The sequence below is a fragment of the Anoplophora glabripennis genome, unplaced genomic scaffold (genome assembly GCF_000390285.2).
Source record: "Anoplophora glabripennis isolate ALB-LARVAE unplaced genomic scaffold, Agla_2.0 scaffold1062, whole genome shotgun sequence".
Classification (NCBI taxonomy): domain Eukaryota; kingdom Metazoa; phylum Arthropoda; class Insecta; order Coleoptera; family Cerambycidae; genus Anoplophora; species Anoplophora glabripennis.
In genome coordinates, this window is record NW_019417315.1 from 2,700 (window position 1) to 62,334 (window position 59,635).

General features: G+C 34.0%; 2 protein-coding genes across 4 annotated transcripts; both read right to left on the bottom strand.

The window, feature by feature from the left end:
- Nucleotides 1-12,171: 12,171 nt before the first annotated feature.
- LOC108914116 (endoplasmic reticulum junction formation protein lunapark-A) lies at nt 12,172-31,402 on the bottom strand. 2 transcript variants are annotated; one of them, XM_018719835.1, is made up of 6 exons: nt 31,199-31,402; nt 30,972-31,107; nt 30,693-30,922; nt 30,399-30,640; nt 19,506-19,808; nt 12,172-12,981 (listed from the first exon to the last, which is right to left on the bottom strand). In XM_018719835.1, exons 2-6 carry the CDS (start codon nt 30,996-30,998, stop codon nt 12,557-12,559), a joined length of 1,227 nt encoding a protein of 408 aa, XP_018575351.1. In that variant the 5' UTR covers nt 30,999-31,107; nt 31,199-31,402; the 3' UTR covers nt 12,172-12,556. The 2 variants fall into 2 exon arrangements, with proteins under 2 accessions (XP_018575351.1, XP_018575350.1); XM_018719834.1 differs by having other exon boundaries at nt 30,972-31,402.
- A 4,407-nt stretch (nt 31,403-35,809) lies between these two features.
- LOC108914115 (3-hydroxyisobutyrate dehydrogenase, mitochondrial) lies at nt 35,810-38,997 on the bottom strand. Of its 2 annotated transcripts, none has more exons than XM_018719833.1 (4): nt 38,929-38,997; nt 37,528-37,758; nt 37,085-37,390; nt 35,810-36,182 (listed from the first exon to the last, which is right to left on the bottom strand). In XM_018719833.1, exons 1-4 carry the CDS (start codon nt 38,963-38,965, stop codon nt 35,827-35,829), a joined length of 930 nt encoding a protein of 309 aa, XP_018575349.1. In that variant the 5' UTR covers nt 38,966-38,997; the 3' UTR covers nt 35,810-35,826. The 2 variants fall into 2 exon arrangements, with proteins under 2 accessions (XP_018575349.1, XP_018575348.1); XM_018719832.2 differs by lacking the exon at nt 38,929-38,997 and adding an exon at nt 38,174-38,371.
- Nucleotides 38,998-59,635: the final 20,638 nt, after the last annotated feature.

Here is a 59,635-nt window from a genome sequence, read left to right on the forward strand (position 1 = left end):
TATACTCTTAAGGATATAAACAAAAATTTTCAAAATATAAATAAAAACAAATTAATTATATGGCGTCATTTGTGATCATTAAGTATTCATAAATGTACATACTTAATTTATTTAAGTTATGATTTAGTCTTAAGTTCTTTTAAAATGGAATAAAATTTAAGACTTATTAAAATAAATGTTTTTTTTTTAATTTCCCTTTACAAAATAGTAGTTCCAATATATTTATTTATTTATTATTAAAAATCATCAAATAACTTTTCAGCCACACATTACACACATTATCTTTAAATTTCTTGCAATATTTTAAGTGCAATATTTTTTTGTACTTACCTATACTACTATAATTATATATATTGTACGAAAGACACTAGTTGATTTAGTCAAAATATATAAAGTAACAAGTAAATATACGGGTATAATGAGTATATATATTTAACAATCCATTAATATTATAAATTTTATATTACAACTCTGTTGAAGGAAATTCATAACTTATAAATATTTCAAATACAGCCCTGACTTTTCCTACCCAACTGACATTAGCAAGGTCAAATTTAATTTTTCGCGGGAAAGATGTAGTGATATTGCTGGTTGTTTTATTTGCCGTGATATAACATTGTCCATGGGGCCTCTCACGGCCTAAGTAGTGCGATTTAGTTAAAATGCCTATTGTCGTATTCCAGCTTTCGAGCGATCTTCAGGATTTTCCGCCCTGTACCTTCTCAGACGTTGTCCCGTAACCACAGACACGCCTGAGGCCATCAGGTTGAAAAGGAGCCATTTTCACCTCACTTTCCAATCAAATCAGAAAAGCCACCACGGTTGGAAGTCCCGCCGCCGTGCCAAGCGACAGGTAATTCCACCGCGGTACATTTTCCACCATCGGACTCGATACCGTCCGAGACCCAAGACATCGACTCCGCATTTCAGCGAGGAGGTCGCCCCATGAAACCGAACCGATCGCTCCGGCGATAGCGCCGCCGAAGTCGAAGACCAATTTCACCGATGTTTCCAATCCCTCCGCGGCCGATCTCGCCCGGGTCTGCCAATAACGCACTCTGTGCCTATAACAGCGACGACCGCCACCTGAAGACGAACTCCGGCGCGCTCCAGGACGATATTTGGAAACGGACATCAACTTTTTTACCTATCTTTCGAATTGGTCTAAGGACGCTATCACCCATAATTCAAGAACCGTTTAAGCGATCGGTCTCAAAATTTAATGCAGCACATCAAGTCGCTGGCATCATTTCATTAAAATTTTTATGCTTTGAGCGTTTTCAGACGTTCCGCTCATACGATCTCGGCCGAACCCCAAAACCACCATAGAGCTTCTCTATGTGGTCATCACTTCCAAGTTCGAACCGAATCGTGTGACGACTAACGGCCAGCTAATCCAAAACAGGATTCTACGTTTTCCTAGTTTCTGCCGGAAGTGTCCGTACCATCTCGGCCGAACCTCAAAATTGGGGTACCACTTCATACTGTCCATCATCCCCGAAAATATTACGACGATCCATCCAGGCATAACCACTCGGTAAGCCCTTTTACGAAGACGGAGAAAATTTCACCTAACTTTCCAATTTTTCCGTCTTTGGGCCAAAAAGACACATCTTCTGAGGATCTTTTCGCTCTGGCGATGCGGGAGCCGAATTTCCGATAATCGGAATAATTCCGATTATTGCGACGTTAAGGACTTTCTGACTCCTGAGTAAGGCCGGTGTCCCATGCATCCGAAATCCGACGATACGAAGGTCCGAAAGTGTTCCTATTGGTTAATAAACATTCAAATTTTTACCGCTCATTTTCATCCGAAATTTTTAAAATTCATACGACGTCGGAAAAAGTAGAAATAATTTTAACTTTTATCCGAAATCGTATGTTTTTAACCTCACTTTTTAAGTTTTTAACATACTATGATTGTTGTTTGATATATTTACAGTCAAATAAATGTTATATTATAATGTCGCATGTAGAAAATATAATACTACGTATATTTTCTATAATATATACCTATGATTGTCATTTGAAAATGTTTCACCTTCATCTTGTAATAAATTCCATGGTTCTATACTTGATTTTTATGAGATTAATTTCGGATGCATGTGAATTATAATATCATTCGTTCGAATTAAAATATTTTCGGATATCGTACATCGGATTTCGGATGCATGGGACACCGGCCTAAGACGCAGACGCTGATGCCGAAAATCGATGTCCGGACTTTTGGAAAAAATCCAGAGAGGTCTGAGGGGGAAGGTGTCCAACAGCGGAGGCGTTTTTGTAATTTCATTTTGGCGGACAGGACGAGAGCGCTCCGCCAAAAGTATGGAGATTCAAGGATAATTACAAAATCACCTGAACGTCGACCCGCACCGTCCGCAGTATATTATCGGGAGCAACTAGTATGAAACCGCGCTAGACGCATGAACAAGTTTCTGATGTAAGAAAACCTGTACAACAGATTCAAGATCTTTACAGCCCTCAGCTCCCAGGCTCGCTTCTCGAGTACCGTCGAGGCTGCTCACGTCAGACGAAGACCTGTTAAAGGTAATTAGAGCTCAGCTCTCACTCCCATTTTGGAGAGTGCATACCGTCGAGGTTGCCAACCTCCGACGAAGACCTTAAGAGGTACATAGGCTCTGTTGAGACCTACATACCGTCCGGGGCTGACCACCTCCTACAAAGACCCTGCATCCGACCGTGCCGGCTCTATATCGAGACCCGCACCTCGGAACAGCGGTACATAGTCCTCGTCACCCCCACACGGAGAGGCCAGCGGTTCTAAGGACTGCCCTCACCCGTCTGCCGGCGAATGATCTCCCGAAATACCAGGTGAAAGAGGAAATGGTCTCCATCCCCAACGTTTATCTTGATGCTCCGTGGAGAGTCCAAGGGGTCGAAGGCGATAGCTCGTGGAAGTTCACGGCACGGTGAAGCCGCAGTGCCGTACATGCTGAGGTCCGCTGCTACACGGATTACCGATACCGCCTCGAGCACCCCTCAGGATGCACCCATGGAGCAGATAGCCCTCATGAGTTACCACGCTGTGGTCCACCCATAATCACTCGTGACGAGGTTCAGCCTACGTACCATCTGGTAGGGTCCGGGGTATCCCATGCGTCCGACCACGGTTCGCGGCCTGGCCCCAATTTTGGAAGATCTCCGAATTCGGGTGTCATGGATCGTGGAATCGTTGGCACGGGCGACCCAGAGCAAACAGCATTGCCACGAAATGGCGTTCGGCGGAAGCAATACGCATCTCGTTCGGGTTCCATACCATGCGAAAACCCCTCAGCCGACCATGTTGTAGCAGATATGGCCGGCTCATTCCACCTAAGCAATTCTGGTACTTCGCACAACCGTCCCCATGATTCCCCCCAAATCTTTGATCAAACAAATCCACACGACCATCTTACACAACATGGCGCTCGACGTGAGGCTCGAATATGTTCTTCGATGTCTCCCCCACAAGCCCATATTGTAGATACCGANCTGTCCAGGCCTACACGAGATGAGGCAGGATAAAGAGGGATAATCCCCCTCGATCCCAAATCATTGAGGCCAATTTCTAGCCATGGAATAATGGCGCGAATCGTACAAATTGCATATAACTTTTACCACTATCATGCGCCGTTATTTTTGGAGATGTTGATGGCCTAAATAATTTGGACCGAGAGGAACTATCCCTGTTTGTCCTGCCTCATGGGTGTAGGCCTGGACACAGTAAATTCACTACCTACCTAACTCATTTATAAAAAATGGACCCAAGTTTCAAGTTTTCTGTCGCTCTAAGTGACTGCGCAGAGGCCACGCGCAAGTAGGGGAACCTCAAAAGCTGAAAGCTAAGCTGGGCTTGGTGGATTAGACGCGTGGTCTATTGCGCATAGACCACGCATCCCTTTACTGGACTTTTAGAGTAGAGAGGTTGTGGTCCACAAAAGAGGGGGAGTTAATTTATTATTTTCTATACTGTAGCCTGGACAGCCTCGAGAAGGTAAGCCCCATCCGTCGTCGACACCGACCACAAGCGTGGGGCCGGTGTAGGCGCTTTGTTGTGGGACCTCATCTTGTTCTGGCTGACCCTCGCCGGCAGAGGGCTTCTTCTGATGCTCCCTTCACCCTTTTTTCTTCGCTGGCTTGTCTAACCCCTCGGGGGAGTCATTGCGTGCGCTTGTGGCGGTGTCGCGTGCCGTTATTTTTGGCGTTAAGCATAACCTCGATAATTTGGGACCGAGGGGGACTATTCCTCTTTGTCTTTATCTCTGTAGCGGTTAGGGTAGTCATCCCGGGACAATAAGTAAGTGTCTAGGGTCTAGATCGTCTGTTATGTGTCTCTCACGTCAGGTACGTAATCAACGGCTTGTTTAAGGATGGGGGTTGTCGTGTCCCGCGGCCGCGTCCAAGCATTTTTGGATGTGTGTACGTATTGTATGTGTGTGGCGTTTGTGTACTTTAAGTCTCGTAAAACGTCGCACAGTGGTAAAAAATCCTTAAAACCCGATCGAAACCTAAAAATTTCACTTTTTTCTTTAACCCAGAAATTTACAAGGTAGATACCCCTAATACTGAATTAATTTTTCAGAAAATATTGGGTCAGTTTAAGCTTCCATATACAGGGTCGGAAAGTCCCCATGGTTCATCGGCCGTTACGTGAGAGCGATAAAGAAAGTCAAAGAAATCCGTGCAATAGGCGGATGAAGGCGTCTAATAGTCACCGCCCATTTCGCCCTTCCACAAATAAGATCCACTTCTTAGTCAACTAATGGACCCAATAAATCCTTTATTTATTGGGTCCATCTCTAACAGTAAGCGATCGAGATACTATTAAAAAACGAAAAGGTTTTTTATTAAGAAAATAAGATATCTTGTAATTATTGTTAGACATATTTCAGGCATTTCTGGCTTTTTTTCTAATTACATAAAGATTTACAGGTTGTTGTAATATATTTTGACATATCGAACATTGATAAATAGATATGGTCCAAATTGCGTATAGGTGGTTTAACTAAATCTCACTAATTAGGCCGTGAAAGGCCTAATTCATGGTCATTGTTATAGGGTAGGCCGTGACAGTGACAGGTAATGTCATAACATTGCTATTGTTTAATTAAAATGGGTTATACAGAAGTAGAAAATTGAAATAAAGTTCTTCTCCATACTCTATATTTTAATTCCAAATAATATATATTTCAATTTTCTACTTCTATATAACCTATTTTAATTAAATAATACAAACTGTCGAACAATAACAAAGTTATCATGACATTACTATGTGTCACTGTCACGACCTATCATATAACATTGTCCATGGGGCCTCTCACGGCGCCGGTGTAAGTAGTGCGATTTAGTTAAAATACCTATTGTCGTATTCCAGCTTTCGAGCGATCTTCAGGATTTTCCGCCCTGTACCTTCTCAGACGTTGTCCCGTAACCGCGGACATGCCTGAGGCCATCAGGCTGGAAAGGAGCCATTTTCACCTCACTTTCCAATCAAATCAGAAAAGCCACCACGGTTGGAAGTCCCGCCGCCGTGCCAAGCGACAAGTAATTCCACCGCGGTTCATTTTCCACCATCGGACTCGATGCCATTCGAGACCCAAGGCAGCGATCCGCATTTCAGCGAGGACGTCGCCCCATGAAACCGAACCGATCGCTCCGGCGATAGCGCCGCCGAAGTCGAAAGACCAATTTCACCGATGTTTCCAATCTCTCCAACACCGCGGCCGATCTCGCTCGGGTCTGCCAATAACGCGCTCTGTGCCTATAACAGCGACGACCGCAACCTGAAGACGAACTCCGGCGCGCTCAAGGACGATATTTGGAAACGGACATCAACTTTTTTACTTATCTTTCGAATTGGTCTAAGGACGCTATCACCCATAATTCAAGAACCGTTTAAGCGATCGGTCTCAAAATTTAATGCAACACTCTTCAAGTCGCTGGCATCATTTCATTAACATTTCAGCCGAATCTATGAGCAACAACGGGGAAACGTGGATTTTATGCTTTGAGCGTTTTCAGCCGTTCCGCTCATACGATCTCGGCCGAACCCCAAAACCACCAAAGAGCTTCTCTATGTGGTCATCACTTCCAAGTTCGAACCGAATCATGTGACGACTAACAGCCAGCTAATCCAAAACAGGATTCTACGTTTTCCTAGTTCCTGCCGGAAGTGTCCGTACGATCTCGGCCGAACCTCAAAATTGCGGTACCACTTCATACCGTCCATCATCTCCGAAAATATTGCGACGATCCATCCAGGCATAACCACTCGATAAGCCCTTTTATGATGACGGAGAAAATTTCACCTAACTTTCCAATTTTTCCATCTTTGGGCCAAAAAGACCCGTCTTCTGAGGATCTTTTCGCTCTGGCGATGCGGGAGCCGAATTTCCGATAATCGGAAAAATTCCTATTGTTGCGACGTTAAGGACTTTCTGACTCCTGAGTAAGACGCAGACGCTGATGCTGAAAATCGATGTTCGGACTTTTGGAAAAAATCCAGAGAGGTCTGAGGGGGAAGGTGTCCAACAGCGGAGGCGTTTTTGTAATTTCATTTTTGCGGACAGGACGAGAGCGCTCCGCCAAAAGTATGGAGATTCGAGGATAATTACAAAATCACCTGAACGTCGATCCGCACCGTCCGCAGTATATTATCGGGAGCAACTAGTATGAAACCGCGCTAGACGCATGAACAAGTTTCTGATGTAAGAAAACCTGTACAACAGATTCAAGATCTTTACAGCCCTCAGCTCCCAGGCTCGCTTCTCGAGTACCGTCGAGGCTGCTCACGTCAGACAAAGACCTGTTAAAGGTAATTAGAGCTCAGCTCTCACACTCCCATTTTGGAGGGTGCATACCGTCGAGGTTGCCAACTTCCGACAACACCTTAAGAGGTACATAGGCTCTGTCGAGACCTACATTCCGCTTGAGGTAGCCCACCCTGAGGCGAAGACCCGATACGACAGCCAGAGGCTCTGTCGAGACCCCGCATCGTAATCGAGGTACATAGGCTCTGTTGAGACCTACAAACCGTCCGGGGCTGACCACCTCCTACAAAGACCCTGCATCCGACCGTGCCGGCTCTATATCAAGACCCGCACCTCGGAACAGCGGTGCATAGTCCTCGTCACCCCCACACGGAGAGGCCAGCGCTTCTAAGGACTGCCCTCACCCGTCTGCCGGCGAATGATCTCCCGACATACCAGGTGAAAGAGGAAATGGTCTCCATCCCCAATGTTTATCTTGATGCTCCGTGGAGAGTCCGAGGGGTCGAAGGCGATAGCTCGTGGAAGTACACGGCACGGTGAAGCCGCAGTGCCGTACATGCTGAGGTCCGCTGCTACACGGATTACCGATACCGCCTCGAGCACCCCTCAGGATGCACCCATGGAGCAGATAGCCCTCATGAGTTACCACGCTGTGGTCCACCCATAATCACTCGTGACGAGGTTCAACCTACGTACCATTTGGTAGGGTCCGGAGTATCCCATGCGTCCGACCACGGTTCGCGGCCTGGCCCCAATTTTGGAAGATCTCCGAATTCGGGTGTCATGGATCGTGGAATTGTTGGCACGGGCGACCCAGAGCAAACAGCATTGCCACGAAATGGCGCTCGGCGGAAGCAATACGCATCTCGTTCGGGTTCCATACCATGCGAAAACCCCTCAGCCGACCATGTTGTAGCAGATATGCCGGCTCATTCCACCCACATACTTCTATACATATACAAAGCATTTTGGGGGTGTTGCACTTTGTGTATTATACGCACGCGCTATGATTCATTTTCCCATTGGTCGGTTTGTCGGTTAACGTCATTGTCATTTCCGAAGATAGGTTATGAATTTGAATAGAAAGACAGTTGAAAATGATTTGGCAAACAGAAAAAAAAGGAAAGGAAACGAGGCAGACCCATAAAAAACATGGGACCAAGGACCAAGTAGTGGCAGAAGACTTAAAAAAAGAGGAACAAACTGGCATGAAGTGATGAATCTAGCAAAAAATAAAGACAAAATTAGTTTATAAGTAAAAATGTATATCTTTACACCCTATGGATACTTAAGATTTTATTGATTGAGGATTTATATTAATTAAGGGTAATGTATTGATGAAATTTGCTAAAGCAAATTTTTACGTGTCCAATCAGTAGCTAGAAATTCCACATTTTGCTAATGTACGAGACTTCGTGTTTTTGGTGAACTCTTACTGTTATATATTAAAAGGAGGCGAGTAGTTTCGCTTTATATATTTTTTATAAATGTCACAAGAAATTATGTTTATAACCTGTGAAGTTCCAAAGCCCGCTATATATGATACCACATCTTCTACATACGGCGAAAGGTCAAACATGGTTTTTACATAATCATGTTCAAATAAAAAAAACGACACCTAATGTACTTGTCTTTGGATCACAAACTGGATCCGCTATTTTATTTGAAAAAGAATACCTAGGGACAATTTATATCTAAAATCGGCATTGCTTCAATGTGTTCTAAGATCTTAACTAGCTTTGCATTGTACATTTAATAAAATAAGNGTGGTGTAGGTAGGATTTTATGAGTTTGGTAAGGGATATGGGATATTGGTTGGTGAGCATTTTCATCAGTAGGCCTTTATGCCAAACCGTATCGAAGGCCTTTGACGGATTACCGATACCGCCTCGAGCACCCCTCAGGATGCACCCATGGAGCAGATAGCCCTCATGAGTTACCACGCTCTGGTCCACCCATAATCACTCGTGACGAGGTTCAGCCTACGTACCATCTGGTAGGGTCCGGGGTATCCCATGCGTCCGACCACGGTTCGCGGCCTGGCCCCAATTTTGGAAGATCTCCGAATTCGGGTGTCATGGATCGTGGAATCGTTGGCACGGGCGACCCAGAGCAAACAGCATTGCCACGAAATGGCGTTCGGCGGAAGCAATACGCATCTCGTTCGGGTTCCATACCATGCGAAAACCCCTCAGCCGACCATGTTGTAGCAGATATGGCCGGCTCATTCCACCTAAGCAATTCTGGTACTTCGCACAACCGTCCCCATGATTCCCCCCAAATCTTTGATCAAACAAATCCACACGACCATCTTACACAACATGGCGCTCGACGTGAGGCTCGAATATGTTCTTCGATGTCTCCCCCACAAGCCCATATTGTAGATACCGATTCCATTGGACGTAAAGATCATCTTACACGACATGGCGCTCAATGTGGGTCTCGAATACCCATCTCGACGCCTCCGTTGCAAGCCCATGTTGCCAAAACCAATCCTTTCGATCATCTTACTCAACACTATACGTATTTTGGACCATATCAATGTCCGATATGTCGAAATATATTATAACTAAATTTGTAAATTCTTACGTAAATAGAAAAAAGGCAGAAATGCCTGAAAGAGGTTTAACAATTATAAGATTTATTATTTTCTTAATAAATCTTTCGTTTTTTAATAGTATCTCGCTTATTGTTAGACATGGACCCAACAAACCTTATATGACTATGCTCGACAGGGTACGTTCTATCCAAATATGTAAAAATATACAGGGTACTCCATTTAAATTAACAAAGCGGCCATTTTGTTTGGACTTCAATTGTTTTTCAACGATCATTTTAGAAAAATTCATAAAAAATTGTGCAACTTTTGTATTTCGCATTTTTTTTATCTCTTAAAACAAAAAAAAGTTAAAGGTCAAAATATATAGTGAATCACCCTGTACAACATTCGGGCCTTTATTATACTATACAGGTCTTAAAAGTATGGTCATTTTCGTTCTTTTCATATAGGCACCTGAGGTAATTTTTAAATTTAGTCTTAATGGTTTTTAACTGATTATAGGCAGCAGGTAATATTTCGTACGAGACTGTACTACCGTATACTTCTCAAATTAATGCCAAGATTCCTGGGAACATAGTTACACTAAATTTATCTGCAGATATTTGCAGATAAGGCCGTAAATAACCTATTTATACGAGGCGTACAAATGGATTTACTTCAGTTATTCTCCCGTTTTTGTGTCGGACAGTATTTAGTGTGCTCCAGTGACTTTTCCGTTCTATTTTTTTGTTTGTTCTGTGTTGTTATTTGCACTGTTTTTCTTTGTTTATTATTATCTTTTATTACAATGGCTGATGAACCAATAACACACCTGAAATTACATCAAATAATTATGTAATTTTCACGCGAATCAGTCGAAGTGCGAAAAAAACAGTGTGCTCGACTTTCTAAAAGAGCATTTCCACGCAAATTTTGATGAAAATGCAACGAAAACCCATACCACATATACAGGAAAAGCATTCTTTGCGCCTTATTTTGCAAGATGCAAAATTAAGTCGAAAAAACGAACATTTCTTAAGTAAATTCGAAAATTGGCTGACTGAAGGAATAAATTTCCCGAAGATTGTTGTTCGCTGCCTGCAGCATTCTCATAAAGCGTCTACAGGGTCGGAAAGTCCCCATGGTTCATCGGCCGTTACGTGAGAGCGATAAAGAAAGTCGAGAAATCCGTGCGATAGAGAAAGATGGCTATAATGAAGGCATCTAATAGTCACCGCCCATTTTGCCCTTCCACAAATAAATCTTTCTGTACATCAGAAAGGGGTGGTCGTCCCTTTAAGGATTTTGAAGATTGTTCTGTCGTTATTAAATGTAAAAAAAATACAGGAGATTCATGAACAAACATCAAAATATAATATATTATATTCCATTTCAAGTCGGTCCAATTTTATGAATTTCAATCCCCTAAAAGGGGTTGAAATCTAGAATATAGTGTAATATTATTACCTCCAGTGGATTCTAAGGTATAAAAAACCCTGGAATCTAAAATTTCCTTGTAATAGGACAATTATTCTACGAGTTATAGGTTTAGATCGAGAATTTATAGTTTCTGATCACTGTGCGTATTTCTTACGTACCAGGGTAGCAGTGGCCGTGCCTAAAGCTATCTTTTCCACAGTCTGGAGTGTTTGAATGAGGCTTTTTGCCACGTAACCCCACACCGCGGAGGCGTATGTTAGCTGCGGTTGAAGTACCGCCTTGATTAGCGTTCGCATATTCCTTAAACTTGATAGTGTTGCTCCTCTTGAGTAAAGGATAGAGCTTAGCTCTGGTGGTCCTCGCTCACGCCACTGTTTCCACGATGTACGTTTCCACTTAAGTTGCCGGTCACGCCCAGGTATCGCGTATGTCGGCCCTAGCACAGTGTCAGTATATCTACGTTGGGGGGAATTTTGCTTTTAGTAAAGGGTATGGCAGTATTTTTGTTGGGGTTAATTTTGACTTTCCACCGGTTGGACCAGGTTTCAAGTAGGTTTAAAACGTTCTGTAAAAAAATAACTTCAATTCGTGTTCAGCACCATCGAAAATAAGGGGGTAGACAAAATTCTGTGAAGATTTGGGAGGGCGACACTAGTAAATAATTACCCTAGATAAGGACTTTATTATAATGATTATTGATTACCATTAAATGATCAGATTTTATAAGTGCTGTCAGATAAGTCCAAAGGTTTTTTTTGGTTCTATGTTCTGTCAGCGGACAGTCCTAGAACTAGAACAGTTCAGAATAGTTACCCAACAACCCAACTGTATTGTCCAAGGAGCATATACTACATGAAGGAAGCACGCTTACATGACAGAAAGAGAGTTAGTTTGGGTACTATCTCTCTCGCGGAGGCACGTGACTGGCTAAAGCAACTCCTTTTTCATCGATTAAATAGAGAATATCCAAACTTACTTTCTTTCTACACCATTTACCTTTTTAACACACGGCGGGCGTGCTTCCTCCATGCGCTAATGGTATTTTTTAACCCTATGTAGTATTTTTGAAAAATATTCTGCAATAAAGTCTACATTTATTGTTTTTTTTTTTAAATCATAATTCAGTAGGAGATTCGAAAATTGAAAATATTTTCTGTCTGCTATTAGGGTCTTTCTGAAATATTTTCCTCAATGGGAAATTTCTGCCGTCCATCCTTCCAAAGTAGTTTTTTTTTGACGCAGACACTCATGCACTTTGTTTTCACAGCAATCTTTAGTTGAACAACTTAAATTATAGTTTTCACATTCACAATATAGGTGAATTTTTATAAATATTTTGAATTTACGGTACCACTGCACCTGTGTAGGAATAACAATCTTCGTGTTTGTATCGTTCTGCATAAATGAGACTCACACTGGTGCGGAAAATGTAAGCTTTTATTAAGTATAAAAAGGCAGCAAGGCACCTGACAAAAGCAAACTGAACAATCCTTCCATAACCACCTATTAATAAAAAAAGGGAATAAATCAAGTTATCAAGTGCTTCGTTAACAATCAAAAGGCAACAATATGAGACTTTAACAATGCCTGTTTATGTACATGTATTTACAATATATCGCTCTTTGTAAACCAATAATCCAATTATAATCATTTTATTACCAAAAAATCATTAAGTTCTAAAGTTAGATAATTAATAAATAAATTAAAAAAATATAAACGGAATCTTAAATTATTCAAATTAGACCTTCGTTCCTCTCTAATTTTGTACCAATGATGAATGAGACAGCAAACCACTCAGTCTTTTCTATTCCCGAGTCTCATTTTCAGATTCAGATATCTTTTGCGCTTCCTCTTTATCCACCAACTCCTCTTCGATAGATTTACTAATATCCATTGGACTCATTACGTTATCGTCTGCATCTGTTATATTTAAAACTTTTTCTGTGTCTCCAGAATCATTAAAATCAGAATCACATAACTTGTCAGTGTCAGAAAACTTCCCAATATCAGGGAAATCTTCGTTTGGTTCTGTCACTATTGCCTTTGTAGACTCTGCATCGGAATCGGATGCTGAATTCTTATCTGAATCCGAAGTATTAGCAGGCAGTGCTCTTAATGGGCTTGTTTCAAATTTAGGACCTGTCGGTCTCTTTTTACGGGCCGGGTTGGAAGCAGAACAATAACAGCAGCGAAACGATAAGTATTCAAACTCTTCTTTAAGAGACATACCTAAAAATATTATAATAAATAAATGTATATAAATGTTTTTTTTATTTCAATGGCTTATCCCTCAACAACTTTTTTTTGCCTACAGTGTACAGTAAGACCCCGCTTAACGCTGTTTCGTTTAGCGCTGTTTCGGTTTAGCGCTCTTTTATTTCAACCCGGGGATTCCCCGAAATTGCTCGCAGCACTACGGGGATTCCCCGAAAGTGTGCGCAGCGCTAGGTTTCCAAATATGTACATAACCTATCCGAAACAGTGTAGTTGTGTTTCTTGTTTGGCGCGGTGCTGTACGGACGCATTTTTATCAGTTGATAAACTATAACTGAAATTATGGACCAATTTGTTGAAAATGATCCAAATTTTGACAGGGAGTTCAAAAGCAAGACAGGGTGTTATAGATCCACTTATCAACAACTTCTAACAGAACGCAAAAGGAAAACACAAACTACATTAGATGCCTTCTTAACAAAAAGGCAGAAAATTGGAACCACATAATAGACTGAATGATCTGCCTGACTTAGAATCTTATTTGTTTTTATAAGTAATATTCGTTTATATTGTTTTTATTTTTGTAAGAAATGTTTGGATTTATTTTTATTAAAAAAACATAATTATTAAATTTAATACCTAACCAATTTTCTGTCCATCTTCCCCTAACCCCATTATTTACATGTTAAGATAGCCTAGTTTAGCGCTGTTTTGCATTACGCTCTACTTTGATGGAACGTATCCTACGCTTTAAGCGGGGTCTTACTGTATATGTAGCGTACTATAAATATGATTTTTTTAACTTAATTTACCCCTATGCTTCCTTTAGTTGCTAGATAACGTTAAATGTTAACAAAATATTTTAATGTCTTCCAAATAACTACTCTGCAATTTAAATTAAATTTAGTATACTAGTATTTATGTTACTTTTTGACATAGTAATTAAAATAATTTATTTTCTATCACGCGTGCTCGCTATGGGACCTATAGTGTAGGGGGTTAGGTGCATGGAAAGTGCTAGATAGTACAACAGCGTGACGTTATTTTCATAGCGCAACGCTGTTGTACTATCTAGCACTTTCTGTGCATCTAACCCCCTATGCTATAGCTCCCATAACGACTCGCACTTGTAATAGAAAATAGTATGTGCAACTCGTTCGGAAAAGTTGCCATAGCGCCACTTTGGCGCTTTCCGCACTCGCTTCGCTCGTGCGTCAACTGCGTCTGCGTGGCGCTATTGGCAACTTTTCCCCACTCGTTACACAATGTACTATTCCAAAACTGGGAAAAACATTATAGCACAACGCCACAAAATTGAAAAAGTGTGCAGGACCCTGCACCAGTACCTAATAGTATTTATCTTGTTTAATTGAAAGCTAACGTCAGAATTTCCGTATCAGTTTGTGTTTTGATCTTAACATCAAGAAACTTCTCTAGAAAATGGTTTTTGAGATTTGAAACTCACTTGAGTAGTCTGTGTGTCATTGCACTATACATCTTGCACATCTTGGGTTACGAGATTATAGGGTTAGGGAAGCCTGCCAACCAACACCCCTGTAGTTTCAAACCCCCGATGTATGAAATTCATGTTTCCTCAGAGTTTCACGGTTGTTCACTTTCGCACATTCCTAGTTATGGGGCTACGGAATTATGGGGTTAAGAGGACATGAAACTCTGAAGAATTCAGTTCGTAGTCTAGTTGTATCATCATAGTCTCTTAATCTGGGGCATGCGAGCTCCTGTAGACTCATGATCTTGGCCATCCATATTTGTGATAAAAATCACCCGGAGTTTTTTCTCTTCGTATTGTAATAGTACTTCTTAGACTGTACAACCAATGACTGAGTTTTCTCAACCAAATCGTTCAAATAACAAGTTATGGGGGTATGGGGTTAAAGGGTTATGGTGCAATGAGATCATTAATTCAAATGTTTTTCCAATAACTGACTACTCAAGTCAGTTTGAAATCTCGAAAATAGCTTTCTAGAGGAGTTTCAACTTTAAACTTTGATTTCAATTAATTTGGATTTTCAAAATTTTTAGAAATGTCACCACTTTCAGTAACACATTTAAAAAACTGAATGAATTACTTTTCAAATCAGATCCAAATTAGGTAGTCAGAATTTACAGAATGGGAGAAATCTAAAAAAGAATGAAATTACCATAGAACTTCTATTTATGAACACCTTTGAATAGTGGTTACCTCTAAATAACGGGCAAGTTTGCTTTCACGGGATTTTAATAAAGGACCCTCTATAAAACAGAGGCAGACACTGTATTTTTCACCAAAATGCGTAAATATAATTATGTAAAATCAACTACTATTAATAGCCGACAGACAAGAAGGCAAAGGGTTAATTCAAACAGGATGTAAATTTGAATGAGGATCAGTTTTTTAGGGGTAATATGTTTTCCAGTAATATGAAATTATTTTTGTTTAATCAAATTAATAGTCAACTTATAATTATTCATTTTCTAAATTACATTTAAACTGTTGTCTACAATGCCACTGGGAAGCACTCGGATTTGGTTTTATATAAGCGCCATATATGCTTATCAGTGTTGCCAGTTGTTACTTATCATTTTAAGCCAACTGCATGAAACTAATGAAATGGCAGAAAATGAAACTGCAATGGAAAATAACTTTGTAAAAATATATTGCTTTTGTATGAAGTTGTGATAGCACGGAACAGAAATGTTTGTTTTTTTAAAAAAACTATTTTTTTGCATGTTTCATTAAATACTGATTAATATTGATATGTGGATAGGCATATATAATATTTCTTAAGTAAAATTAATTTATATTTTAAAATAATTATTTTACTGTTTTATAAAATGTATGCAATAAAAAATAAATAAAAATGTTTACTGATTTCATTCTTAAAAGTGTACAGGGACATATTCATTCAACAAACAAAATACTGTATGCTTTTACTCTTTTTTTATTATTCAACCACATCATCAGCTGAATCAGTGCTGGACATTTTAAATAAATCGAAAACAACGTACGACAGCAAAAAAATTGAACCACGAATGATTGGCTTTAAATGAAAACTATTAAATGTTGTAAAGTATGGTTCTGAAAGCGTGTCTTTAGCGAAAACTGTGCCTTTTGATCTGTTTCTTCAACCAATAGTTTTTTAGCCACATGCTTGTTCATTGTTTACAGAATGCAAGCTCACTTTACATTAGAGTTATATGATATGATAGCGGAGTGAAAGACGAACAAAACATAAGTAACATTTATTTTAGTTTTTATTTTATTTTGTTTCAGTTTATGAGAAGGTTTTTGTAATAAGCTGAGTTAATGACTTTTTGCATCAATTAGTTTTTATGGAAATACAAAAATAATTTTGTATCTTTGTAGTAAGTGTATATGCATACGGGGTGTCCCAGACCACCTGTCCACCCTTTCTAAAATTCAAAGTACATGGTCTCCAAGCGGCACATATTATCGTGACCTTGTCTGTGACGTTGAAGGTCGTTCTCAAGGTCATTTCAAGGTCAACTTAGTTTTTTTAATGGAAATCCTTATTTTCAACCCAGGATTCATATGTGGGGTCCATTTGACCACCCTAAGCTCACGTGAAAGTCAATTTTGTTTTACTTTTTATGTTTCTTTTTGTATCTAGGTACTTTTTCAACAGTATCACATAAAAAACAGCTTTATCTTATTAACGTTGAAAATAACTTTATGTTATTATGTCATTATGTTACACATTAATTGTAATTGAAAAAAAATTGACCTTCACGGTTTGTTAACCTAGATGAACTAGTAGTTGCTATTTTTTTAATAATTATTTTTGAATTTTAAATTGTGAGCTATCTCCAATAATAATAAAGTAGCGATATTGTCAATATAATTTCAAACAACGCACAGTGTGATATTTCAGCAAACTAGGTGGAAATAATTGATTTTTTGAAAAACGCACATAATTAAAAACACATCATTTTCCAATAGAAGAACATCCCTCTTATATCACGACGTATCTAGTTTTCTCAGAATAGGGTTGTTGACTATAAAATCAAACCATATACAAATTGTTGTTGATACAAAGATTTTATATAAAAGAACCTGCCTGTATAGTAAAATTTTAAATATATGACAAATTAGTGGTAGAAATCATTTATGAATTTTTGTGTTACTTAAAAACTAGTCTGACGTCATAAGGGGCAATTGAACAAGAAGCTATTAGCGATCCTATTGCATAATTTTGAAGAAGAAAATATATCAAAATTGTCCATCAAACCCTGTTACCCTGTTTCCTGTTTTTTAAACAAAAGTGACAGTAGTGACACTAGTGACAGCAGTCTATCAATTAAGAGTATTTGTGATAGTTATTATTAATTTCCTGATTGTAATGGATTCAACAAAATTTAAGTGGTGTTTTGTTCCACATTCCACATTCCACATAGCCAATTGCATTATCTCCATAAGACTCCCGAACTGCACTATAATTTTCCGTAAATAAATAGGTATTTATATTTATTATTTATATTATAAATAAACACAATAAAATCATTCATTAAATATGTTAATCCTTACCTGACTGCTTTTATACCTCTGATTTCGCCAATATTAAAACGGTCGTCTCTTTTTAAAAATTCAATTCATGATCATAAAAATATCAATTTTCGGTAAAATTTGCGAAGTAGCTTTCACAAATTCTGTTTCACACATTCTGCTTTAATTCTAAGGGAAGGAAGATATTAAATGATTATTACTAAATAATAATTTTACTTAATAAAGGAATTCGAAGATTAAGGAAGATAACTCGTAGACTTGAAAATATTTTATGCGACAATGTCACTGACAGACTGACACTACTGACAGTGTTGACAGAGCATCTTCTTCCGCCAATTTTTTTCCTTTACGCAATCATCTACACATAATTTCACTACAAGGTGCCCCTTATGACATCACAGCCGTTTTGAAATATTATAAAAAAATCAGTTTTTAATAATTATTTTAAAACTGTTCCGACGCATTTCTCAATCTCTAATTGTGCATACACACTAATTAGTACGTGTAGAATTATATTATCTACTTTTTGAAATTTCGTCAACAACCCTATTGGCCTGGGTTATAAATTTTCTTTACCTGGGTTGTATATAAACTGTATTGTTACACTCTCATCAGTTGTTTGTGTTAAGTGAATGAGTGCACTATACCTGATTGGTGTACTAATATGTTTGTGTGGTTACTGTAATCTGCTATATATCAAGGTATGTTAAAGGGTTTTAGTTTTCCGAAATATAATTTCGTGAGCCTGTAAATCGTTTTTAACATGGGGAAGCAATTAACATGTAAAAAAATTTATATTAGCAAATTGGAAGTGGATTATACTATAGTATACTGTTTTATACCGCAATAACCTTATATTTAATTGAAAGCTAGTCTCTTGTTACTCAATACACAACACATTGTGCACAAAACTGCGGATTCTTACATTTTTTTACTGATTTTCAGAATGGTTCCACAAATTTCTCGCCAGTCTATGTTTGACGTATAGGTTGCAAATTCGAAGACGACAAGAACTGACTATATATATGTTTTGCGAGAATTGGCCGATTTCTCATTGCCGGATGACATTATAGTTACTTTGAAAGTAACAATTAGAAGTTTGTGGCAAAAAATTGAGCAAAGATGGGCTAAAGCAGAAAGACATCGAAAACGATTTTTGACTGCAAATGCGTCGTGGCTTCAAGGAAATCTTACGTTTCCAGACATTATCATCCAAGCTTTACCGGGAACTTCACAAGGTAGTTCGTGTAGTAGACCTGGTAGGCCTCAAAAAAGCTTTGAAGAGTCGGGTTATAAAGCCAAAAAACAAAAACTACAAAATCTCCTACAATGTAGTCAAGAAGAATTATTCATGGACACTGAAATTAAGCTTCACCTGATCTGGATACATCTCAAGAAGAACATTTATCCAATCAGTAGCAATTTTAATTATTATTAAGTGATTCTGTTTTCGTGACTTTTTTGTACTAAATAAGTAATTTTTGTTTTAGTACCTACACCTTGTTTATTGTAAAAATAGTCTGTCCTTTAGTATGTCATCATAAACATTTACCTGTAACTAAAACTGACGAAATATATGTTTATAAGTAAAATAAGTTAGTTATTCGTAAATGGAGTAATTATTATTCATTCATTATTCATTATTCATATTTTTTTGCATACTGTTACATACATAAGATATGCTCAGACATTGATTTTATTAGTATGACACATAGAAATCAAGAAAAGCTCGTGAATTTTTCATGTAGGAATTAATTCCACCTAGTTTGCTAAAATATCACACTGTGCAACGTTTAAACATATATCTTCTTGTTCTAAAATTAAAATACCTATAGAAAATTGCTTTTTTCAGAAGTTAAACTTAAAAAAAAACTGTTTCATAAGAATATTCATCAAACACCGCGTGAAAGCAAAACAAACATACAGAAACAATTTGATTTGTGAATGGACAAAATTAAATAAAAATACTCGTAAGTGAAAAATATTAAAACACATTTTATTGAACTTGACTTACCATTGTGGTTGTTACACCGCTTACAAATGAGAGCATATCTATTAGATGGGCCATCGCCGACGAGATAATCAACCATTTTGTCGAGGATCGTTCGGTCCCTTGGTAAAATGCTCCTTGGCAAAGGCAAAGGAGTGCCAGGCACCGGGCCCATCCTGGGCACTACCGATGTAAGCCCAGAAACAGATCTGTTAGCAATAATGGGGGACGCTGTGAGCTGTCGTGCACGGAAGGAAGTTTGAGGCCCTCCTATAGAAAGTCTTTCTCTTATTGTGCTGTGAAGACCAATGTTCCGTTGCCGCAAACCTAAAATTAATATCCGAAAATATAAATCAATGTACAGGATAGATCAAAGTTGACAGTTTTGGGAGTTCCTCTCATCAATCAAAAAATATATACAAGGTGGTCCTTAAGTAATTGTACATAGAAGTATGATAGATTTGTGACTTTAAAATATTACGATTTGAGCCAACTTGCCTTAAAATATTAATAATAAGAAAGATACAGGGTGTTAAAAGTGAAATTTCAAAATTTATTTTTCGCAATAACTTGGAACATTTTTGGACTTTTATACAAAAAAATTTTTATCTGGGGGTTTTTTGGTATGAGAAATCATAATTTGGTGTCCAATTTAATGTATCTTTTAGAAGGCGCCACATAAGCCACATGTGTGGCATAAATGTACACTAAACTTTTTTGCCCATTAAGGTAGCCCTCTTTTGGGGAAAAAATATTAAAGGCACGGCATTGTAAGAACAAAAATGTATACTTGTTAACAACCTCTAAACTTAACGGTTTTCGAGATAATCGAATTTTAAAAATCGGCAGCATAATTCTTCTTTAATTCATTACGAGAAATAGTAACGTAGTAGACGGAAGTCAAGAATGAATTTAACAGCTAAACATTATTGTTTTCATAATCTATGACGTTTGAAATAGTTTTAATTGAATATTTCAGATAATTAGAGAATAGCAGAAAATGCCGAGACAATTTTTCTAATACAGAAATGAGAGATATGGTTACTATTTACTGCCAGCAATATTTCAATGGACGTGCTGCGAAATGGGAATATTTCAGAAGATATCCAAACAGGCTGCAACCTAATCACCAAACATTTGAAAATCTATTTAGGAATTTAGGCGAGTGGTTCATTTCGTCGTAAATGTGATAATTTAGGCCGACCGAGAATCATTACGCCTGATCAAGAAGAAGAAATTGGTTCACGTTGCAGATGATCTTCAAGTTAGTACAAGAAGGTTATCTTCAGCTTTAGGAATCAGTAAAACTTCAGTTTTAAAAAAACTAAACCTCGATAAATATCATCACTACCATTTTACGCCTGTGCAAAATTTATTGCCAGCAGATCTACCACTAAGATACCAATTAGCAAGTGATATCCGAAATAGTCAAAATCTTGACCCCACCTACCTTTATTAATAGAATATTATTTACGGACGAGGCAACATTTAGCCGCCGTGGTATTTCTAATTTAAGGAATAAACATATCTGGGAAATTGAAAGTCCTCATTTTAAAAGAGAAAAACATTTTCAACACGAATTCAAAATAAATGTATGGTGTGGGATCATTGGTGACCATTTTTTAGGGCCATACGATTTCCCGCATACTTTGAATGGTGAGAACTACTTACATTTTTTCAAAATGACTTCATTGATCTTTTGGAAGAATTGCCACTAAATTTCAGGCAAAATATGTGGATTATACAAGATGGTGCACTTCTTCCCTCATTATATGAGAGAAGTCAGAACATACCTATTTAAATACTAACTTTCCCGAGCGCTGAATTGGTCTTGGTAGTCATTTCGCTTGGCCAGTACTTAGCCCAGACTTTAATCCTCTCGATTTTGGCGTATGGGGCGCAATGAAACAACTTGTTTATAAAAGTCCCATAAATACTCGCAACCAACTTTGGGAAGAAATAAATGCAACTGCAGTTTCTTTTGGACCAATCATGTTATTTAATATGAGGCCATCTTTTATGGAACGTATGGATAAATGCATCGAAGAGAATGGTGAACATATCGAACACTTACTTTGACATAATTAAACTTGTAATGTTAGTTAGCTTAGTTTTTTCTTTTCTTAATATGTGTAAAATTCATTTCTAATTATGACTATTAAACTTATAATTTAACTGCTTTTATTTAATTTTTAAATTTTTAAAATTTTTTTAAATTTTTGATGTCAATTCCTACTATTACGTTAATATTCATCCTGTTGATGTAAAAACATGATAAGCGTATACGACTTCTACGTTAATATTTCTCGTAATGAATTAAAGAAGAATTATGCAGCCGATTTTTAAAATTCGATTATCTCGAAAACCGTTAAGTTTAGAGGTTGTTAACAAGTATACATTTTTGTTCTTACAATGCCGTGCCTTTAATATTTTTTTCCCAAAAGAGCGCTACCTTGATGGGCAAAAAAGTTTAGCGTACATTTATGCCACACATGTGGCTTATGTGGCGCCCTCTAAAAGATACATTAAATTAGATACCAAATTATGATTTCTCATACCAAAAAACCCCCAGTTAAAAATTTTTTTGTATAAATGTCCAAAAACGTTCAAGTTATTGCGAAAAATAAATTTTGAAATTTCACTTTTAACACCCTGTATCTTTCTTATTATCAATATTTTATTAAGGCAAGTTGGCTCAAATCGTAATATTTTAAAGTCACAAATCTACCATACTTCTATGTACAATGAGGAAGTTGCATCAAATTTTCTTTTGATGCAAAATTTATTTAAAGTGCAGAAAATTACTCTAAAAGTATGTTTTTATATGTAAAACCCCTTTAAACTGAATAATTAATATGTAATTAATTATTGAAATATTGAATATAATTAGGTGGGCGAAAACGATATCTAAGTATTGGTGAAGCAATTTGTGACGTCAGGATCCGGTATATGACATATGTGTAAAAACGCGGATCGCTGGCGCTGTCATTGCATTGCTGTCATTTAATGTTGCGTTCTCATCGAATTTTGAGGTAGTTTTGAATAGTTTAGTTAGTTTTAGTGTATAAATTTAAAGACAAATTTCGTTAATTTTCATATAGTGCATGATGGCTTCAGAATTACAGCACGAGAACGTGAAAGACATAAGAATGCCTGAACATAAATATTATAAGTGTTGTATAGTACCCATGTGTAGTTCCACAACAGTAACTGTCCCCAACAAATTATTTTTTAATGTGCCAAAAGATGAGAAAATGAGGAAGAAATGGTGTTTAGCTATAAAAAGAGACCTGAAGAAAAGTCCAGTTAGTGTTAAATCTACTTTGCACATCTGTGAGGATCATTTTAACGTAAGTATTTTATAGTCTTAAATATGGAATAATATTTTATTTTTTTAATATTTTTACTCATCGTTCATCCCTATATTTATATAGTTTATTTCTTATTCTACCGTAATCATTGGTGATACTACATGTTTTATTATTATTATTATATTTTATTTCAGTTGATACAAGATATGGAAAATTTTATGCAGTATCAATTAATGGGCAGGAAAGTAAAAAATTTAAGATAGAAGACAGGGGTGATTCCACATATATTTATGTGCCAAAAAACAAAAGAGGAACTTAAAGAAAGACATCTTCCTGAAAAAAGAAGACGTCTTGAANAATGAGGAAGTTGCATCAAATTTTCTTTTGATGCAAAATTTATTTAAAGTGCAGAAAATTACTCTAAAAGTATGTTTTTATATGTAAAACCCCTTTAAACTGAATAATTAATATGTAATTAATTATTGAAATATTGAATATAATTAGGTGGGCGAAAACGATATCTAAGTATTGGTGAAGCAATTTGTGACGTCAGGATCCGGTATATGACATATGTGTAAAAACGCGGATCGCTGGCGCTGTCATTGCATTGCTGTCATTTAATGTTGCGTTCTCATCGAATTTTGAGGTAGTTTTGAATAGTTTAGTTAGTTTTAGTGTATAAATTTAAAGACAAATTTCGTTAATTTTCATATAGTGCATGATGGCTTCAGAATTACAGCACGAGAACGTGAAAGACATAAGAATGCCTGAACATAAATATTATAAGTGTTGTATAGTACCCATGTGTAGTTCCACAACAGTAACTGTCCCCAACAAATTATTTTTTAATGTGCCAAAAGATGAGAAAATGAGGAAGAAATGGTGTTTAGCTATAAAAAGAGACCTGAAGAAAAGTCCAGTTAGTGTTAAATCTACTTTGCACATCTGTGAGGATCATTTTAACGTAAGTATTTTATAGTCTTAAATATGGAATAATATTTTATTTTTTTAATATTTTTACTCATCGTTCATCCCTATATTTATATAGTTTATTTCTTATTCTACCGTAATCATTGGTGATACTACATGTTTTATTATTATTATTATATTTTATTTCAGTTGATACAAGATATGGAAAATTTTATGCAGTATCAATTAATGGGCAGGAAAGTAAAAAATTTAAGATAGAAGACAGGGGTGATTCCACATATATTTATGTGCCAAAAAACAAAAGAGGAACTTAAAGAAAGACATCTTCCTGAAAAAAGAAGACGTCTTGAACTTATAATGGAAGCAGAAATAGAAGCTGCCACACCATCTGTGTCTGCTAAAAATAATGACAATAAAATGGAGGAAGCTTTTGGTGAAGAACCCACTACGGGACAAGTTTCAGTGGGTATTGTTGAATTGGCGACCCTGACCGTGGACAAGACCATATAAGTGAACCTGCGACCCAAATTCCGAAGTAAGGCAACTAATGTGCAGCAAATATGTACTTCAATTGGTTTATCACCAATAAAAATACCAGTTGTGTCAGTTGGAACGTCTCCGTTAAAACCCTACAATATAGTGAAATCACTATCTTTTGTAGAGAATACAGTTTCTTCTGCAAGTTCAAACATAGACAAAGTGACTAATTTAAGTCAAAGTAGTTCTTCAAGTACAATGGAGTTTACAAATGAATTGGAGGAAAATCAATTTAAGGAACATATGCTTAAAGGAACAATATGGAGCATAGAACGAGACCCTAAACTTTTTCTAGGTTTACCAGTAGAAAGTTATCATTTAATAGAGATGTTGACTACAAAGGCTCCATTGCCAGTGAGAAATATATTTATAACATTGAAGAAGGTACGTTTAAATGATTCATTTGCTATATTAGCGATTGATTTTGGCATGTCGATAAGCAATTTAAGTAAGATTTTTTCTAAAAGTGTTGTGATACTATCGGAATTCCTTCAACAGTTAATTTATTGGCCAGATACGAAAAACATTCGACGTCATTTACCTATTCCGTTTAGAGCAAGGTATGGAAAAGTAGTTTTGATCATTGATTGTTTAGAAATTCAAATAGAGAAACCTAGTAACCCCATACATCAGTCTCTAACATGGTCTGAACACAAGAAGGGGAATACTATAAAATATCTCATATCCTGTACACCAGATGGACTGGTTTCCTTCATTTCGAAAGGCTATGGCGGAAGAGCTTCAGATGTTATGATCTTAGAAGATTCAGGGTATGCAGAACAACTACAACCTGGAGTAGCAGTAATGGCCGATAGAGGGTTTAAAAATGTTACAAACATTTTACAGCAGAAAGACTGTGTACTTATAAGGCCACCTTCAGTATCTGCTGCAACCCCGAGTTCTGCTAACGACGTGAAACAGTCCAAGCGGATAGCTGCATTACGTGTGCATGTGGAGAGTCATAGGAAGACTACGGGAATTTAACATACTGCTACCAGATGCTTGTGTTGACAATCATTTAATTTCGATAATGGATCATGTGATAGTGTGTGCTTGTGCCATTATAAACTGTCAAAAACATTTATTCAAATTGCAGTTATAAAATTTAAATTATAGGAGTAAGAAGTGATTAATCATTTGGCAAAATTTTTTATTGAACTCAAATGTCATGTGCATTGATAACTGTATTACACTGCAATAAAATACCGAAAGACAAATAAATATTGTAATTTTATTTTTAATTGAAATTATTTTTAACAATATCAAAAATATAATTTTTCCAAAAATTATTACATTTTTCTAATAAATCTAAAACATAAAGTTTATTAAAGTCAACATTTATAATCGTAATTTGCTTTGAATATTCAAAATCTTTAGCAACAACAAACAAACATTTCTTTTTCTTTAAACAAAACATTTGTAGTTGAACCTGTGCCATGTACTTTGCTGTAATATGAAGACTTGACGTTACATATCTCTTGTAAGCCTCCAATAAATGGATGATCGGGTACAAGCACTAATCCACAGCGTTGAATTTTCTGGTCGGTTTGTTTCTCCACTAATCTTAAAACTTGTGCTTCAAATTGTCTTCCCCTAGCCATGGCAGCAGTGTCCTTTAATTTTGATGCCCCCAAAACTGACTCGACCAATGATCCGCTTGTAGTTTTGCAATGAGCTACATCATAAGTCTTTGAAGCAGTAATTCTTAAGTAACGTAACTCATGCCATAAAGCACTCCCCACTTGATCTACCGTTGTCCTGGCAACATCTCTGCAAATATCTTCAGTCATTTTTCCTGTACAAAATGTAGAAAAACCATCTGCTGTTATGTCCTCCGATTCCACTAAATATTCCTCTAACAATCTGTGTAGGGACAATTTTTCAAAGTCGCTCTCTTCCTTGAAATATTTCATTAGCACAGTATCTGTGGTTCCCAAATCTAAACTATGGTTCACAAATGACTGTCAAAACTGGTATCGTTTGTAGTTTTCAGTGAATTCGTTTTACCCAAATCTTCAACTTTCATTAGTTTCAAATTTGTGCCAATATTAGAAAGTGCAGACTTTTTCCAATAGCACTCATTCGAGGTTTTTGGTGGTTCTTCACTACGTCTGTGCATCCAAGTTAATAAAGCTATTGCATGCTTGCAACCTCCTACAATGAAATTTGGGTCGTTTCCCAAAAATGCAAACATTGATAGAACATCAATTTTTGGCAAATTATCAGATTGCCCTTGGACAAATCCAGCTTCTGTAGCCATACTACAGACTGTACAGTTTTTAAAATAATTAACAATACTGTGTTAAGTAAAAGTAAATAATATAAGAACTATCCGGCACACGTAGATTGCACAATACAATTGAGTGACAGACTACAGAACACAAAACTACACAAACTACAGAGATCGAGACTCGATACCAGATCGTGACGTAAGAGCCAGCCGTCTTTGTTTAGACTGCGTTTTAGTGCCTAGGGGATTATTTTGAATTTCTATATTTTTTTATAGGAAAACTATTAATTAAAAATTTAAAATTTATGTGGCAATTGACTTTTTACGATGAAAGGAATTTAATAAGGAAAAAAAAATGTGAAACTTCCCCATTACTTAAGGACCACCTTGTATATATACAGAGTGTTTGGAAAAGTTGGTACAAAATTTAAGGGGGTGAAGGTAGAACCAAAAATAGTAAAAAAAGTTCCTATATACATTGGTCCTCCGGAGCACTGTTACCGAGATATGGTCCTCCAAAGGGGTCTTATCATTTGGATATTTTTTAAAATAACTTTCTGATTAAGATAACGGAATGAAAATTGTACATAATAATCATACCATAAGGGTCTTTAACTACCATAAGTTTCATCAAAATTGGTTATAAATAAGGATAGTTTTGTAACTACAATTAACAGAAATTTTTCAAAATTTTTTTATTCTTTTTAATTATCAAGCAAATAATATTATTTTTTAATGAATTGGACTTTTTTGAAGAAAAAATGTATCTACTTTTTTTTCGAATTCTGTGTAGTTTAGTCAGAAATAATTATTTTTTTAAATAATGTATGGCTCAGAACAGTAACTTTTTTTAACATTTTCACATAGTGGGCATCTTTCATAGTAACAGTTTCATTGTAATGATACTAATGATTGTCACTTTCACATGCTATGATTTAAGTTCTTATGTTTCTTTATTTTCTTAATTATTGTGATCTTTGTGCTCAACTTCACATTTCATTCAGTTTTTTTACAACCAAGAACCATCGTGCTTTTACTAACTGTGAATATGCCGATACTCTTTTTGAGCTGCCAGACTATTTCCATTACAGAAACCATAAATAAAATGTAAATCGGTATATTCACGGTTAGTAAAAGCATGATGGTTCATGGTTGAGCACAAAGATCACAACTAAGAAAATAAAGAAACATAAGAATTTAAATCATAGCACGCAAAAGTGACAATCATTAGTATCATTACTAGTGATGGGCATAATCGACCAATTTTGAAAATCGAGTTATCGGTAATCGAGTACTTCTAATAATCGAGTGATCACTCGAGATACGAGATATTGGTTGTTTTCATCCCAGCGGCGCACAAATATGTTTGTATTAGTCATATATTACTTATAAGCGTAGCTAAAAAAAAAAAAGCTCACGCACTTCAAAACCTAACCGCTTTTTCGTTTTATTCTAAAAAAAAAGGTTACGCAATCAGTGACTATTTGCAGTATGCACTAACATTTTGGGGTGCAACCGTAGGGTAATAATCACTCGAGTGGTGGGAGTAAACATCTCGAGATATCTCGAGTGATCTCAATAATCGAGTACCACTCGATTTTTCACTCTCCCATCACTAATCATTACAACGAAATTGTCACTATGAAAGATGCCTACTATGTGAAAATGTTAAAAAGAGTTACTGTTCTGAGCCATACATTATTAAAAAAATAATTATTTCTGACTAAACTACACATAATTCGAAAAAAAAGTAGATACATTTTTTCTTTAAAAAAGTCCAATTCATTAAAAAATAATATTATTTGCTTGATAATTAAAAAGAATAAAAAAAATTTGAAAAATTTCTGATGAGTAGTTAAAAAACTATACTTATTTATAACCGATTTTGATGAAACTTATGGTAGTTAAAGATCCTTATGGTATAATTATTACCTAAAATTTTCATTCCCTTATCTTAATCAGAAAGAAAGTTATTTTAAAAAATATCCAAATGATAAGACCCCTTTGGAGGGGTTTATAGGAACTTTTTTTACTATTTTTGGCTCTACTTTCATCCCCTTAAATTTTGTACCAACTTTTCCAAACACTATGTAGATTAGATTTTCAAAAATAATTATGCTAAAAGCCACCTTTTTTAGTTTATAAATATATTTGATTTCCAAAAAAAATTTTTTTTTTAGTTTTTTGCATTTCTATAATTTCTAGTGTTTCAGTTCCAACCACAAATATTTTTTTTTTAATAAAACATTCCACATATATTATAGTTTTTGAAATTTATGTAAAATTTTCTCCTCGATTTTCTCACAAGTGACGTAAGTAACAAAAAAAGTTACCATTAAATTTTGTGTATCGATACGGTTCAGTGTGCTCTGTTTTTTTTACTGAATAATCCCTGGCACATTTATATCAAGAAGTTATGTTTAAAAAAAATAATTAAATAAAATACTCAAAAACGTAAAAATTAAAATACAAACATCAATGCCCTATATCTTTTTAATTTTAGAAAAAAGATTGTACCTATGTGGCTTATTTTTATTAGTTCAGGATTTGTTCATATTTGCTGAACACAATTTTTTTATACACTTATAAATATAATACATCAATAAAAACAGTTTTAATTAATTTCAAATAAATAAATATTTACATCAAACAAATGTGTTTTTCTATATGTAATCTTAAACATACTTGTACATTTATTTTACATTAATCTGAACAAAAAAGATTTGACAGAATTTATGTGTTTAATATATCTTATAAAAAATTTTAGAAAACATACGAGGTCTGATCAAAAAGTAACAGGAATTTTCTAATTGTGCGATTTGTATCTTGTCTATCGAGTTGATTCTTTTTTTTTGTATTGGTAGCATTGTCAGTGATGTACGTGTCAATTTTTAGGCAGCTATTATGCCTAGTTTGTGTTTAGCGAGCAAATGAGTAAGATTTACCTGTGTTCTTGGCGATTTTTTGTGTGGTGAGGTGTCAGATCAGAGAGTTTGTTTGATATTTTGTGTTCAAAACTGAATTAAGTGCAGCGAAGCATACAAGATGTTAAAGAAGGCCTTTAGAGATAATACTACTATGTCACAGCCAGGAGTTTATCAATGGTACAAATGTTTCCAGGAAGGTCAAGAAGAAATCGAGGATGAGACGAGATCTGGGTAAATGTGAGGGTCCTTCTAATCATTTTCTTTGACTACAATGGAGTAGTTCATCACGACCTCTTACAAATTGAAGATTAAATAAATACTTCCTGAGAAAATTAATTCATTCTTGTTATTTTTTTATCACACCTCGTATTTGAAATAATTCAAATTTAAAAAACAACCGCTTGAAACACTTCAAATTTTCAGTTCTAATTAAATCTCACATTGAATTTGTTATGCAGGGTTATGGTTATCTATTTATAACACTGTAATTATAGATCACATTGGATTGTAGGCTTAAATAAATTTGTTGCCTTGTAAAATGAGAAAAATTAACACGTTTATTCTTGAATCTGCGGGAAAATGTTTACATTGTAAACAAAAATAAAATTGTATATATAATTGTATAGGTACCTATTTACTTTTTTCGGTAAATTTTAATAAAACAAAAAATACTTCTAATTAATTGCCCAACATAATAATTATGTAACGTTATGTTTATCTATCGATATATAAAAATGTTATAATTCTAGTATAACACAGAAATGGAAATGTAAATATGTGGAGTAAAAAGTGGGTTACAAGCATCAATAATTAACTTTCACAGCGGCCACAACAGTTTTAAAAATTTTAATTAAGGATAAGGCCAGCAGTATATTGTATTTAAACAAAGGGAAATAATAAATTACATTAAGCATAGCAGAATTTGAATACAATAAAGCATTTACAAACACGACAAATCCAATTTAAATCGACTCATAAATACCTGTCTGAAATGGCCTGGCAGTACTTGGAACAATTGCAGTTGGCTTGTTCATCACTGGAGTTGACACACACATATCGTTTCCAAATTTGTCTAAAATTTTTTTAGCAACTTTATATGTCTCAGTTTCCATCACATTATCCAAAATTTTTTTCTTTTCATCTTTCAGGCTTACTAACTTTTTTTCATTTTTCTTTATCTTCCTACTGTAGTACCAAGTTAAGAACCGTTTTATAACCCATATTCTACAATGTGGAAAATTTGATATATTTCTTTATATTAAATAATTCTACTTACATGAGAGGAAACGCAATTAAAGGTATCACACATATTAGTCTCTGGTTAGTAGATATCCTCTGATAATATATATACAGAGCAAAAGCTAGTATAACATACACTAAAATGGCTAACAGAACAAACCGACCTATGATTTTTTTTCTGGTTTGTTCAGTACTTCTACCAAACTCCTCTATGGAGACAATTTCTTGTTCTAGCTTCTCTAGTATGTCATAAGTACTTTTCTTCTTCTGTAACAGAAAATGTGAAAACTAGAATTGAAAAATTAAACAAGTTTACCCTGAATTTTCCTATAATGATTCCCATTTTTCGACAGCGTTACGTGGAAAGGTAAAATTTAAAAATCAGGGTGTATAACAGGTTTCATAGAACTAAAAACATCAGGAAAAAATACATCCAACTTCCTTATTCTAACCTAAAAATTAGTTTACAAACGTAGACTTAAAAACTTCGCCCTGAATGAATACATATACAAATTACGAATTTACAACAGAACATTCTTTCACCTCAATATACGGGATACTGATATGTTTATGGTTGAATTAGTGTACTTCAAATTATTTTAATTGAAAAAAACTGAAAATTTCTTGAATAACTTGTCGCCGACAATTCACTAGCTGTCATTTCACTCATTTCTATTCTATACAAAGATGAAGATGGTACGAAGCCGAAGCGTGCGGCGTGCGGCGTCTGGTCATATTTAGACAGCGCCACATTTGAAACTACGTGCCTTGTAAGAATTTAAACTAATTAAAAAGAGAAATTGAATTAACGTAATAGCTATTTAAAGTTAATTAATCTCGTCGTGCTGCGGTGAGTTAAATAATCTAAAAATATAATGTAAAGTGCTTCGCTTAATTGCCTTATTTCATTTAACATAAAAGTATTTATTTGAAGTACCTAACTATATAGGTAATTATTTCGTAGACAAGTAGATATCATTTAAAATATTTTTTGGTTTGTTGCGAAAAATAGATAGCTTTTAAGGAATTAATAACTACAATTTGTTGAAATGATAACATTCATACAGAGAGTTTTACTTAGCAGCTTTAAGGCCTTCCTACATAACAGAAATACCCACCTTAAATGTACGCTAGCAAAAACGCGTACCTACATAATAGCATTAAGTTTATAAACGAAGTATCATATGTTCATATTCATTTGATAGTGATGAAATATTCTATTATTAGGTAGTTTCTGAAAGTTTCAAACAGTGTACCGTTTGTTTTTGAATTATATTTGGCAAGTAAAGGTATGTTTTCGAATATATCAATATACATGTATCTACCGATACAGCATTTATTGTGTTTAGGTTTGACCATAGACTTTGACAAATATACATGCAGGGTGATTCATTAATAATGGGAAAGTCGAAAGCTGAAGATACTACACGTGAAATGGTGACCATTGGCGCAAACATGCCTTATCCGAAAGTTAATAGTTTCGGAAATAAAGGGTTTTGAAAGTTAAAATTTTAAATCGTTTTTTTTTTGCGATTATTCTGAAAATATGTAGGTTAGGAACTTGAAAATTTGTGAAACTATATTTTTTTAGGCGACGAATAAGATGCGTGTTGTAATAGCATTGCTCATAGAGGGCGCCACTGACGACCAATTTTAACGAAAATTTAGTTAATAACTTTTTACCCTGTATTTTTAACATGAAACTTGATTCAAAACCTGAAAGAGCAAACATTTTTCCATTAAGTATGTACTCTTGTTTCATTTCGGTATCTCGATCCGTTTTCGAGAAAAATCGATTTAACCAAAACAGTGTAACTGTTTTGGTAATATGAGAAATTAAAAGCCAAACAAACCAAGTGTTTCTTCGCACACTGACTTTAAATCATTATTACGAATTTCATTTGTTTTATTGTTAATTGTTGTTGTTTGAATCAAGTTTCATGTTAGACATACAGGGTAAAAAGTTTTAACTAAATTTTCGGTAAAATTGGTCGTAAGTGGCGCCCTCTACGAGCAATGCTGAAATTACAACACGCATCTTATTCGTCGCCCAAAAAAATATAGTTTCACAAATTTTCAAGTTCCTAACCTATATATTTTCAGAATAATCGCCAATGGTCACCAGTTCACGTGTATCTTCAGCTTTCGATTATCCCATTGTTAATAAATCCCCTGTATACGCACACGTTCGCATTCAATTATCAACCATACTTGTACATATACATATACAGTGCTTTCGAAAAGTAACGAATAAATTCATTATTTTTTAAATTGAGAAGTTTTCGAAAAAATCCCCTGGCACGTCGATTTTGTTTTTAAAATAGGCACTTTTTGACATACGACCCATATTTGTGACGTCATCGTTGTTGGAGATATGATGTCATCGACAATTTTTTTAAATAGCAACCCCCAATTTTGACCATGCCATTTGAAAGAGCGTGTCATTCTACATACACAGATCATAAAAAATTATGGTGTTACATAACAAAAATTTCAAGAAAATAATGTTTGAAGATTTTAAAATTTAATTTTCACTACTGAAAATGATAATGATTATGTAAAAATCGACTAAATGCTGCACCTCCCCATTATGCAACACCTGTCAAGCAAAGTATACGTTACTAGACCGGTTAATTTTAAAGATTTAAAAGCAAGAATTCGTCACGAGATACCTCCTGAAGTTAGCACAATTTGAACATTTAATTTAGTCGATTTTTACATAATCATCATTTTCAGTATTGTGAAAATTAAATTTTAAAATCTTCAAACATTATTTTCTTGAAATTTTTGTTATGTAACACCATAATTTTTCATGATCTGTGTATGTAGAATGACACGCTCTTTCAAATGGCATGGTCAAAATTGGGGATTGCCATTTAAAAAAATTGTCGATGACATCATATCTCGAACAACGATGACGTCGCAAATATGGGTCATATGTCAAAAAGTGTCTTTTTTAAAAACAAAATCGACGTGCCAGGGGATTTTTTCGAAAACTTCTCAATTTAAAAAATAATGAATTTATTCGTTACTTTTCGAAAGCACTGTATTACTGCTATTGCAAAATCTTTGGCAAATGTTCGTATTATCTGGAATCGACTTTAAATAAACGAATTTTGTCAAATCATGGGATAATTTAAGATTACTCACGTAGATACATTCCGACATTTAATAATTATAGTTTTATAATTATACTATTTATGCAACATACAATACAAAAAGCCGTACAATGCGTTGCCTATACTCAGTAACTGTCAGACCAACGAAAAATTAAACACTAATGCCCGTATGCACCGTATAATTTTAAGTCGGCTTAAGAGTTAAGACAGCTTAACTTCACGTTTTCGTATGCACCGTTCTATTTTGTCGGATTAAGCCTTCAAAACAATTTTTGTTTTGCTACGACAGATTATTGTGCGTTATTTTTATTCTATATAAAGATCATAATTAAATTTGTACTATGGAGATTGAAGATGAGATGTTTGTTGAAGATGATTTGGATATCTTGGATATTATAGATTATGGTTTTCCACGTAGATTTGACAAAATCATTTTGAAAATATGGATGACCTATCATTTTTTAGAAGATTCAGGCTACAAAAAAGAACTGTTTTACATGTGTTAGAACAGATTGAACATAATCTTGAGTTTAACAATGATTTGTGTAGTTTGTTTTTTAGCTTAATATAAAACAGCATTCAAAATATTAAAAATAATATCAACAATTTGTAAGTATACCACTTTAATTATACATTATTTTTGTTCGTCAGTTCACATAAGTAGATAGATACATAGACTGTGATTTTTAATAAAATCTTTATGTTCCTAAATTTTTTCATTATTTATTTTATTTTCTTTTAGGAATAACAGTTCTGACAACGATTATTGCTACTGCTGTGTTGCATAACATTGCTCAAAGGCAAAATGAAGGAGAGCCACCTCCACCAGAACACATTAATTTTGATGAGCTAAATTATTTGATTGGGCAAGGTGATATTCAACCAGGACCAGAAAATATGGTGAATTAAAATGGGGCCAATCAAGACAATAGAAGAAATTTAATAGCAAATTTTTTTGCAAATTTATAAAAATGAGAAAAATAAAAAAGTACAATAATATTTATTAACTTTTGATTTTAAAATATTGATTCTAATTACTTCTTTTGGCTTTTAACTCTTCCGATAATTCAATTTTCGAGTTTCCTTTGTTTTACATTCAGTAAATGTTTCTTCCCTGTTCAATTTGTTGCTCCACTAAAACAAGTCGACGATCCAAAAGAATATTATATTTTTCAGCGTGATGAAGTAAGAGTTTTCATACCAGTTGTTGGTCACACGTCCTTTCTTTCTTCAGCAATCTTCTTTCTAATATCTTTCTTTTTGTTGGAGTACAATTTTTTCAATGTATCTGCACATCGAAATATATTTGATGGTTGACGGCATTGAATTAACTTTCGAAGTATTTCCAAGCAAAGTCCCGCTTTTGGAGTGACGCCCTGTCTGTTTTTTTATCCTCCAAAATACTACCATATTTTTCTGCAATTAGACGAAACAAGAATGACTTTTTAGAATTGGTGAAATTGTGAGATCTCTTCTTGTTTTCTAGTATAAGTATACAACTATATTATAACGAAACTTTATGTAAATATAGTTCACGAAAACACTCAGTCACAAGGTTCAAAACAAATTAGCAATATTCTAGGATACCGAAAATTCAGTAAAGTCTACTCAAATTTATTTCCATCTTTTTACTTACCTGTTTTAGCCTTATAACTATTACAAAAGACCATCGTCTAAAATATTCTTTCGTTTTGTCACTTAGCATATATTTATTTTGCATATTGTGGTATAATAAAATAATAAAAAATACAAATCGTGAATAAGTTAGGTTACAAATGTTGCTTTGACTTCAAACGTATATTCGACTTGAGTAAACTGGCTTACATTTTAGGCGGTGCATACGAAAATATATTTAAGCCGGCTTTACTATTTAAGAGAGCTCAAGTTAAGCAGCTTTAGAGGGCATACGAGCATAATAAATATCGTTGATAATACATAAACCGGTTGATAAAATAAAACTTCTTTCTACTATACCTATGTATTCCTGTAAAAATAGTTTCAAGTACCTGTACTAGGATAGTAGTAAAATAGTGAAAATAATTAAAAACAATTTTATTTAGCACCTTTTAAAAACATATACACTGAAGAAAAGTCCTTTTCCTCATATCCATTTGTGATCATCGTTCTGTATATCTGATGGGCAAGAGCGCCAAGAGGAAGTGGAGCCCCGCATTGCAGAGCTGAGCTCTGAGCTAGACTTAAATCTTTCGCTATGAGGGGAACACTAAACCCTCCTTTGTAGTCATTACAAGAAGGAACATTTGGTATAACGTGAGGAACTGGGTTGTAAGTATCGGATGACCATGATCTTCCTGAAGAAATGTTGACTATGGAAGTCAGTAATTTGGGATCTAATCCCAGTTTCACTCCTAAATTCAAAGCTTCTGCTGTTCCTATCATTGTTATACCTAAAAAAATTGTTAATTTTATTTTGCTAATAAAAGTATAACAGTGACGTAAATAAGTTTCAGGGCTGATTTCTCTCATTGAAACAAACAAACAAAACAATAGTACCATTAGTTTTTTATATAATTCCTAAGGTTCTATGATTTTGAAATATCACACAGTTTTTTATCAACTACTCAAGAACTATTGAAGATATCAGCTTCATTTACAATACAGTTCCTTCTATCTTCATTTGTAATTTAAACAGAAACTAATCAATGGCATCAGAAATAGTAGAGGTATAAGGGGTTTCAACTAACAAAAAGTTATATGACATTAAAGAGAATCTGTTTTCTGATGGGTCATCCGAATCAAAACATTTGTGTCTTTTTCATAGGATGCAGCGTTTATGAGCAAAAGTTCAAAAATCATGAACACACTTATCAGCAACGAGCTAGAAATATTAAAAAGCCAATTATTTTCCTTAATTTGTAAGAGAATTCTATTTGACATCAATAACCTTTTCTTTTAGGTTCAGTCTTTCAAGGATCATAGAGCCTTAGGTATCATTTTAAGAAACATTGTCTTAATTTAATGTAGTTGATTCTTTTTCTAAGAAATTCACATAATTTTTCATTCCATTTATGATTTTAATTATAATTTAAAATTTATTTGATTGATTTCTGAGAATTTTGAACATAATGTTGAGTGACTGACCTTTATTGTGTATGTCAAATAGTACAAACAGATAATGAAAAGTTATGTAATATCACAAACGATATATGTGTTTTTAAAACCATGAATGTAAAATATTTATCAAATATTTTGCTTGAAATCTGCGAAATAGTTATACAAGTTCTTGAGCTAATCTAAATGAATGTATATTGTCACAAATACAGTAATTATATTAAGACGGATTAGGTACCTAAAATAAGATTATTGCAAATCTTTGCAATCTGCCCAGCACCAGATTTCCCACAATGGTGCACTTTAGCCCCCATGTGCAATAGAATAGGTTCTACTTCATCTACATCCTTTTTTTCGCCTCCTACCATGAATGTCAACGTTGCTGCTTCTGCCCCAACTATTCCTCCTGATACAGGAGCATCCAAATATCTTATGCCACGTTCTCCCACGATTTTGGATAGCTCTTGTTCGACCGATGGCTCCACAGTGGAACAGTCTATGATTAAGGAGTTTTTGGAGACACTGTCCAGGATGCCTTTTTCTCCTAAATGTAAACATAAAGTAAATAGTTTAAAACACCCACTGATGAATTAATTTTGCAAGTTTTCAATACATTTTAATAAAATTTCTGGTAAAAATTAGTAAAAGTTGGTTTCAGTTAATGTAAATTTTTTTCCTTACCTAAAATGGTTTCTTTGACAATCGGTCCATTAGGAAGCATCGTAATTACAATAGAGGACTCTTTTACAGCTTCTTCTGCAGATTGGCAGGGTGTGGCCCCTTGTATTGCTGCCTTAGCTGATGGAACCATATCATAGATTTTAAGACTACAACCCTTCTTGATCAGGTTTCTGGCCATCCTCGAACCCATGTTGCCCAGACCAATGAAAGCGATGTTACTACCATGTCTTTCTAGAAAAGAGAATAAGAATAATAATAACTTTTTTGAGTAAATAGAAATGGATTTAAAATATAAAGCAAAACATAGGTACACCACACAGGTTTTTAATTTTTAAATTTATTATAATTAAAAAAAATAGCAATGGAAAAATAGGTACTTGAAAAAAGTTGTGAGCGACGACCTTGAAATACATAGTTCACACGTTTATCTTTTTTTTCCAAAAATAGTAGTATACTGTTACTGTTATGACATTGTTTGAATAATGGATTAGTATCTATATATGTATTTTTATTACATTTATTAAAAATATTGCAAAATATTTTAGGTATTTTGTTAATATCCTGCCCTCTTATTTTTAATAATTCAAATAAATTAGAACCTAGCTTATCTCTGGGATCCTTCTTAACTCTTAAATTACGTACTTACTCTGGAGATCAGACCCTACTTTAAGAAAAACTCTACAAGTGTTATTCAACATGTTTACTCCTTTGAATCTCAAAGCTTACTGGCTTACTACGAAACGATGAAACGAATTTATTTTTCTGTCCCAATAAAGAACCTATATCATAATTAAACATGTTCATTTCACGCACAACTGATTAATGTCATTCCCCACTAAATATTTATGGTAGATAATAATGAACTTAGCAATAATGGACTAGGTAGGTATACTGATAGCCTTTTTGTAATATTAAAATAGTAGTTATAAAGAGGTGTTTAGAGCTGGAACAAAAATATATTTTTATTTCTATAAAATATGTAGGTAGGTATATATTTTTCATTTTAGTTTTCCTATTAAAAATTGATTTATTTTTTTAAATATTAAATAAGTTAATATTCAAGTAGAACGTGGATTTTTTAATTGCAAACACGTAGCAGAATCCTATAGTAAGTATAAGTTGTTTTCATATACTTATAAGTATTGTAGAATAGATATGTGGTAGAAATAAAAGACTCTATTATATTGCCGATGACGACAAAACGGGGTCGTTCGTAAATACTTGTCTGCTTAGCAGAACAGGGTTATATTTAGGCAAAGTATACAGACTATATAATATTTAAGACTCCAAACAATTCACAATAGACACTAGTGACACTACTACTATGTATAAACTGAAAATAATTGCAGTGAATTACAAAAGTTACTCTATAAAAAACTTGTAATAAAACAAAAATCTCACTACTCAAAACTACTCTAAGAAAAAATAATCGCATCATTGCAGCACCAACTCCTGTCCTGTACCACGCAAACTGCGCCATAGAAAAAGGATATTTATATATAATCATTTTTCTATGAACTGAGCTATCAGAAATTTAAAGTAATAAGTTCACCGTATCTAATTGTTGATTGTCTCTGTCTCACATTAGGAATTTGAGAACAATGTACGTCTTAGAGAATCTGTTTTCTTGCCAGCTGTGTTGCCAAATGTTTCGGCGAGTTAGTATTATACTAAAAATGGACAATATACACTTCAAGATTGAAGTGGATAATACAATTATTTTTTAAATAAATGTATGCAAATTCGGCATATTCTTACATTTTCCGAACATAACTTAATATTTTAACCGTAAGTATTTGAATAAATTAATTTCATTCGATTTAGCAATTATTCATTTAGGGAATATTTTTACATATCGGTAACACAGGATCCCGCCCACCTAGGGTAAAGCGGAGCAACCTTTAAATTGAATACCTGACAAGTAGATATGTAATAATTATTGATTAATATCATTCTATTTCTCATTAATTTTGTATTCAATTTATCTAGATGAGTATACCTGATAAGAGCATTATGATATGTGAAATAAATTAGCTGTTAGCCTGTTGTAACATTTATTTTCTACGGACATTTAAAAATTGTGTTGCCCTGCTTTCCCCCTATCACATTTACCGGCAGGCTTTGACATTTTTTATATCTACTATAAGTATGAAAAGAACTTATACATAAGTTCTCACACAAAACATATGGTTCTTAGTAGGAGAAATGGAGAAAAATTTAATTTCGTACTTTTAGCTGCAGAATTCGAATCTGTAATAAATAATGGGGGTTCCTATTTAAGATTTCAAAGTTACCACTCTCCCCACCTACAAGGGGTACGGGCATATATATATAGAAATCTATATCGCGTCTTATGAGAAAAATCTCCTGCCAACATTATGAAACAGATGTATACAAATCTCGCATATGAGCAAGTTACAATTGCGCAAGCGTCGTATTTTTGCAGTTCATTAGGCGTCTGCGCAAGCGTCGTATCTTTGCAGTTGATGAGGCGTCTTGATTTCGCGCTAGCGCAATTGAGGCTTACTGAACCAAGAGACAGACTTATACAAATTTGTATACATTGGTATTATACATTATTATATATTATATATTATACTGTATATCCATCTCTTCTTGTTGGCAGGCAATTCCTCTTATTGTGCAAATAGCCAAGAATCAATATAGTTCTTTATACAGGGTGTTTCAGGATTAAGTCGACAAACTTTAAGGAGAAATTCCTCATAAAAAAATAAGAAAAAAAATCAAATCAAGTATAAACTTTTTTCCAGAGATGCTTCATCTTCGAAATATTTAAAAAAATTCGAATTTTTTAAATAACTTCTAAATGAAGAAGGCTATTTAAGCCAAATTTAGCATGACACATCTTCTTATAAGATACCATTTTTCCATAGAAGTAGAAGTCCCGCAAGCAACCAGTGGCGGAGTTATGTGGACTCGGACTCATTAAATTATAAAAAAAATTAATACGGCCCTACTGAAAATAAAAAATGATGCTGTTTTTAGATAGAACAGTTTGTTATTGACAAAAAGTGTACATTCACTTTTTTTCCTAACTCTTATATGTAGTTTCATGGCAAAATTGATTTTTCGGAAGGGTGCTTCTGGATTCTGTCGACAAACTTTAGGAAGACGTTCCTCATAAAACCTAAGAAAATATTACCTATTAAAATTAATCGTAGTCTCGAGTATGTGTGAGTCAGATAAGCCTTTTCGTCTCCCCTTCCCTTGGGTTTAACCAATAGTATTAAAATTATTTAGGAGATGCTTCGTTTTTGAGATATAGGGTGTTTTAATAAGAAAAAAAAATGATGTTGATGAAAACAATAGAAATATTTTAAGTACCTAACATCTAATGTGACTATGTCGTAATGCGACAACGTAACGATCCTTGCAATACTCCTAAATTGTTTCAGGCGGTTTGTAGTCAGTTCATTTACTTGTGTGTGTAAATAAAATAAGATGGCAAACAATACATGAAAATTTATTTGTAAATTGAAACAACCAAAAAAATACCAATTAATATTATACCATTCATACCTCGACAAAGCGAAAAGTGAATTAAAAATATTTTGTTCAATATGGGCGCCTCCGGACTGTATACAAGCACGACATCTTCTAACTATGGAGGTAGTGGCCGATCGACACTGAATTGGAGTTAATTCTCGACACGCTTGGACTATTCTATGTCTTAGGGTATCAACTGGCACCTCGTAGACTGTTTGTTTAACAGCACCCCAAACGAAATAATCCATCGGTGTCAAGTCCGGTGATTGTGCGGGCCACGCTGCAGGTCCTCCACGACCAAACAATCTCCTGGGATAATTAATGTTTTACCACTCCCTAGGACCTCTACCAAAATGGGCAGGACAACCATCTAGTTGAAACCAACTGTTCATTCGAGTATTAAGCGGAACATCTAACAGATCTTGAAAACCATTTTCAAGGAACTCGATAAACATGTCAGCATTTAACCGATGCGGAAGGAAGTAGGGACGAACTATAGTGTTGTCCAACACACCCAACCATACGTTACATTGGAATTCATGCTGAAAGAGTCATCAGCAGTACATCAGCCCGAAGAGTCCTCCAAATGGAACTTGACGAAATACCTAGCTCATAGCTAGATCTTCTGACACGCGTGGATGGATTTTCATCGAAATGGTTTAAAATAGTATTCGATCTTACTTCGTCCTGAAGTGGGGCAAAATGTCCATCAGCATAAGTTGGAATAGGTACAGAAAGACCCAGTTTGTCTGAGGCGACTGAATGTAGTTGAAAATGTTTTCTTTACTGGTAGTCTGCGATGAGGAAATCTTATTGCATATTCACGACGAGCCGCCGTGGCATTTCCATCACAAAAACAATATACAAAGACCATATCAGCATATTCATTATTCGAAAATATGGACGGCATTATTAAACTAATTTTTATTATTAGTTTTAACGCTTTTTCTAATGGATAATTTATGCAACAATTCGCAAAATAACATTTAAAACGTCAAATTAACATTGCTTGACAGCAGCCTACTCGAAAATTTTTGTTGAGGTTTATTTTAAAGTTTATCGACAGAATCCAGAATCACCCTTCCGAAAAACAATTTTGCCATGAAACTATAAGAGTTAGAAAAAAAAGTGAAAGCACACTTTTTGTCAATAACAAACTGTTCTATCTAAAAACAGCATCATTTTTTATTTTCAGTAGGGCCGTATTAATTTTTTTTATAATTTAATGAGTCTGAGTCCCCATAACTCCGTTACTGGTTGCTTGCGGGACTTCTGCTTCTATGGAAAAATGGTATCTTATAAAAAGATGCGTCATGCCAAATCTGGCTTAAATAGACTTCTTCATTTAGAAGTTATTTAAAAAATTCTAATATTTTTAAAAATCTTTAACGCCCTATATTTCGAAAATGAAGCGTCTCTGGAAAAAAAATTATGCTTGATTTTTTTCTTATTTTTTTATGAGGAATATCTCCTTAAAGTTTGTCGACTTAATCCTGAAACACCCTGTATATACAGGGTGTCCCGTTCATATTTCAAAAAAACTTGTGTGCAAGTGCCTCATGGAAAAATAATTGGGGTAGTTAATGTAAAGTTTTTTCTTAGACGCCCTGTTTTCGAGATACAGTGTGTTGAAGTTGTTACTTTCCAAATGGTTTTCCTTAATTATTTTTAAATCGGCTAAAGATAAAAATGTCAAAATTTATACACGAGTAAACATCAACTGTGCGTTAAGAATAATGTGCAAACGGTTTCTTTCTGAAAAGCAGTGTCGCCAATNTAAAGCATACTACAAAAAAAAGGTATACTTACTTGTCGAAATTCGGTAGCATGTACCATTTTCGTGAAAAATGAAGTTGTATAGAAGGAAATGGGGGACAATGTCAGTATCTACTGTAGTATTTCGAGTTTGCACAATTATTTAATTAATTACCACAATCTGTTTTGATTTACTTTTTTAAATGTTAGTTTACAACAAACTGAAACTTAAAATAAATTTTTAATTTTTTTTTTAATAATAAAATGTTTTACAATTTAACTATTTCATGTGCTATGTAAGAAATTAAAATTATAGTCTTAAATGCAAATACTGTTGGTAGTTAAATGTCTTCAGCTCATTCAATGGTAAGGTCCTCTTTCCATTTAATATTTTGTTAATGTACTTATGCCGCTTTATGTGAGCAAAAAAAAATGCAACTTCATTTTTCTCGAAAATCGTACATGCTACTGAATTTCGACAAGTATACCTTTTTTTTATAGTATCCTTTAGAGTTTATAGAACCGTTTAGAAATGTAATAAATTTTGACTTTTAACATATTTTATCTACGATTGTACCCCTTCAATTACCTGTATCGGCGACACTGCTTTTCAGAAAGAAACCGTTAGCACATTATTCTTAACGCACAGTTGATGTTTACTCGTGTACAAATTTTGACATTTTCATCTTCAGCTGATTTAAAGCTAATTATTAAGGAAAACCATTTGGAAAGTAACAACTTCAACACACTGTATCTCGAAAACAGGGCGTCTAAGAAAAATTTTTTACATGAACTACCCCTATTATTTTCCCATGAGGAACTTGCACACAAGTTTTTTTGAAACATAAACGGGACACCCTGTATGAGGGTACGGGAGAGGGGCTAATTTAGGGACTAATATATTTCCCCAGCGGAATAATTAAATTTTGATTATTGACATTTCTTATTGCTTATTTCTTGAGATATTTGAAAGTTTCAGGTTTAAAAAACACCCTTTATATATAAGACACTTAACATGTGTATTTTTTTTCAATTCACCTTAAGAAACTCATTAAATATTACAGAGATTCATGTTTTAGACCATTGCTTGTTTTGTGACGTCACTTTAATAGTCTGTTTTATGACCCGTAATCAAAAAGAATCGTCGCCAACTTTAATCTTAAATTTCCATAAATATCCAACAGGTTAAGTTGCGCGCAGATTTGTGTCTTCATTGTGTCATATGATCGCATCGCATATCATCTTCGAATATAAGTGGATAAGGCATCATCGTGTCTCTGTGTAGGTATCATATCTATGATCTATCTGGGAGCAGTATTTTGCTGAAATCCGAAATATTCATGGAATCATGCACGACACGAATACAAACAGCGCGAACGTGTGCAATCAAATTGAAACGCTCCATTGCGTGGGCAGTAGATACTGCAGTTTTTAAATTTATTATTATCTTGTATACCTATACATACATAGGTGGTTCATTATCCGTTTAAAGCATATTTCGGTGAAATGCATGGAATGTTAGCATAGAATAGCATAGAATTTTATTCAGTCGAGCTTATTTACGGCCCTGCAACTTCTTATTAAATAAAATTTGATATTCCTTAATTCTGAAACGGGTTAAAATAAAAAATTTAAACAAGCTGGTTACACACTACGCAGGTGGCCTCTACGACCGGATTTACATCCACACTACAAAACTAAAATTGAGAGTTTCTTCAGTTTTCTTTCATCATGGGAGAAGGTAGTGTACAAGTTTTTATTAAAAATGAACCGTAAAGAATTAATGTTAACATCTGCTTCAATAGCAGCAATTTCCATGAAATTAAAACCCAAAAAAATCAGTTAAAAACAAAAAAAAAAGTGGTGTAAGCAGATTTTTTGTTCTAGTGTGTAGCCAGCATTAAGCTTCCTACACACTACGCAGGCGGCCTCTCCGGCGCGGCGCGGCGGCGGCGGCGGTCTGTACAGGTCTAGCCTGCACAGATCTACCTGCACGTTGGTACGTTCATGAGGCGGCCTGTGTAGGCGAATTATTTGACCGGTCAGATTTCTGGCGATGCTTGAAATTTGCCTGTACAGGCGTGTTAAAACTGAGTGTGGATGCGATTGTGGCCAGTTTCCTCAGTTTAAAAAGAAAAGTTTGAAATAACATGTCCGAATCAAACATGGAATCTACAGAGGAAGTATTTTTAAGAGAATTTATAGAACTTTATAAAGCACATCCATGTTTATGGCGCATTAAATCTAAAGAATATATGAATAAGAACAAAAAATCAGCTTACACCACCTTTTTCTGTTTTTAACTGATTTTTTGGGTTTTAATTTCATGGAAATGCTGCTATGCTGCTAATTGTTAACAATAATTCTTTACGTTTTATTTTTAATATAAAGAAACTTCTACACTATTTTTTCCCGTGATGAAAGAAAACTGAAGAAATTCTCAGTTTTGGTTTTGTAGTGTGGATATAAATCTGGTCGCTCTTCAGGCGGCCTGTACAGCCCGCCGTAGAGGCCACCTGCGTAGTATAGTGTGTAGCCAGCTTTACAGGTGTGGTGCAAATTGAATAGAAACACAATTTAATATTATTACCGGGTGCGTAGGTGTCACTTTTTAAAATATAAAATTATAAATACATTTTTATTTAGTTTTATGAAATACATATATACAAATAAAATTTATGTTATTTAATAATAAAATTTTCGATATAATTGCAATTTTCGATATATCTACATTAAAAAACAAGGCACAAATTAATTAGTAGGTTTTGAATATAGGATGTCAAATTGTTTCAAATAAGTGACAGACAAGCGATTCTTATAAGGTTTCTGTTCTAAATCCAAGTTAAAAAATATTCATAATTCGGTTTGTGATGATTTAGCCAATGTAATATAAACTTTATAAAAATAGCGTATCATTTATTTAAAATAATTTGTCATTAGTCAAAGCCAACTAATTAGCTCGTGCCCTGAAATAGTACGAATTTGCCATTCGAAGATTAACATCGACGACTTTAAACTACCAGAGTTAGATTTTTACTTAGATTGCGCGTATACATATTATAATTATATCTATACAAGAATCATTGGATTAGTTCTGGTACTCAAAATATTTAGTCCTTAATGTACTTTTGATATTGGTAAATGACTGCATTTCATATAGTTTACTCACTAATCTAAGATCTCAGTATGGTTTACTACCAATTAACTGGTATCAAAAGTATTTCTTTAATTGGTCAAATTTAAACAATAGTGAAGGAACAGAATGTCGAAGGTAGGGAAGTATTTGTTGCAACTACGAAACCAACCTGCGGCTCTGTTTTCGAGGTTGCTGAATCCGAATTTGAGGTCCATTGAATTTCTAACCCTGCGCATCCCCCGCATCCCGCAATTGGTCAAAAACCATCCCTTTTTTTATTTCAGGCCCCAGCGATGAAGGTGTTCTACAAGCTCTATTGATATTGCATATACAGGTTCGGAAAGTTCCCATGGTACATCGGCCGTTACGTGAGAGTGATAAATTAAATCATAGAAATCTGTGCGATAGACAAGAATGGTTACATTGAAGACATTTCATAATCTGAATAGTCACTCCCACTTCTAACCCGAAACGGGTATTTTTATTTTTATAATAAATTTGATATCGTGGTAAAATTCAATGCATTAACAGTGTTTTTTATTAAAAAAATATTAAAAGACGTGTTGTTATCTTTAGCGCAATGTATATATACATTTCAACATCGTCACTATCAGCAAAAATAAACACCATAAATCAGTAAAAAAGATTATGCCTTCTTTAAATAAACGTGCTTAATTAGTAGTGAGATTTTTAACGAACTGGAAAACGTGGCAGAAATGTTATGTACCTTGTAAAGACATAGGTAACTTCTAAATTAAATAACTTAATTAGGCATTATAGAGACACTAAAAAATAAATAAATTATTTTACAAATCAATAGCTAAACTTAACCACCCTGTCATTCAAAAATCGACATATTTACCTCCTTCAATCTAAAGAGTTCTGCCCATGTCATTATTTCGACCTTTTTCACAAATCAGGATACTGATATCATCGGTGTAGAAAGTTATAAATGTTATTTTGAGATTTTATGTATTTGTCATTTATTTACGAGTATACAGGGTGTCCCACAAAGACCCGAACCCCCGACAATTCTTCAGGATAAAATCCTATAAAAAAAGTTTAAGAAAAATGTTTAGGATTTCAAAAAACCAATTTAGCGGTGACCTTGTCTTTGAGCTTGACTTCAATTTTTAAGTATAAAATTTTACGCCCGAATATAAAATAAAAATATTTTTCTTGGATATCCTTAAAGGTATTCTTCGTGAAGTTGCTTTCATAGATTAAAACATTATCAGAAACGCTGTTATTTTTTTTTCAACGGGTTGCTCACTGTCAAACTTCAATAATATAATTAATAATAATAATATAATAATTTAATAATAATTAATAATTAATAAGGTGCACAGATTGACCCGGCCACCATTTTGAAAGTTCAGATAGGAGGGACGTCCGTAATGTTTCTCCGGTTCCAATATTACCAGGTTCATTCAAAAATTTCTAGGAAAACAAATGTACATCACATTGTTTATATTTAAATATGTTCAGATATGGAATAGTATTTTATTTGTGCATGTTTTCCTAACAATTGACGTCCTCCTTATATGTGTTTTATTTATTTAATAGAATTAAAAGCAAATGATTTCCTCTCTATTTTTGCCTTCATAGCAGCCAGAGGTAATTACAAAATGAAAATAATAGATCGTCATTAATTATTTTACTGTTTTACAAGGGGTATGTAAACATGACATCATTTAGAGACGTATTTATAAATTTTTCAGTTCGGAAATTGTGCTAGATAAAATTCNATAATAATAATAATAATAATAATAATAATAATAATAATAATAATAATAATAATGCATTTATTGCCCAACAGAACAAATGTTCCAATTACAGGACAAAAAAGTATAGACATTCAAGTACAAAACACTAAAAATATAAAAAATCATAGTTCTAAATAAATACAAACAGATATATAAACTACAAAATACGTTCTAGTTTCTACAATATCAATTAAAATTTATTAAATTAAAAAATTGAGTTGCTACAGATAACAAATTATTTATGGTACCTACAGTGGTTTATATCACACTGCGTAGTTATTAAATTATAATTATTTGCCATGACATAGATGGGAGATTTAAGAAGTATGTTGGTTTTAGCATTCCCACAATAGAACATGGAATCAGCACGAGACCCATGTCTAGGAACTCGTATATGGAAAGAACCCAGTAGATATGCTGAGTCAACTCTGGCATGAAAAAGTTTAAATAGGAATAATAGTTAAACTATTGAGTATTCTTCTGTTCTGCAAAGACTGCATTTTGAATCGATCTAGCAGTAGCCTATGTTCAAATCCTCTATTTGGATAATAACCATCAATTCGAAAGCTTAAAAATTTAAGAAAACGACGATGAACTTTTTCAAGCTTGTTAGTATGTATCTGGTAGTAAGGGTACCATATAAAGGCTGCAGTATTCTAATTTAGAACGAACTAATGAGTAAAATAGATACTTCAATGCAGTAACGTCATTAAAAGAACTTGAATTTCTGACTATAAAGCTCAAAGCTCTATTAGCCGCATTTATAATTGCATTGATATGGTCAGTGAAGGACAGTCTATTATCATATATTACACCTAAATCCTTAACATTATCGAAACGTGCTAGTAACGCATTTTCAAGGGTGTAGCCAAATATTAACGGTTCTTTTTTGGATGTAAACGAGTAGACCTTGCACTTATCTATGTTAATAAGTAATTGATTATTCTCACACCATCTACTTACAAGATCTACCTACTCTTGCACTATTAAACAATCTTCCAAATTAGATACACTGAGAAACAGCTTCAAATCGTCGGCAAAAAATAGATGATTAAATTTTAAAGACAGAGATAAATCATTAATAAATAAAATAAAAGGAAGTGGCCCTAAATTTGACCCTTGGGGTACTCCAGATGTAGCTATAAAATTTTCAGATTTAAATTCGTTGTATGAAACATATAGTTCACGTTGAGAAAGATAGGATTTAATGAGAAGAATCAGATTATTGTTTAAGCCAAATAAACTTAACTTATTAAGAAGTATGCCATAATTAACTTTCTCAAAGGCCTTCGAGAAGTCGGTATACACCACATCAACTTGTTCCTTGTTATCCATATGATATGCTGTATACTGAGTAAATTGAGCTAAATTGGTTATCGAACATTTGCTCGGAAAAATTTATGTACATACATCAAGAAGCCAAAACTTTTCTTATTTTCAACTTTTTATTATTATTTATCATTTTTTTAATTTTTTTATCTTTATGTTATTTCTTTTTATCATCATTAATTATTATTATGATCTTTTATTGATGTTGACATTAAAAATATAGGTTTCAAAATTTTCAATTTGACTCTGATTTGACAAAGAACGTAAGGTCAAGTGCAAATAAAAGGTCATTAATAAATTTGTCATTAAGTACTGCTGATATTCATTGAAATGACCTTCAAAGGTATCCAAAAAGAAAATGTCCTTCCATAAGAGTGCAATTTTAAATAAAAATTTGAGCAAAATTGAAAATCCCTATAGGGCACAAGGTGCACTTGATAGGTACAAAAAATGTTTTATTTTCAATTATTTTAAAAATTTGAGGAAATTTCGTGAAAAATGAAAAAATTCTAACGTAATCGTGATTTAAAACTTTTTAGTGTATCAGATTATTATTTCATGATATAAGCGAAGTGTGCTTTGAAAACAACAGCATAACTGTAAAATAGAGAATCTCAATTATTCTATGCCTCAGTTTTCCATGTACTTTATTGTTTTTTTTTTTGTAGAAAAGTTTAGGTAACCCAATAAAAACTCCATAGGTTTCATGTCGGTGGATCGAGCTATTGTACAAATGTATAAATCAATATCTGCCAATCCATGTGTTTGCGCAAGTTTGACTTAAGTTAGATATTCTCTCACCGTATTAGATGTGGTGGAATCCTATCCTGGCAGTAACCTTCTGACAGAAGGGATAAGTCCTTTCCAAATCTCTCTTACAATGTCTGATCATACATTTAACGAAAATTTATTCATGACCAAATTCAGCTTCATCCCTGAACAAAATGTTAGAGAAAATATCGCGAATACGATAACAAAAATTGAACCGTTTCTTTATTAGGATCTATAGGAGTCAAGGCGTGAACTTTCTGAAGATGATAAGGGTGAAGCTGTTGTTAATGAAGGATTTCATATACTCTGATCTTGAGTACGTTTTCTTGAGAGGAGATTACGCTAATGATTGTTGAACGGTTCTTTTCAATAACTATCAATATTCGTAATTCTTCAAACCGTGTCCGTTGTTGAAGTTTTGTATCGCCACGATAGGTTTTAAAGGACCCAAACTCACCTAATTTTCTATGAATATTAGTAAACATTCGTGACTGCGGCGTCATGCGATTGTAAAAATTTTTCGGATTGTGCAATACNCAAAGATATCCAAAAAGAAAATGTCCTTCCATAAGAGTGCAATTTTAAATAAAAATTTGAGCAAAATTGAAAATCCCTATAGGGCACAAGGTGCACTTGATAGGTACAAAAAATGTTTTATTTTCAATTATTTTAAAAATTTGAGGAAATTTCGTGAAAAATGAAAAAATTCTAACGTAATCGTGATTTAAAACTTTTTAGTGTATCAGATTATTATTTCATGATATAAGCGAAGTGTGCTTTGAAAACAACAGCATAACTGTAAAATAGAGAATCTCAATTATTCTATGCCTCAGTTTTCCATGTACTTTATTGTTTTTTTTTTTGTAGAAAAGTTTAGGTAACCCAATAAAAACTCCATAGGTTTCATGTCGGTGGATCGAGCTATTGTACAAATGTATAAATCAATATCTGCCAATCCATCTGTTTGCGCAAGTTTGACTTAAGTTAGATATTCTCTCACCGTATTAGATGTGGTGGAATCCTATCCTGGCAGTAACCTTCTGACAGAAGGGATAAGTCCTTTCCAAATCTCTCTTACAATGTCTGATCATACATTTAACGAAAATTTATTCATGACCAAATTCAGCTTCATCCCTGAACAAAATGTTAGAGAAAATATCGCGAATACGATAACAAAAATTGAACCGTTTCTTTATTAGGATCTATAGGAGTCAAGGCGTGAACTTTCTGAAGATGATAAGGGTGAAGCTGTTGTTAATGAAGGATTTCATATACTCTGATCTTGAGTACGTTTTCTTGAGAGGAGATTACGCTAATGATTGTTGAACGGTTCTTTTCAATAACTATCAATATTCGTAATTCTTCAAACCGTGTCCGTTGTTGAAGTTTTGTATCGCCACGATAGGTTTTAAAGGACCCAAACTCACCTAATTTTCTATGAATATTAGTAAACATTCGTGACTGCGGCGTCATGCGATTGTAAAAATTTTTCGGATTGTGCAATACCAATTACCCGTCCATAGAAGTGTATACCACGAAGTTCATTTGTGTACTTATTATTATTAATTATTTTTCATTTATTACCTTTACCCTCATTAAAATCAAAATCAAAGTTGGTGATACTTTGTAAGAACTAATGTTCAAACTACTATCAAAGTATTACCATAAACAAGAGAATAGTAGTTCTCTTGTGTCTGCTTGTGAGTATTAAATATAACAGCTATTATGCTTCGTCTGTATTATAAAATATAGTTGTTCTGTGGACTGTAGACTTTGAAATTTTGAATTCAGTAGCAATTTTTGTTAGATTTCTGTTTCAACAGAAAGGCTTCTTTCACATCTAAAAGGTTTGGAGACAGGGAACCAGCGTGGTTTTTAGTACCTATGAGCAAAAAAAAATATTTTTTTCGAAACCTTGGGCCAGTTGTATAGAAAGTGCTAGAATGAGGAACTTGTCGACCAGGATAAGCATCAGCATATCGTCTTGCTGATGTTAAACAATTACATCTACATTCTTCACATACCAAGTGTGCGTTGGCCAATTTATCTTACGACAATATGTCAAAAATTAATAAATTCGTTTTGATGATGTCATTTGATAATTAAAATGATGTTATGTTGAGTCTATAGTGTGTAATATATTTTTAATATACATATCTTTAATTTGTATTATCCTTTGGGGTTTACGAAGTTGTTAGGGTATTTACGAAATATTGACTTGTTAAACATGCATATTCTTCTTCAATTTTTATTAAAATAGCGACTAGTGAGCTTGCAAGAAACATTCTACTTGTGCAAAATATGCCTTAGATTAGATGACGATAGTAAATCTCTATTGGTATATCAGAAAAACCATAATAGGACGACAAAGGGCGAATACTATACCCTGTTTCACCAGGTAGGTACGTATGACAGTACCCTAATAAATTATAAGAGTATTACAGTACATGTATATTATATATACTTGTTGGACTAATTATGATGATCTAGTTCCAGTTCGTAACCTGCTGCAATTTTTTTGAGATTTTTTTCTACAAAAATCTGGCAATTATCCTTCATATACATAAATAGATATTTCAAATGTTCAATTTATGTTTCTGTTTTAATCTAAATGTTCATGAAATATTGGAAATCTTTGAAGATAACAAAAATTCATCAGTTATTGACACTGCTGATTATGATTAGTATATATTAGAGTCCACCAAGAAGTCTACTTTTACACAAGTTACTTTCATAATTTTAGGCAAGCTCTACAATTTCTACAATAAGCAGACACTACATATACATATTATCTACCACTTATAATCAGCAATGTCAGCTAATTTTCAACATCTTTAAGCATCTCCAAATTGTCCAGATATTTATACAGAAACAATCAATCTGTAGGTTTCAGAAATTATTCTTTATTATAAATTGGTGAAATTTAAGGAGTTAAGGTTGCTAATTAGGATTATGTAGACAGACTTTAATAAAAAATTACTAATGTGATTTTCTAAAAAATAGCCTTTAGTCTAGGAGCCAGATAGGGTTCCGTGGCCAATCAGAGTGCCACGGCTGCAAACACCTTATTCTTAAGTATTTTGACCTCCTGAATCCAAAAAACTTGGTCGCAAAATCTGAAAGTGGTCAGTTTAATTGTTATTAACAAATAAAATGTTTAAATGGCTGTAAAAAGTTTATTATTATAGTTAGTACAATTTTTTATGCGTTCATAGTTACGTTATCTTATAAAAAACATATATTTTTTTGAAAATTAAAAAAAGATTAACTTTAACCAAAGTTATTGCAAATTTAGTGCAAATATCCTATATTTTCCGTGTCAGCGCGAACCAATTTTGTCATGTCTTTGGTTCTATTGGACGGATTGACACGCACGACATCTCATTTTAAAGCTTGAACTTTATTTCACAAGATAGGTAAGTTCCATTTATTAATTTATTTATTTAACAATTAATGGTAGCTAAGAAAGTTGTGAAATTTCAACAAAAATGCTGTTTTATTTGTTTATAAAACTTGTTTTATTATTTAACTTCGATAAAAAGCCAAAAGAATTACCGGATATTGTTCCTTGCATCCTTACAATCACTTCATGCCTTTTAGTTATTAGTTTTTCTTTATCAAAACCCATGAAAAGACGCGCGTATGTCGAAAGCGATATATGCGAACTCGATCGAAAGCTTAATGCAAGAGCGCGACCTGTTTATAAACTTTTATTATTAAGAAGTCACAAAGACTAAATAATAAAAAAGCATTAACAGTTGATTTAATTACTGATATTTATAAGAGAATAAGTTGTTTGCAGCCGTGGCAGTCTGATTGGCCACGGAACCCTATCTGGCTCCTAGACTATTGATAAAAGATCGCAGCAGGCCAGCGTTTACCAACTAGATAATTTTAATTGGTTCAGTAAGTACATCCAGAAAGTTACTATAATATATAGCGCGTTCCATTAAGAATAGGACGCAGATCAGCTGTAGGTAGAGGACGTCAAAATAAAATAATTTTATTAAAACATGCTTTAATAAGATGGCACTCCTTATGGCATCCTTACAGAATGTATTATATGAAATGTTTCTTTCAATTCCTTGGGATTATTTAAGAAGAGATACTGAATTAAAAGTTTAGGGAAATCCTTTTTAAAAGACTACAAATTACATGTAAATGGTTTTCTAGTTATTAGAAGTGGACGCTAGTGAAGTTACAGTAAATTAAAAAATTATGTACTTTTTTATGGTAACTTTATGATTATTTTATTAGATATTGTAATATTGAAACATATTTAAAGAACTTGTTTGAACACGTTAGTCATTTGTTTTAGAAAAAAAAACCGTAAATTAATTTATTAGTTCATTTCCTAGCTGATGTGACGTTTAATTAAATTTCGCCTAAATTGAAACAAGTGCCTTTCTTGATTATTTTTAATTAATTGGCAGCTTCCTCTATATTTAACGAAAGTTTTTCTCGCGTCTGATAAGGTTTTTGTATACTATCGATGTAACTCCATAAGAAAAGTACAAAGGGTTTAAATCGAGACGGCCCGGTGGCCACTGGAATTCGCTACCACTGCCAATTAGCCGATGTGGAAAACGCGCTTTTAAATAAATATGAAATTGATTTTGAAAATTAGCACGTGCTCTTTCGTGCATAAATCAACAATTGTTTTTTAAGTTTAAAGGCACATCATCCATTAGTTCTGCCAAGCGAATTTCCAAAAAAAATACAGTACGCCATAAAGTGTACAGTGATGATCCCAAAGCCAATAATTCCACAGCAAACGTTAATGGAATGTTCATGTTGAAAGGAATGATTTTATTGCGCAAATTAAAAATTTCTCGGCGAGTGAAGATAGGTTTGTTTGTAAACAAAACTTTTTTTGAAAAAATAGAGTCGAGGTGCTTACTGATAAAAAATTGACTGTAGTCTAGCTAACAGATTGGTAATAACTGCTATACGGTGGTATATTGATAAGGAAACAGGTATTCTTTTCTTAGAATTTTATGAATAATAAGGAAAAAAATGGGCGAACTCTTTATTCTGAGATTTTTTTATAGAAAAGTATAGGTTTTGAGATCAACATGTGTCACATACGCAACCACCAGCAACATACAGCGTTTGAAATAAAAGTTGTTCGGAATTAAATTTCCTATAAAATTGCTCCTATGAAAAATTTTTTTACGTCTAACTTTCCTATACTAATATAAAAGACCAATATTTAAAGGATAACTCATGATAGCTTTATCCGAAATCAAAAAGCCAAATATTTTCTGTTAGTAGGTGAGTATAGCTCATGATTGAACGAAGCATTATAAAAAAAATGAAATTTGAATTTTTGGCAGAGCTGTATGCAAAAAAAAAGTACAATTATCGGTGAAATTTACATCACGTATTGCTTTGTAAAATAAATTGTGATCAAAGAAAAAAAAACCTTCGTTCAGTCCCTAGTCAATCCTATCTAGAAGAAGTGTACAAAATTTCAGTAAGATTGGTGCACTAATTTTTGACAACCGTCTTCAAAACAGAGCTTTGAGAAAAAAGCGATTAAAGTTTCAAGTAGGAATAAAACGGAGATTTTTTTTAACTTGAATAGAATCGTCAATGCCAGCTCCATAAAACTAAAATATTTAATAAAGATAATCCTCAATAATCGAAAGAAGCGAGCGTGAAAGACAGATGAGCAACAGCTAATCAGCGCCTCGGTACATCTGCGACCTGCGGCGTTCCCGACCGACCGGGCCTAATGAGAGGAATTTCCAATGGCTCTCTTTCCTAGAATTTTACTCCAATTATCTTTGAAACTTTGGGAAAATATTTTTGACATGTTGTACTCTCATCCTTGTTTTCTTCGACGTGCCTTTAATGAAGTTCTGTTTACAGCTTCTTTAATTGATATTTTTGCAAATAAAGACGTCACCTCAAAACTTACTAGATGCGGTTGGATTGGATACTCTCGATCTTGTTGACCAAATATTCAGCGTTTTCGACATGGTAACAGGTTTTTGATAATGGATATTTTGGCTTTTTGATGAAGACAAAAAAATAAAGCGTATGATATGAAACATTATCCTAACCAGAAAATGCCTGTATTCAAAAAAGCGAATGGCGTCTATATGAAGAAGGTATTTCTCCATCCTCGTAGCTGTTACGGCTGTTACCACTACATATTCGAATTCACCACAATAAAAAAAAAACTTTTCAAATTGTCATCGATAAGTTCAAAACAAAAGATTACTTGGTTACTCTTCAATCGCCATGCTTTGATAAATTTTTCGATGTCCTTTAACTTTTTTAAATATGAATAATCTTTTGGTATCCCTAATAATAAGAGGGCTATTATACTTTTCCATACCAATGATGTTTTTATTAATTATGATTAATTACACAGACCCACAAAAAAAAAGTATCGGATCTGGTATTGAGATCCATGTATTTCCATGTATTTTTTCCGTTGAATCCGAATCTGCCTTCAGATTTGACCCAAGGGGACTGAGTTTTCGGGAAAATTCAAAAAACAGGTCAAAATTCACAAAAAACGTGATTTACGATCGACGAAAGTTATAAAAAATCAAATTATTCTACCAGCTCACTAGACGTATGATTTTTCACTCGTTTAATTCCAATTTATCATCATAGACTCAGACAAGCTGGTCCAATTTCATTCAAAAACAGAAAATAGGTTAAAACGCCATTTTCATGGCATAATAATTAGTATTGCAGAGTTCAGGATCCATCTTTTTATCCACCCACCCATTTATGAATTCATACATCTTTCTATCATCCACCTGTACCACCTATAAAACCCACCCATCCACCCATCTATCCATCTACTTTTTGTACTGAGAGACTGAGAGATGAGATAATAGCCTAGAAGATTGAGAATGCAATAATACTTGTAGAATACTCTACTTTCTAAACAAAAGAAAACAATATCTGCAAATCATTCTTATTTTTGTTGCTATAACGTGTTCTTTTTTTCTTCAAAGGATCTATGCAGAGTTACGCTTCCGTTTAGTCCCTCTATTTTTCGTTTCTCTTTTTAACAACCAACAAAAATGGGCCATCATGTTTTCATCCCATCTTCCTTGATATCGCTGTTCTATAACCTTCATATCCTGATTAAATAGTTCGCCTTGTTCTTCGCTATAATCTCCAAGATTTTCAGGAAACCAATGCAGATGTGAATGAAGGAAGTGCAACTTGTAGTTCATCAAACATCCCAGATCTTGGAAGTCTTTTATCATTTTCGATACGATTTCTTCGTATTTAGGACTCTTGTTGTTTCCTAAAAAAATTTTCGCCCTATATAGGGCGAAAATTTCCGAATACTTTTGAGGCGAAATTGAAAGAAGGTGTATTCGATGGACCTCAGATTAGGACATTGTTCAAGGAGGACTACAATGAGTAGCATTGAGAAGAGCGCTTGGACTAGTTTCAAAGCTGTAGCGACAAATTTTTTAGGAAACAAGAAGAGCCCTAAATACCAATACCAATAGTATCAAAAATGATAAAAGACTTTCAAGATCTGGGATGTTTGAAGAACTACAAGTTGCACTTCTTTCATTCACATCTAGATTGGTTTCCCGAAAATCTTGGATTTTGGCGAAGAACAAGACGAACGAAGATGGGATGAAAACATGATGGCCGATTTTTGTTGGTTGTTAAAAAGAGAAACGAAAACTAGAAGGACCAAACGAAAGCGTAAGCCTTTGCATAGATCCTTTGAAGAAAAGAGAACACGCTATAGCAACAAAAATAAGAATGATTTGTAGATATCGTTTTCTTTTGTTTAGAAATTAGAGTATCCTACAAGTTTTATTGCATTCTCAATCTTCTAGGCTGTTATCTCATCTGTCAGTACAAAAAGTAGATGGATAGAAGGGTGGATGGGTGGGTTTTATAGGTGGTACAGGTGGATGAATAAAAATGCGTATTCATGTATGAACGACTAGATAGAAATATGAATGAATTCATAAATGTGTGGGTGGATAAAAAGATGGATCCAGAACTCTGCAACACGAATTATGCCATGAAAATGGCGTTTTTATCTATTTTTTGTTTTTGAATGAAATTGGACCAGCTTATGATGATAAATTGGAATTAAACGAGTGAAAAGTCATACGTCTAGTGAACTGGTAGAATAATTTGATTTTTTATAACTTTCGTCTATCGTAAATTACGTTTTTTGTGATTTTTGACCTGTTTTTTGAATTTTCCCGAAAACTCAGACCCGTTGGGCCAAATCTGAAGGCAGATTCGGATTCAGCGGAAAAAAATACATGGAAATACATGGGTCTGAATACTAGATCCGATACTTTTTTTTTGTGGGGCTGTGTTATAATTTTCGGAATAACATGCTCATATTTATTAAATTAGTTAGGTATTTAAACGCCTCCGTGGCCTCGAAATGGATAAATCTAAATCAAATAGAGACAGATAAAGGCGATAGTGATATATGTACATACGTAAAATTGTTAATAGTATTTATACTTTTAGCAAGTGTATTGTGAAGTAGGTACACATTTATTTGTCAATGAAGAAAAATAATATGACTTTTGAAACTTATAATTCGTGAAACACAATTATTTATAATAAGGCTAAAGATAGATAATTTTTAAAAATATAAAACTGAGTTTATTGGATTGCCGACATTCACAACTTCATTATTTTCACACAAGGTGTAACTAAACAAAATATCAAAAATTAAAGAGAGTGCCATTTTGAGGAAATACGATTTCCTGTTTTTTTTTTTGATAAGCTTCTAATGTTTTCCTATAATATGAATTTATAAACGTTGAAAAAGTGAGTGCTGCTTAAATTTGTTCTAAATAATTGTCGATTTACGTATTAAATAATGTAAATTTCTATTTGTTGAAATCGTATTCTTTATTACAAACATATTCTAAACATGGGTAATAATTAGAAATCAGAAATGTTAGGACGGCTGCAATGTGGTACAGGGTTGGTTGTAGGTGGGTTCTCTTTCATGTAATTTTATTTAAAAAAGTGACATAATCGTTGCCTTCTTATAACTGCACCCTTTACATTATAAAAATATATGTATATGTATTTGCATAATAGTATGAAACAAAAAGGGGCAGTGTCTATTTTTCTACAGGTCAACGCTTCACATAGAACTTACCATAAAATGTACATATAAATATAGTAGGTATGTAATAATAAGTACCAGCAAAAGTTAACAAAATAATAATTTCTTACTCATAAGGAAAGCGATTAAAAAATAATAACTAACAGTTGTCATAAGTGTCCCGCAGTTAATCGTCTCCGGAGATTTCAAAAACCAAAATAGCCGTTCAACATTTACCGAAGTCACAAAAGCGCATATCTAAAATAGTCGAAATTTTTAATACATGCTATTTTTACTAATGGTGACAAAGCATCGACTACCAGTGGCGGCTCGCTAGGTGACGCAAGTGACGCACCGCTTCATCTAAATAACATTTATTGAAATTTTTTAAAGAATAATATTCAGTTGGCGTTTTGGTTGTTCATTTACATTTTTAAGAAATAATTTGTCATAATAAAATTAAAATTGTAATAATGTTTTAATTTTGACGCAACAACTTATTGAGTTATGTATGACCAAGTGATGGTAATAGTTAATAATAATAAATCTTTTATTGTAACGAGTGGTGTAATAGTTCAAATAACTAGATGGATTTCACAACACTTACAGTGTACAATAATTCAATAAACAAAGAAATCTAAATAAAAAATTTAGATAAATTTGGAACGAATACACTGAAGATGAATTTTTCGAGACAAAACGTCTGAATCTGGTTCGGGCTGAGGCAGTACGGTACTGAGGGTCATGAAGGCTTGCAAAAAA

Bases quoted from the DNA above. Each gene is read 5' to 3' on its own strand.
- LOC108914116 (XM_018719835.1), bottom strand. From the start codon at position 30,998: ATGGGAATCATTATAGGAAAATTCAGG. The intron at 30,641-30,692 runs GTAAGTAGAATT...TCCACATTGTAG, and splicing joins TTAATTGCGTTTCCTCTCAT to AATATGGGTTATAAAACGGT. The intron at 12,982-19,505 runs GTAAGTCAAGTT...TAATATTTTTAG, and splicing joins GCGGTGTAACAACCACAATG to GTATGTCTCTTAAAGAAGAG.
- LOC108914115 (XM_018719832.2), bottom strand. From the start codon at position 38,225: ATGTTGAATAACACTTGTAGAGTTTTTCTTAAAGTAGGGTCTGATCTC. The intron at 37,759-38,173 runs GTAAGTACGTAA...TCTCTTTTCTAG, and splicing joins AGTAGGGTCTGATCTCCAGA to AAAGACATGGTAGTAACATC. The intron at 37,391-37,527 runs GTAAGGAAAAAA...GTTTACATTTAG, and splicing joins TGTCAAAGAAACCATTTTAG to GAGAAAAAGGCATCCTGGAC.